Below are 72,089 nucleotides of genomic sequence, written 5' to 3' on the forward strand. Positions count from 1 at the left end.
TGTTGGTCTACCCTCACATCAATGGCACGTGGTGCTACGCAGTTTCCACATTATTTATAACGGTGCCATTTGTCCACTGACGATACACTTTCACCACAGCCCAGACCAGTTCACAAACTGCGCAGTTTGAGAAATATATTACCCTTAGCCCGAAAACCAATCCCATCCCTTTTTGCAACTCTGATAAATTGCCCCTTTTACCCATGACAGCAACGTGAGATATGTGTGCCGACAGCCTATCACACACCTCATATACAGACCAGGCCAGCTCACCACACGTGACTTTCTTCATGAGCTACACACTGCAGACGTCAAAAGTAGTAAGTGGCAATAATGTGACTCGACTGTGTACAAGGATATAGAGGGGTATTTACTAAAGAGGTTATCTGAAGAAGGAAGGGGGGCAGTCCACCCTGGGTGCCAGCTGTTAGGGGGGTGCAGGATGCAGATAGAGGTGATCATTGCTAGACCGCAGTGGAGCTGGTGGGCCTTTCATTTACTGACCGCTCAGCTCACGCGCTCCTTCCCACCTCCAGGCCGGCTGCTTCACCATTCAGTCCTTCAGATTCCACTGCAAGACTGTATTGGAGGAGCCTGTAGGCAGAGAATCAGCCTGTGCACTGCTCTAACACAGTACTGCAGCGCGATCTGTGCCTGTAGGGGAGCACTGGAGGGAATCAGATCATCAGGAACGGGACAAGGTGAGTACAGTTACTACTGTTTTTTTTATTAACACTGAGGGGGCAAAGAGAGGGCATAATTACTGTGATTGGGGCACAGAGGGCATAACTACTGTGAGGTGGAAAAATGAAGGCATAACGACTGTGAGGGACACTATTTTTTTTAAAGTAAGTGAGGAAGGGGGGTGATAGAGAAAAAAACAGCCCTGGGTGCCAAACACCCTAGGCACACCACTGTTTCTTTTAGAGTTGTTGCGATACCAAATTTTTGATTCGGTTTCGATACCATGAAAAAGTATTGCGATACTCGATACCATTCGATACCACGCAAAAAAAATAAACAAAAAAAGCCACGTGCATTCCTCATTTTTAAAAATGGCGAATCGCGCAGTTTTTATTTTATTTTTTCTGTTCCGGCATTCACCACCTAGATTTTTTTTTTATATTTTAATAGTTTGGACTTTTCTGACGTGGCGATGTAATATGTTTATTTATATATTTTATATGTGAAATTGGGAAAAGGGGGGTGATTTATACTTCATATTTTAGTGTTTTTTTTTTTTTCACTTTTTATTTAATAACTATTTCCCCCCTTAGGGGCTAGAACCTGGGATCTTTCATCCCTTTTCCTATTCACCCTGATAGATCTCTATCAGGGTGAATAGGACTCCACACTGTCCCTGCTGCTCTGTGCTTTGTGCACACAGCATCAGGGATGTTACCATGGCAACCAGGGCTTCCTGGCTGCCATGGTAACCGATCGGAGCCCCAGGCTTACACAGCTGGGGCTCCGATCAGAAGCTGCCACTGCACCACCAATGAGGGGGAGTGGAGAGGTCCCTGTGGCCACTGCCACCAATGATTTTAATACTGGAGGGCTGAGAGGGGCCGGCGCACTGTGCCACCAATGATTTTAATGGGATGGGGGGATTGAGGGGGGGGGCACACTGCACCACCAATGATTTTACCCCTTTATACAGGAGGCGGGTACTAGCAGATCAGCGGCAGTTAACTGCCGCTGATCGCAGCTCCCTGTCAGGGGCAGGGTGCCGGCAATGCGATTCTGCTGCCGGCACCCGCCTCCTGTATGTGTTAAAGACTACTGTATATGAGTCCAGACTTTCACTATTAGGCCACACAGAGCGGCGCCCAGCGATGTCTCAGCACTCACCATTTAGTCCTGGGCGCCGCTCCGTTCGCCCGCAGTGCCCCATTACTGTCTCCTCTCCTGCTCCACATGCTGCTGATTACTATCGGAGCGATGGGAGGAGACATCAGCTTCACTAGTGGGCGTTCCTTCTCCCTGGCTGTAGCGCTGTCCAATCGCAGCGCAGGAAGAAGGAACGCCCACTAGTGAAGCTGATGTCTCCTCCCATCGCTCCGATAGTAATCCTATCATTGGTGGCGCAGTGCGCCCGCCCCTCCTCCGCCCCTCTCTTCTCATTGCCGCCCCTCCTCCACCCCCTCTCTTCTCATGGCCGCCCCTCCTCCGCCCCTCTCTTCTCATTGCCGCCCCTCCTCCGCCCCTCTCTTCTCATTGGTGGCAGCGGCAGCAGCACAGGGGGAGGGAGGACAGCTTCCTTCTCCCCGTGCTGCTGAGAGAGAACATGAGCGCGCCGATAGCAGCGCGCTCATGTTCAGAGATACTAGACTGCGCAGAAGCGCAGCCCAGTATCGAAAAAAACGGAAATCCCGGTATCGTATCGATACCGGGACAAAAGTATCGATTGGGTATCGAAATTTCGATACCCGCAACAACCCTAGTTTCTTTTATTCAAATTTGTCAGGTATGTGCCCGGGCCCCTGCTTCATATCAAAGAATGCCCTCCCTGACCTGGCAATACAAATTGTTATTTTCAAAGGTTTTATTTTAAGAAAGTGAGGGTGAGGGCCCCAGTCAGTTCTAGCTACGCCACTGTAGGCATTCATTTAACCCCTTAAGGACCGGGCTCATTTTCACCTTAAAGGGATTCTGTCATGAGATTTTACCCCTATAACTTAAAAATATGCTTATGTCCTGAGTAATAAGAGTCCTAAGCTGGCCTTATTAAACTTCACTGTGGCTCTATTTGCCCAAAAAACTGGTTTTTATAACCTGTCAATCACTCACTTAATGTGCCCAAGGGGAGGTCCGTTAATAAAGGGTGGCCGGCTGCACCCCTCGCCGCCCGGTGCCGGCTTCCCTGTCTTCTGCGCCACCTTCTACAGCTCAGCGCTGCCTCCGCAATCCTACCTGTCCCTCTGCCAGATCCCGCGCCTGCACACTAGGCTCAGCCTGAGGCGCTGCGGACTCCTGGCAGCAGCTTCGTTTTACAGCGAGTTCCAACAAGCAAAAACCAATGCTTACCTATCGGCATGGTTCTCACCTGAGCGTTTTACAGCGCGTATGATCGCGCTGTAAACCGCCTGACGCCCCAAGAAGTACAGGAGCTTCTTTGGGGCATCTTGTCACGCGTTCCCGTACATAGACTTCCGGGAACGCGCGACAATGGGCGTTCGCTTGTTCCGGAGCCGCGATTGTAAACGCGCATACAGAGCGCTTCATCCCGTATGCTCAGGTGTGAACGCAGCGTTAAAGGGAACCTGTCACCATGATTTTGCGCATAGAGCTGGGGACATGGGCTGCTAGATGGCCACTAGCACATCTGCAGTACCCAGGTCCCACAGCTCTCTGCGCTTTTATTGTGTTAAAAAACAGTTTTGAGTGATATGCAAATGACCTGATATGAGTCCTGTAGCCGGAGATGAGTCAAGCCGGAAAGAAGCCCAGCACCGCCCCGCGTCCTCCGATTCTCCTCCTTGCCGGCTGACGTCACAGAGCTGGAGCGCCGAAATCTCGCGATGCGCGAGCTAGCGCATGCGTAGTTCGTTCCCTGTGCTGATGCCAGCACAGGGAATGAACATGATGCCGACACTGCGCATGCGCTAGCTCGCGCATCGCGAGATTTCGGCGCTCTCCAGCTCTGTGACGTCAGCCGGCAAGGAGGAGAATCGGAGGACGCGGGGCGGTGCTGGGCTCCTTTCCGGCTTGACTCATCTCCGGCTACTGGATCATTTCAGGTAATTTGCATATCACTCAAAACTGTTTTTTAAACACAATAAAAGCGCAGAGAGCTATGGGGACTGGGTATTGCAGATGTGCTAGTGGCCATCTAGCAGCCCATGTCCCCAGCTCTATGCCAAAATCATAGTGACAGGTTCGCTTTAAGGACCGGGCTCATTTTTTGCAAATCTGACCAGTGTCACTTTATGTGTGAGATTGTTTTTTCGTCACATATTGTACTTCATGACACTTAAAATGAAGTAAAAAAAAAAAATTTTTATTATAAAAAAAAATCCAAATTTACCCAAAATTTGGAAAAATTAGCAAGTTTCCAAGTTTCTATTTCTCTACTTCTATAATACATAGTAATACCTCAAAAAATAGTTATTACTTTACATTCCCCATATGTCTACTTCATGTTTGGATCATTTTGTGAATGATATTTTATTTTTTGGGGGACATTACAAGGCTTAGAAATTTAGAAGCAAATCTTGAAATGTTTCAGAAAATTTCTAAAACCCACTTTTTCAGGACCAGGTCAGGTCTGAAGTCACTTTGCGAGGCTTACATCATATAACACCCCTAAATGACCCCATTTTTACAAACTACACCCCTCAAGGTATTCAAAACTGATTTTACAAACTTTGTTAACCCTTTAGGTGTTTCACAACATTAATGGAAAAATAGAGATAACATTTCAAATTTAACTTTTTTGGCAGATTTTCCATTTTAATAATTTTTTTCCCAGTTACAAATAGGGATGTCCCGATACCATTTTTTTAAGACAGAGTACGAGTACCGATACTTTTATTAAGTACTCACCGATACCAATTACCGATACCAATTATGGTGTGGTAATGTTTTTACAACAAATTCCAATTTAATTTAGTCATAGGGGAGATTTATCAAACCTTGTACAAAGAAACAGCGGTGCAGATTGCTGATAGCAATGAAAAAATTAAAGCAGGAATTTGGTTGCTATGGACAACTGCTTTACTTTTTCTTTGTACAAGGGTTAATAAATGGGCATATATACAGTGTTTCCCAAACCACTGTGCCACCAGCTGTTGCAAAACTACAACTCCCAGCCTTCTGGGAGGTGTAGTTTTGCAACAGGAGGAGGCACACTGGTTGAGGATCACTATTATATGCCCATCCCCCCACACCTTATTTTATTATTCACTGTTTATCTGTTTTAACATTAAAAATGGAGAGAATTAACTGAATTTCTCCTCCATTTCATGCACCATACCACCTGGCCTGCTGCAATCCTGGCCATGCAGTTGCACCAGAGTACTGGGAGGAAGTGGCTTTAACTTCCTCCCAGTGCTAGGCAACCGCATCAGCTTGGGACACGCTGCCCTCCCCACGCTGATCTGCTGGGAGCAGCGGACACTGCCGCCCGGAAGTGAAGATGGGACACACCGCACCGCTGATCTGGGACATGGGACCGCATCACGGCCATTAGGTATCAGCGACATTTGCACGAGTACAAGTACTCGTGCAAATGTCCGGTATCGGCCCCGATACCGATACTGGTATCAGGACATCCCTAGTGTAAAGCAAGGGTTAACAGCCAAACAAAACTCAATATTTATGGCTCTGATTCTGTAGTTCACAGAAACACCCCATATGTGGTTGTAAACTGCTGTACGGGCACACGGCAGGGCGCAGAAGGAAAGGAATGCCATACGGTTTTTGGAAGGCAGATTTTGCTGGACTGGTTTTTTAGCACCATGTCCCATTTGAAGCCCCCCTGATGCCCCCCTTCGAGTAGAAACTCCAAAAAAGTGACCCCATTTTAGAAACTACGGGATAGGGTGGCAGTATTGTTGGTACTAGTTTAGGGTACATATGATTTTTGGTTGCTCTATATTACACTTTTTGTGAGGCAAGGTAACAAGAAATAGCTGTTTTGGCACCGTTTTTATTTTTTGTTACTTACAACATTCATCTGACAGGTTAGATCATGTGGTATTTTATAGAGCAGGTTGTCACGGATGCGACAATACCAAATATGACTACTTTTTTGGTTGTTTGTTTTAGATAAAGCATTTAAAAAATTTAAAAATTATTATTGAGTGTCTCCACATTCTGAAAGCCATAGTTTTAGTATTTTTTAGGCGACAGTCTTGTGTACACGCTCATTTTTTTTCAGGGTGAGATAACGGTTTGATTGGCACTATTTTGGGGTGCGTATGACTTTTTGATCGCTTGCTATTACACTTTTTTTTTTAATGGTATTCACCTGAGGGGTTAGGTCATGTGATATTTTTATAGAGCAGGTTATTACGGATGCGTCGATACCTAACATATATACTTTTTTTTATTATTTATGTAAGTTTTACACAATGATTTCATTTTTTAAACAAAAAAAAAATATCATGTTTTAGTATCTCCAAGTCTGAGAGCCATAGTTTTTTCAGTTTTTGGGCGATTATCTTGGGTAGGATATGATTTTTGCGGGATGAGATGCCGGTTTGATTGGTACAATTTTGGGGTGCATATCACTTCTTGATCGCTTCCTATTACACTTTTTGGTGACAAAAATTGCTTTTTTGAAACAGCTTTTTTTTTTTTTTATACGGTGTTCACCTGAGGTGTTAGGTCATGTGGTATTTTTATAGAGCAGGTGTTTACGGACGCGGCGATACCTAATATGTATACTTTTTTTTTTTTTACATTTAACACAATAAAAGCATTTCTGAAACACAAAAAATATCATGTTTTAGTGTCTCCATAGTCTGAGAGCTATAGTTTTTTTTATTTTTTGGACAATTGCCCTATGTAGGGGCTCATTTTTTGCAGGATGAGGTGACGGTTAGATTGGTACTATTTTTGATCGCTTGGTGTTTTTTTACACAGTTTTTATTTTTTATGGTGTCTATCGGACGGGGTGGATCATGTGATATATTTATAGAGCCGTTCGTCATGGACTCGGCGATACCTAATATGCGCATTTTTTCTTTTTTTTCAATTTTTTATTAGAAAATCAGGGGAAAGGGGCTGTATTGTAATGCATTGCCTGTTCGGGTACTACAGTGAGTAGTACACAAACAGGTTGCCTAGGAGACCCCGCCTGATGCTGGATCTCCTGTGCACCCGTAGAAGGCAGGTCCAGATGCCGTGTAGGGCATTGGGCAGCCTCTGCATGGCATCTGGCTGCCTTGTCACACATCGGGTCCATGCCACAGCAGCGCGGGGACTCGATGCGCTCACTCACCCAATGCAAACCACAGCGATGCCAGCGGATACAGCAGGGGCCCGGCTACCAGGGACTGCCGGACCCCTGCAGTGATCGGGCGCGCACCGCTCCGGTGCCAGCCCGATCTTCCAGCCGTGCATGTACGGCGGAATGCATTCTGGCAATGCATCCCCTGCCGTACATGTACGGCGTTCTGCGTTAAGGGGTTAAATAGTTTTTCCACAAATTCTATACTGGTAACCTCAGGATAGGTCATCAATATCTGATCAGTGGAGGACCATCCCCAGCCATCAGCCAAGGATGGCTGCGGTGTTCTGGTGAGAGCTGACAGCTAATCAAGCACAGCGCCGTACCTTATATAGTGGCTGTGCTTGGTATTGCAGCTCAGGCCCATTCACTTTAAATGGAACGGAGCTGCAACTAGGTCATGTCACCAATGAACGCGACTCCACTGACCTAGGGAGCGGCTGCAGCACTCATGTGAGCCTCTTTACAAAGCCGATCGGCGGGGGTGTCAGGAGTCTTGTGGAGCCTGGTGTTTCCAGCGCTGTGTGCTCAGCTTCACTGGATGAGAAATGTGATGTACCAATCAGAGGCCTCAGTGCTGACAGGCGCAGGAACGGCGCGTGGTGCTGAGACTCTGGAACAGATCTGCCCCCTGGTCCCATATGACTGAATATTAGGACCCCTGATTAGCGATAAGCAAACCCGAACTTTGCGAGCTCGGGTACTCAGACTTTTTCACTTTAGTCCCTGATCTGGTGATTTTATTATTTTCCGTTATAACATGGCTATATCAGAAAATAATAGCATAGGTTAGAAAAAAAAAAAAACCTCACCTCATCATTGATCGCGCTGCAGCAGTCCTTTTTATCGTCATTCAGCAGGACCTGCGATGTGCGCGATTGACATCACCGTCTTTTGCATTCTGTCATTATGCTATTATTTTCCGATATAACCATGTTATACCGGAAAATAATAAAGTGAAGTTCGGGTCCCCATTGACTTCAATGGGGTTGAAGTTCGGGTCCGTAACCTGAATTTTGACCTGAAGTTCAGCCGAAACCAACTTCCACAGGTCGCTCACCCCTACCCCCGATGCCAGAACCACCACAGGACAGCCTGGCTGCAGCAGTAATGGCGGCAGATACAGCAGCAGTAAGTGGAGCGTGTGCTGCTGCTGAGAGACGTGTCCACGGCTGCCATGACCCGGATGTAGTGCGCTGTGCGGCCTCTAGGCGGCGCACCGCCCGCGGATATACTGTGACACACAAGCCGTAGCTCGCAGACGCCGAGCCCGTGACGTCATAGAGCCAGCAGAAGCCGCAGCCTCTCCGCACTGACATGGCGCCTATGGGCATCCGCCTGTCCCCCTTGGGCATCGGGGTGTTCTGTCTGCTCGGGCTGGGGGTGCTCTACCATGTGTACTCGGGGTTCCTCACCTGGCGCTTCTCCGCCTTCCATCCTGGGGGAGCGGGCGGGGGACACGGTGGACCTGCGGGAGCTGCTGGCGGTGCGGTGCGGGCTGCAGAATTGGGCGGTGTAGAGGTGAAGGCTGTGCGGGAGAGCAACAAGCTGAACGAGAACACGAAGAGCAAGACCCGGGAGGGCGCGGACGAGAAGATGACCCGCGGGGACCTGCTGTCTAACCGGAAAATGGGCGAATCTGATCAAGAACTCCTTCCCGGGGGTACAAGTGAGTGCGGACAGGATCGTGGTGACGTCATGGCTGTAGCGGTGCAAGCCGGGTCTCTCATCCAATCAGATCGCTTCTTATGTTTCTAACCACAGCGCGAGTTATGAGAGTAGCGATCTGATTGGTTATCCACTTGCTTTCATTTCTATGTGTGGCCCTTGCAGCTTGCAGTACCCTGGGGCCCTGTGATGTGAGCTGGCTGGCGTCCCTGTCATATAGCCTGCAGGTGGAGCTGTCTGTGCCACATTCTGTACAATGGCTACATACAAGTATCCTAGCTTCCAAAAATGTTAGGCCTTGTGATGTCACCTCCAGGGTAACTTATGTCACAGGGGTTTCCGTCAGCAATTCTACATTACCTGGATAGTGACAAATTTTACTTTCTGATATAGATTTCAAAACCTCTGCTTGCTGTCAGTTAATGAATGGAAACATTGTCGTTTGAACCACATAGGCCTTGTGCACATTTTTTGTGGATTGCCCACGGACCCATTCATTTCCAGGGGTCCGCCAAAAAAAAGTCATGCTATTGGCAAAGTATAGAACATTTCATATTCTGGTCCATTTTGTGGACGAGAATAGCCATTTCTATTAATGGGACTGAGAACAATGTGCACATGGAAGGTGTCTGTATTTTGCGCCGCCGCGGTTTACAGACTTCAAAACAGATGGTCGTGAACATTTAAATGTCCGAGACTGACTTTCTATCTAAAGACCCCTTTACACAGCGATAGATGGGAGCAGTTATGGGGAAGGGCATTCCTAGGAACACTCGTTCCTGATAATTGCCACTGATCATCGCTGATGCGGACAACAAAATCCAGTGATCTGCTGCCCACAAACAATGATCTCCATGAAGATGCATGAAATTAAACAGCTCTCACCTCCACTAAGGATCAGGAAATTATCAGAAGCAAATAGTTCCTGATAATTGCCTGTTCAGTCAGCCCGTGTGAAGACTTTAACCCTTCAAGACCAAGCCACATTTTGCAAATCTAGTAGTAGAGAATTGCGGCACACACAGTCTTTTATCTGCAGTTAAAGGAGTATTCCCATCTTAGACAATGGGGGCATATCGCTAGGATATGCCCCCATTGTCCGATAGGTGCGGGTCCCACCTCTGGACCCGCACCTACAAGGAGGACAGAGCGGGGAGAGTTGTGGTCCACCACCAGGCGCAGCTCTCCGCCTCTCCCATTGAAGTGAATGGGAGCGCACCGCGCTTGCGCGGCCACTGCTCCCATACATCTCTATGGGGCCGACGGAAATAGACGAGCCAGCGCGCAGCTATTTTCGGCTGCTCTATAGAAATGAATGGAGGCTGGCTGCGCCCTCCGCACCGGTCAAACAATGGGGGCATATCCTAGCGATATATCCCATTGTCTAAGGTGGGAATACCCCTTTAATGATATTTTTCTTGGTATTACATCACATAACGTTCATGATCCAGTTATATCATAGGATATTTAAAGTGATCACATTCAATAGATATAGTGACCGGACGTTTCGGCCCTTGAAGGCCTTCTTCAGCGGTCTATTATCATGATGTGCTGCCTGTCAGGAATGGCGCTGGATCATGTAATACCAATAAAACATTATTTACTGCAGATAAGAGACTGTTGTGCCGCAATTCTCTACTATTTGGCTACGACTTAAAGTCTTTGGCACCAGTGACCACGGTGTGCGGTGCTCCACCTCTACAACCCATTCTGCTAATCTGACATGTTTCACTTTATAGCGGTAATAACTCTGGGAACGCTTTTACTTGGGGCTCTTTCACACTTGCGTTGTTGGGTTCCGGCATAGAGTTCCGTCGTCGGGGCTCTATGCCGGATGAATCCTGATCAGGATTATCCCCATGCATTCTGAATGGAGAGAAATCCGTTCAGGATGCATCAGGATGTCTTCAGTTCCGGAACGGAACGTTTTTTGGCCGGAGAAAATACCGCAGCATGCTGCGCTTTTTGCTCCGGCAAAAATCCTGAACACTTGCGCAAGGCCGGATCCGGAATTAATGGCCATTGAAAGGCATTAATCCGGATCCGGCCTTAAGCTAAACGTCGTTTCGGCGCATTACCGGATCCGACGTTTAGCTTTTTCTGAATGGTTACCATGGCTGCCGGGACGCTAAAGTCCTGTTAGCATGGTAAAGTGTAGTGGGGAGCGGGGGAGCAGTATACTTACCGTCCGTGCGGCTCCCGGGGCGCTTCAGAGTGAGTCAGGGCGCCCCACGTGCATGGATGACTTGTCGCATGGATCACGTCATCCATGCGCATGGGGCGCTCTGACGTCATTCTGGAGCGCCCCGGGACCTGCACGGACGGTAAGTATACTGCTCCCCCGCTCCCCACTACTACTATGGCAACCAGGACTTTAATAGCGTCCTGGCTGCCATAGTAACACTGAACGCATTTGAAGACGGCTCCGTCTTCAATGCTTTCAGTTCACTTTCGTTTTTCCGTATCGGCGGGCACCTCCGGCAAATGGAGTACACGACGGATCCGGACAACGCAAGTGTGAAAGAGGCCTAATATAAGCGATTCTGAGATTGTTTTCTCATGACGTACTTCATGTTAGTGGTAAATTTTAGTCAATATGTTTCACCTTTTTATTTATAATTATTTTTTTTTAAATGTACAGAAAAGTGGAAGAATTTGAATGTCTCTGCTTTATAGCAGATTGTGATCCCTCATAAAATAGTTGTTACTGTACATTTCCCAGATGTCTACTTTGTTTGCATCATTTTGTAAACGTCATTTTATTTTTTTAGGACCACTTCAGTATGAAGTCACTTTGTAGGGCTTACATAGTAGAAACCACCCATAAATGACCCCATTTTAGAAACTACACCCTTCAAGTTATTCAAAACTGGTTTACACACTTTAACCCTTTAGGTTTTCCACAAGAATGAAAGGAAAATAAGGTGAAATTTCAAATTGTATCTTTTTCCCCCCCCCATAACACAGCAAGGTAACAGCCAAACAAAACTCAATATTTATTACCCTGATCTGCAGTTTACAGAAACACCCCATATGTGGTCGTAAACTGCTGTACGGGTACACAGCAGGGCGCAGAAGGAAAGGAACGCCATATGGGTTTTGGAGGGCAGATTTCACTGGGATAATTTTAAGTTGCCATGTCACATTTGAAGACCCCTTTATGCACCCTTAGAGTAGAAACTCCCAATAAGTGACCCCATTTTGTAAACTACGGATGAGGTGACAGTTTTATTGGTACTATTTTGGGTACATACGATTTTTTTTATTGCTCAATATTGCGCTTTTGTGAGGCAAGTCAACCAAAAAATGGCTGTTGCAGCACAGTTTTTATTTTTATTTTTTTACGGAGTTCTCCTGACAGGATAGTTTATGTGTTGCTTTTATAGAGCAGATTGAAACGGATGCGACAGTACCAAATATGTGTATTTTTGTTGTTGTTTCAGTTTTACATAATAAAGCATTTTGAAAACAAAAATAATGTTTTTGTGTCTTCATTTTCTGAAAGCTACATTTCTTTTATTTTTCTGCAGATCGTCTTGTGCAGGGGCTCTTTTTTTTTGCAGGAAGAGCTACCGTTTTTGGGTACATATGTATATTTATTTTATAATTCATTATGACACTTTTTTTGGGCAAGGTGACCAAAAAAATGGCTGTTTTGCACAATTTAATATTTTTTTTTTACAGCGTTCAACTGAGGGGTACATCAATGATATTTTTATTGAGCAGGTTTTACGGACGCAGCGATACCTAATATGTATTTCAGTTTTGCACTATAAAAGCATTTTTGAAAGAAATCATGTTTTAGGTCCATTCACACGTCCGTAATTTGGGTCGCATCTGTTCGCAATTATACGCATTCCCTCATGTACATGTATGTGACATGCGGTAAAGGGGTTAAAGGGAACCTGTCACCGGGATTTTGTGTATAGAGGTGAGGACATGGGTTGCTAGATGGCCGCTAGCACTTCCGCAATACCCAGTCCCCATAGCTCTGTGTGCTTTTATGGTGTAAAAAAACTGTGTCCTGTATGTGAGATGAGTCAGGGACAGGACTCATCTCTGGTTAATTTGCATATGTATCAAATATTTTTTTTTTTTTTTTACACAATAAAAGCACCCAGAGCTATGGGGACTGGGTATTTGCGGATGTGCTAGCGGCGATCTAGCAACCCATGTCCTAACCTCTATACACAAAATCCTGGTGACAGGTTCCCTTTAACCCCTTAAGGACTCAGCCCTATTTCACCTAAGGACCAGGCCATTTTTTGCAAATCTGACCAGTGTCACTTTAAGTGCTGATAACATTAAAACGCTTTGACTTATCCATGCCATTCTGAGAATGTTTCTTCGTCACATATTGTACTTCATGACACTGGTAAATGGTAAATGAAGTAAAAAAAAAAATATTTTATTTATAAAAAAATACCAAATTCACCAATAATTTTTACAAAATTTCCAAGTTTCAATTTCTCTACTTCATAATACATAGTATACCTCCAAAAATAGTTATTACTTTACATTCCCCATATGTCTACTTCATGTTGGATCATTTTGGGAATGATATTTATTTTTTGGGATGTTACAAGGCTTAGATGTTATAGAAGCAAATCTTGAATTTTCAAAACCAATTTTTAGCGACCAGTTCTGGTCTGAAGTCACTTTGCAAGGCTTACATAATAGAAACCACCCAAAAATGACCCCCTTCTATAAACTACACCCCTCAAGGTATTCAAAACTGATTTACAAACTTTGTTAACCCTTTAGGTGTTCCACAAGAATAATGGATTTTCCATTTTAATTATTTTTTCCAGTTACAAAGCAAGGGTTAACAGCCAAACCAAACTCAATATTTATGGCCCTGATTCTGTAGTTTACAGAAACACCCTATATGTACGGGCACACGGCAGGGCGCAGAAGGAAAGGAATGCCATACCGTTTTTGGAAGGCAGGTTTTGCTGGACTGTTTTTTTTTGACACCATGTCCCATTTGAAGCCCCCTGATGCCCCCTAGAGTAGAAACTCCAAAAAAGTGACCCCATTTTAGAAACTACGGGATAGGGTGGCAGTATTGTTGGTACTAGTTTAGGGTACATATGATTTTTGGTTGCTCTATATTACACTTTTTGTGAGGTAAGATAACAAGAAATAGCAGTTTTGGCACAGTTTTTATTTTTTGTTATTTACAACATTCATATGACAGGTTAGATAATGTGATATTTTTATAGACCAGGTTGTCACGGATGCGGCGTTACCTAATATGTATACTTTTTTTTTCATTTATGTACGTTTTACACGATGATTTCATTTTTGAAGCAAAAAAAAACATGTTTTAGTGTTTCCATAGTCTGAGAGCCATAATTTTTTCAGTTTTTGGGAGATTACCTTGGGTAGGGTATGATTTTTGCGGGATGAGATGACTGTTTTATTGGCACTATTTTGGGGTGCGTGTGATTTTTTATGATGTAAGGTGACAAAAAATGGTTTATTTAGCACAGTTTTTATTTTACATTTTTTACGGTGTTCATCTGAGGGGTTAGGTCATGTGATATTTTTATAGAGATGGTCGATACGGACGCGGCGATACCTAATATGTATACTTTTTTATTTATGTAAGTTTTACACAATAATATAATTTTTGAAACCAAAAAAATTATGTTTTAGTGTCTCCATATTCTGAGCCATAGTTTTTTTATTTTTTGGGCGATTTGTCTCAGGTAAGAGCTCATTTTTTGCGGGGTGAGGTGACGAAAGTCCTGATCATGCGCCAGAATTATTACGGCCGAATGCTACTCTACAATCAGTACTACAGTTGCAAGAAAAAGTATGTGAACCCTTTGAATGATATGGATTTCTGAACAAATTGGTCATTAAATGTGATCTGATCTTCATCTAAGTCACAACAATACAACAAAGATTAATGTTACCATGTTTTTATTGAACACACATGTAAACTTCACATGCGGTGGAAAAAGATATGTGAACCTTGAATTTAGTAACTGGTTGAACCTCCTTTGGCAGCAATAACTTTCAACCAAACCCTTCCTGTAGTTGCAGATCAGACGTGCACTACGGTCAGGAGTAATTCTTGACCATTCCTCTTTACAGAACTGTTTCAGTTCAGCAATATTCTTGGGGTGTCTGGTGTGAATCGCTTTCTTGAGGTCATGCCACAGCATCTCAATCGGGTTGAGGTCAGGACTTGATTGGGCTACTCCAGAAGGCGTATTTTCTTCTGTTCAAGCCATTCTGTTGTGATTTACTTCTATGCTTTGGGTTGTTGTCCTGTTGCAACACCCATCTTCTGTTGAGCTTCAGCTGGTGACAGCCCCAAAGCTGCCCCAAACCATGATGCCCCCCACCACCATTCTTCACAGTTGGATGAGGTTTTGATGTTGGTGTGTTGTGCCTCTTTTTCTCCACACATAGTGTTGTGTGTTTCTTCCAAACAACTCAACTTTTGGTTTCATCTGTCCACAGAATATTTTGGCAGTACTGCTGTGGAACATCCAGGTGCTCTTGTGCAAAACTGTAAACATGCAGCAATGTTTTTTTTTTTTTATTGGACAGCAGTGCTTCCTCTGTGGTATCCTCCATGAATCCATTCTTGTTTAGTGTTTTACGTATCGTAGATTCGCTAACAGGGATGTTAGCATATTCCAGAGACTTTTGTAAGTCTTTAGCTGACACTCTAGGATTCTTCTTCACCTCATTGAGCAGTCTGTGCTGTGCTCTTGCAGTCATCTTTACAGGATAGACACTCTAGGAGAGTAGCAGCAGTGCTGAACTTCTCCATTTATAGACAATTTGTCTTACCGTGGACTGATGAACAGCAAGGCTTTTGGAGGTACTTTTATAACCCTTTCCAGCTTTATGCAAGTCAACAGTCTTAATCGTAGGTCTTGAGAGCTCTTTTGTGCGAGGCATCAAGTCACTCAGGCAATGCTTCTTGTGAAAAGCAAACCCAGAACTGTGTGTGTGTTTTTATAAGGCAGGGCAGCTGTAACCAACACCTCCAATCTCATCTCATTGATTGGACTCCAGTTGCTGACACCTCACTCCAATTAGCTCTTGGAGATGTCATTAGTCTAGGGTTTACATACTTTTTCCACCTGTACTGTGAATATTTACATGGTGTGTTCAATAAAAACATGGTAGCATTTAATTCTTTGTGTGTTAATAATTTAAGCAGACTGTGATTGTCTATTGTTGTGACTTAGATGAAGATCAGATCACATTTTATGACCTATTTGTGCAGAAATCCATAAAATTCCAAAGGGTTCACATACTTTTTCTTGCAACTGTAGATCAGGACATTGTCAAATAATATTACTGGAATACTGGTGTTGTATTGGGGGCTTCTAGCAACAGATCTGTATGAAGCTGTAGATTAAAGGGTTGTCTGACCGCCATGGTAAAAATCTACGAAGGCCCTGAATATATTTGAGAACAAAAAAAAAAAGCTTATGAATGCATCACCCCTGAGACAAATAAATGGCTGAAGCAGTGCATGTGATGACGGATGGAACGACTGACTTCTGGTCACTATAGGGGACTAGATCTTTATTGCTGTAAGGCCCATGCACACGAAAGTATTTTCTTTCCGTGTTTGTTTGTTTGCGGATCGGATGCGGAACCATTCACTTCAATGGGTCCGCAAAAAAAAAACAGAAGGTACTCTGTGTGCATTCCGTTTCCGTAGTCCGTATTTCCGTTCCGCAAAAAATAGATCATGTCCTATCAAGTTTAAGACAAAATTTGGCTTTCTATTATATGTTGTTGCATCCTATTAGCTATAACATGTACTCAGCCTGGTCTATACCTACATGTTTTGTTAATTCTAGTTGCCCCCTTTTCTTTGTGTTAATTTATAGACTTTGAACTCTGACTTGCATTGTCATGCTATACTGGTGTGAATTAATACATATACTTTTTATTTTGTACCTATATATGTACTACTTATATATGTACTATCTTACTGCCATTGTAAGCTAATTATTATTTAAAAACAATAAAAAAATTTGATGCAAAAATATAAATAATAGATCATGTCCTTTTATTGTCCGCATTACGGACTCTATGATCTATGAAGGTCCAGCTGTCCGTTCCGCAATAATACGGAATTGCACACGTATGTCATCCGTATTATTATTATTATTATTATTATTATTTTTATTTATTTTTTCGGATCTGTATTTTGCGGTCCACAAAAAACATATGGTTGGTGCATGAGCCCCTAACTGTTTGCCAGTGAACAGGTGTATCCTCAGGTTAAGTCATCAATATCAGATCGGTCCCCCCACAGTTAATAGTTTGAAGGGTCTGTAGAGCTCATGCAAGCGCTGCGCCCTCTTCAGTGTTTAACTGCATTGAGTTGAAAAAAGTGTAATTGCACGGTTGGTGGGGGGTGGCAGTAGTGGGGCCCCCATCAATCGATATTGATGGACTGGACAACCCCTTTAAATTCATTCTGGCCCTTAGTTTATTTTACCTTTTACCCCTTTAATGCTGGCCATAGACATCAGATAGTCGTTGACAGAATCCGATTTCTGTCGAATTAGCCCAGTAGTCCACAAAAATCTCCTTTTGAGGGAAATAGTGATTTTTACATGTCTAGGCCTCTATTTCCCCAATATAAACAGCGCCAGAGGAAGCCGGTGGTCACTTATTTCCCTCCAGGACAAGGATTTGGTGAAGATGGCGTCAGGGGATCAGTTGTTGGGCTGATGACTGTTATGTCTATGGCCAGCATAGGAATATCATCAAGGTTTGTGATTGCAGATATGTACGTGGCTTATGGTTGATGAATGACTCTTATGACCTACTTCCAAAAATGAATTGACTAAACACGTTGGAACATGACGACTATGTTAGCTATTCCATTATTCAACTTAATCATATGTAACTTGTTTTCATCTTCTTAGACATTTACAGCTTATCCACAGAATATGCCGTACCCCATTGGCCCCATGCACATGGTGCATATTAGACATTGATGCAGAAAATCTTCAGTGTAATACAGTAGGCAATTTTCAAAATCTCATCTACACAGTCCGGAAATTTTCCACGAGTGGATTGTCTAGCTGTGCGGATTTTGAACTGCGCAGCATGTTGATTGTGTGGATTTTCATTTCAGATTTCACCCTTTGCAATGCAAAAGGTGAAATGTGGCTCAAACCCGCAAAATCCACATGTCACATATGCAGATTTTGGTGTGTATTTAGTGCAGAAAGGCAGAAAAATGCACAAGAAGATCCATATAGACTACACTGTCGTATACATGTACTCTTTATTTCCAGAATGGGGGCCTCTGATCCCCATCCTGGCAGAAGAGCCATCATGTGCACTGCATGATGCAAGTGGGACTCGAATCTAAATATAAAAAAGAATCATTACTCGCCCTCACTAATCCCCTTCTGCTGCAGTTACACCGCTACTGTGGTGCCCGCTGTTCCCATGGCTTGGAATGCCCACTCAGCCAATCACTGGTTGAGGTGCGTCACTTTGGCCAGTGATTGTCTGAGCAGGTATTCCAGAACATTTCCTGCGTGTCCACCTAGGACTAGGAAATTGTGAGCAGCAGGGATCAGTGTGGGTGAGTAATGCTACTTTTTTAAGGCCCATGAAACCTTTTCACATTGTATTTTCCACTTTTCCCATCTGGTAACTTCCAGTTACTTGTTTGTTTTAAGGTAAATAGTGAAGAGCATCTTGGTGACGATGACAAGGAGGAAATCTACTGGGATCGTGTCATACCCAGTGAGATGAAAGAAATTGTGAAGAATCCAAAGCTGGTTCCTTCAGATAGTATCACTATATGGATAGATCCACTGGATGCAACTCAGGAGTATACAGGTATGTGCCTTATTTATAGCCTCAGTTAAAGGGGTTTGCAGAGTGGTTGGGAGGAAAAAACGAAAACGTCTAAATGATCGCGGGTCCAGTGCCACAGCTTTTGTCTCCCTGCTTCAGTGGTCAGGCACGCGACACCACGGGGTCTGACGTGACTGTCCTGCAGTGGTGATGTGCATGTCTATGTCATGCTTCTGGTCCCAGAGAGACTGTAAGCAGCGGAGATGGTAGCTGCGGTGCTAGAACCAGGACCTCTTGGAAAGGTAAATGTTGTTGCATACAAGTTGGCCGTATTTTGGTGCAAACCATGGATCTGCAAAATCTGGATAACTTCCATATGCATTCCACGTTTTTCGCATTTCCGTTAATAGGACTATTTTCGTACTCCATGCAGACCAGAATGGGATATGTTGTATAATTTGCAGAACAGTCGCACAGTGTGGCTGCTTTCACACGAGAGCGAGTTGTGCACTCTGGACTCGGAGTGTGAGTATAACACAGCACCCGTTATCTAATACATTCCAGACCTCTAAGGGTTACATAGCATCATAAATCAATACAATGCTATGTGACCCTGCAGTGCTAGAAGTTGAGGACGGGAGCTGGGTTATGCTCGCGCTCAGAGTCCGGAGTGTGAAAGCCGTGCGCTGTCGGCAAAAATATGCCATTTAAAATACGGGTGTATGTAAGGCCTTAGGCTTCATGCTACAAACCACCAAATCTGAATACCTTCCACATTTTTCTTACTCCCATCAATAGAAAGGATCTTGTTCGCAATACAGACCAGAACAGGAAATGTCCTATAATTTGTGTAACAGCCACACGGATCTGCAAAAAAAACCGTGGGTGCGTACATGACTTCATAGACTGAATGGGCCAGTGTGCTATCCCTAAAAAAAATTAAAAAAAATGTGGCTAGCACATGGATGAGAAATGTCCCCACCTATCCCTTGGTTGAACTTGATGGACTTGTGTCTTATTTTTTTAATTTTTTTTTATTGTATTAATTATGTGGTCGTGTGCATGAAACCTAAAAGTAAAAGAGGACGTAATTCACCCATTAAGGACTGTGGGAATATTTTATATTTTACTTCTCTGCATATTACTAGCCATGGCTTTATTTGTACTTCTTACTTTATATGAAGTTATTAGTATGCACTATTTTTTTGATATTGTAAGTGCTTTTTTTCCTTTTTTCTTTTTCTTTTCTTTCTTGCTCTGAAGAATGGGGCTGTCAGTATAAAACTCCCAGAGTTAGGGTCCATTCACACGTCCGTAATTTGGGTCCGCATTTGTTCCGCAATTTGCGGACCCATTTACTTTCAATGGGGCTGGAACGGATGCAAATCCACATTTCCTGTCTCCGCATCCGCATTTTCGGGATCCGTTTTTTCGGGATCCGCAATTTCGTTCTTGAAAAAAATAGAACATGTCCTATTCTTGTCCGCAATTGCGGACCAGAAAAGGCATTTTCTATTATAGTGTCTGTGATGTGCGGATCCGCAAATTGCGGATCGCACATTGCAGGTGTCCGTGTTTTGCGGATCCGCAATTTGCGGATACGCAAAACACTTACGGACGTGTGAACGGACCCTTAAAGGGGTTGTCCTGCTGTTAATATTGATGACCTATCGTCAGGATAGGTCATCGATATCTGATCGGCGGGGGTCCGACACCCAGCACCCCCGCCCATCAGCTGTTTGAAGAGTGCCGCTTCCTGTTCATTATACAGCCCATCGTCTTGGAAGTGCAGTGTAATGACAAATACTTGAATGGAGTGGATACTTGTCATTACACTGCACAAGAGTCAAGACTTAGTGTAATGACGAGGAAGCAGCGCTTTCATAGAGCGCCTCCTCGTCTCACATCTATCCGCAGGGGTCCCGGGTGTCGGACCCCACCGATCATATATTGATGACCTATCCTGACGATAGGTCATCAATATTAACGGCTAGACAACCCCTTTTAAGCCTTATTCACACTTCCGTGTTTGTGATTAAATCCGTGATAAGATGGTCAGTGATTCATCTGTGTAGAATCCGTGTTTGGTCTATGTGTGTTTTTTGCTCCCCTTGTGTCATCCATGTTCCACTGACACTGCAAAGCTAAAAAATTTATTTTTCAGAGTATCTCCTATAAATGGTCCATGAAACACTGATGAAACATGTATGGCATCTGCTGGATTACAGTTTTTCACTATAATGGGAGCGATGAATCACTGACGTGTGAATAAGGCCTTACAATGTCAGCACTGCAGTTGCACCTGTGCTCCCGTTGGCAGAGCTGCTATGCCCAGTGCAGCCACCATTAGCAACATGCATACAGTATTTTTCGCACTATAAGGCCTCCTTCACACAACCGTTTTTTTTTTTCCATTTACGGGCCGTTTTTTGCGTTCCGTATACGGAACCATTCATTTCAAAGGTTCCGCAAAAAAAAAAAAAGGAATGTACTCCGTATGCCTTCCGTTTTTCCGTTCCGTTGAAAGATAGAACATGTCCTATTATTGCCTGCAAATCACGTTCTGTGGCTCCATTCAAGTCAATGGGTCCGCCAAAAAAACGTAACACATACGGAAATGTATCCGTATGTCTTCCATATCCGTTCCGTTTTTGCGGAACCATCTATTGAAAGTTTTATGCCCTGCCTAATTTTTTCTATGTAATTACTGTATATTCCATAGGGAAAAAATGGAACGGAAACAAATAACGGAACAACGGATCTGTGAAAAGGACCGCAAAACACTGAAAGCCATACGGTCGTGTGAAAGAGGCCTAAGACACACATAGGTTTTAGAGGAGGAAAAATATAAATAGAACAATTTGCGTCTCCTGCTCTGGACCGCACCGCCACTCAGGAGATGCAGCACACTCTTCCTGATGGTGCACAGTGTAGGTCATAGTGCGCTCCTGTGCGCGGTACGTCTTGATGGTGTACACTGTCAGGACACCACGCTGCACCAAGAAAAGACATCTAGGGAGTGGTAAGTACAGCCAGCACCAGGAGTGCTGTAGTCACAGCTCCTACTGCACTAATGAAAGCTCTCATTAGTAACAGATGTTAAAGTCCTGGCCCTGGATTGCTTTTTTCGCTTTATAAGATGTGCTGCCATTTTCTCCCCACCTTTTGAGGGGGAAAAAAGTGTATCTTATAAAGTGAAAAATATGATCTGTAAAGGGTGCATCAGGGGAGAGTGAGTAAGGGGACTGCTGTGACCACATCTGTTGTGTAGGTTATCATTCATGGTGAAACCTTTTTTATTATTATTTTTTTCCCAGAGAATCTTATTAACTATGTGACTACCATGGTGTGCGTTGCTGTGAATGGAAAACCGGTTATAGGTGTGATACATAAACCTTTCACAGGGTATACTGGTGAGTTTTTTTTTTTTTTTTTGTTTGTTTTTTTTTAACCTTTTTTTATTATTACATTTTATGTATAACAGTGACTGAATGTAAATGTGAATATTTAAACGTTAAAATGCTTTACATTACTGATATGTGGCCTGTAGCTGGCTTTGGCTTGGTGACTTGGGCCAGTACAAGGGGCACAGAACCTTCCGTTCCCGATTATTGCCCACTTATGTGAGCTGTATTTATCTGCAGTGCTATGGCCATGGACGATAGTTCCTACGATCACTTGTCCACATACAGATTTATTTTTTGTCAGTTGTCATCCATGTTTACCCAGGACAATGTGCGATCAACAACCAATACGGCGCAAAAGTGTGTGCGTCGCCCGACAAAAAAGAATTTTCCTTGTTTGTGGGTGATCTGCTTCAGCTTTACATTGAATAGTTATCGGGAACGATCGTTCATGGGATGCCAGTCATAGGCCCGATCCTCTGCCTGTGGGGTGTTGTCACCTCATGCATTATAGGACATTCTGTTCCCAGTCAGCTAATAAGACACAAGGCCAAGGCGGTGGGGGTGTATCAAACGTCTGCGCAAGTTTTCTAGAGCAGAAAAGTTTCAGATTCTAGTGCAAGTCTCATTTTACATCTAAATTGGCATGGACCTTCTGAGGATGCAATAATGGTGCCTTGGAATAATTTTGGCACATTGGACACCAGAATTTTATTTTTATTTTTTTTCAGAAATGCCAATCTTAATAAATTAGTTCCAGTAAGTTTCTAGAACAACTTGCAGCAATGATGCAAAGCTAGTAAGACTCACAGCAAGCTGCCTGTAACAGAATTTACTAAGTGTGCCCATCTAAACATTGGGTTTGTGACTACCTGTGATACCCTGTCATTTGTATGTATAGCTAATCACGTGAACAGTGACCAGGATTAGCTAGTGATTAGGGGTGAGTGAACTTGTGTGTTTCAAATTTGGGTTCGGGTTTTATTACAATTCCGTTATGGATTCCGTTACCACGGGCAGTAATAGAATTCTATGATGGAATGCCTTTAACCTCTTGCGGACACAGGGCGTATGTCTGAGTATTTCCGACTATGCCCTAACCCCCCCCCCCCCCCCCCGTATTGGCGATTAACCCCTTCTATGCCGCGATCCGTGCTGACCGCAACATAGAAGTTGTTTGTGGTTAAGTGATCGCATTGAGTCCCCAGGCTGCTGTGGCCGGGGACTCGATGTGTCCGAAGGCCGCACTATGCCATGCAGAGGCTGCCCAATGCCTTGCACGTCATCGGGACCTGCCTTCTATGGGAGCCGAGGAGATCCAGCCTCAGGCTGGGTCTCCTAGGCAACCTGTTAGTGTATGAGTCAGTGTCATACACTAACAGGCAATGCATTACAACACAGGTGTATAGTAATGCATTGGAGAGGGGATCAGACCCCCAAAAGTTGAAGTCCCAGAGTGGGACAGAAATAAAGCTTAAAAAAAAGGGTTTTAAAAAAAAAAAATGTAAGTTTTAAGTTAAAAAAAAGAAAAAATGCCCCTTTCCCCTAATTTAATAATAAAAAAAAAAAAAGAAAACACACATATTAAATATTGCTGCGTCCGTAACGGCCGGCTCTATAAATATATCACATGATCCACCCCGTCCGACAGACACCATAAAAAAAAAAAGTGTCAAAAAAAGCTATTTTTGTCACCTTACACCACTAAAAGTGCAACACTAAGCGATCAAAAAGGCATATGCCCCCCCAAAATAGTACCAATCTAACAGTCACCTCATCCCGCAAAAAATTAGCCCCTACATAGGACAATTGTCCAAAAAATAAAAAAAACTATGGCTCTCAGACTATTGAGACACAAACATGATTTTTTTTATTTTTTTTGTTTCAAAAATTATATTAGTGTAAATAAAAAGTAAACCTATTAGGTATCACCGCGTCCGTATAAACCTTCTCTATAAAAATATCACATGACCTAACCCCTCAGATGAACACCGTAAAAAAATAAAACGGTGTAAAAAAAGCCTTTTTTTTTTTATCACCTTACATCACAAAAAGTGCAATACAAAGCGATCAAAAAGTCATATGCACCCTAAAATAGTACCAATCAAACTGTCATCTCGAACCGAAAAAAATGAGTCCCTACATAAGACAGTCGCCCAAAAAAAAAAAAACTATGGCTTTCACAATATGGAGACGCTAAAAAATAATTATTTTCAAAAATGCTTTATTATATAAAACTGAAACCAACAACAACAAAAAAGTAGTCATATTTGGTATTGTCGCGTCCGTGACAACCTGCTCTATAAAAATACCACATGATCTAACCTGTCAGATGAACTTTATAAATAACAGAAAATAAAAACAGTGCCAAAACAGCTATTTTTTTTTTGGTTACCTTGCCTCACAAAAAGTGTAATTATAGAGCAACCAAAAATCATCTGTACCCTAAAATAGTACTGCAACCTTATCCCATAGTTTCCAAAATGGGGTCACTTTTTTGGGAGTTTCTACCCTAGGGGTGCATCAGGGGGTCTTCAAATGTGACATGGCAAGTTAAAATTATCCCAGTGAAATCTGCCCTCCAAAAACCATATGGTGTTCCTTTCCTTTTGCGCCCTGCCGTGTGCCGTATTGAGTTTAGTTTGGCTGTTAATCCTTGATTTGTTAGCGGGAAAAAAATTATTAAAATAGAAAATCTGCCAAAAAAGTTAAATTCTGAAATTTCATCTCCATTTTCCATTAATTCTTGTGGAACACCTGATGGGTTAACGACGTTTGTAAAATCAGTTTCAATTAAAAATAACCAAAAACCGTCATTTTCCCCAAATAAAGTAAAAAAAAAATTGGTAAAAAATAGGGGGGGGGGGGAGTTTACATATTAGGTATCGCCGTGTCCGTATCGACCGGCTCTATAAAAATATCACATGACCTAACCCCTCAGATGAAAACCGTTAAAAAAATAAAATAAAAACGGTGTAAAAAAAGCCATTTTTTGTCATCTTACATGACAAAAAGTGTAATAGCAAGCGATCAAAAAGTCATATGCACCCCAAAATAGTGGCAAACAGTCATCTCATCCCACAGAAAATGAGACCCTACCCAAGATTATCACCCAAAAACTGAAAAAACTATGGCTCTCAGAATATGGAGACACTAAAACATGAGATTTTTTTTTGTTTCAAAAATATTATTGTGTAAAACTTACATAAATACAAAAAAGTATACATATTAGGTATCGCCGCGTCCGTAATAACCTGCTCTATAAAAATATCACATGATCTAACCTGTCAGATGAATGTTGTAAATAAAAAATAAAAAAAACGTTGCCAAAACAGCTATTTCTTGCCTCACAAAAATATAGAGCAACCAAAAATCATATGTACCCTAAACTAGTACCAACAAAACTTCCACCCTATCCCGTAGTTTCTAAAATGGGGTCACTTTTTTGGAGTTTCTATTTTAGGGGTGCATCGGGGGCTTCAAATGTGACATGGTGTCAAAAAACTGGTCCAGCAAAATCTACATTCCTTTCCTTCTGCGCCCTGCCGTGTGCCCATACAGCAGTTTACGACCACATATGGGGCCATAAATATTGAGTTTTGTTTGGCTGTTAACCCTTGCTTTGTAACTGGAAAAAAAATATTAAAATGGAAAAGGGTAAACGACGTTTGTAAAATCTGTTTTGAATACCTTGACGTGTGTAGTTTCTAGAATAGGGTCATTTTTGGGTGGTTTCTATTATGTAAGCCTCACAAAGTGACTTCAGACTTGAACTGGTCCTTAAAAAGTTGTTTTTTGAAAATCTCTGAGAAATTTCAATATCTACTTCTAAACTTCTAAGCCTTGTAACGTCCCCCAAAAATAAAATGTCATTCCCCAAATGATCCAAACATGAAGTAGACATATGGGAAATGTAGAGTAATAACTATTTTTGTAGGTATTACTATGTATTAAAGAAATAGAGAAATTGAAACTTAGAAATTTGCAAATGTTTCAAAATTTGGTATTTTTTTTTTAATAAATAAAAGCAAATTTTCTTTACTCCATTTTACCAGTGTCATGAAGTACAATATGTGACGAAAAAACAATCTCAGAATGGCCTGGCTAAGTAAAAGCATTTTAAAGTCATCACCACTTAAAGTAAAACTGGTCAGATTTGCAAAAAAATGGCCTGGTCCTTAACCCCTTAAGGACTCAGCCCTATTTCACCTTAAGGACTTGGCCATTTTTTGCAAATCTGACCAGTGTCACTTTAAGTGCTCATAACTTTAAAACGCATTGACTTATCCAGGCCGTTCTGAGATTGTTTTTTCGTCACATATTGTACTTCATGACACTGCTAAAATTGGGTCAAAAAAGTTAATTTTTTTGCATAAAAAAATACCATATTTACCAAAAATTTTGAAAAATTAGCAAATTTCAAAGTTTCAGTTTCTCTACTTCTGTAATACATAGTAATACCCCCAAAAATTGTGATGACTTTACATTCCCCATATGTCTACTTCATGTTTGTAGCATTTTGGGAATGATATTTTATTTTTTGGGGATGTTACAAGGCTTAGAAGTTTAGAAGCAAATCTTGAAATTTTTCAGAAATTTACAAAAACCCAATTTATAGGGACCACTACAGGTCTGAAGTCACTTTGCGAGGCTTACATAATAGAAACCGCCCAAAAATGACCCCATTCTATAAACTACACCCCTCAAGGTATTCAAAACTGATTTTACAAACTTCGTTAACCCTTTAGGTGTTGCACAAGAGTTATTGGCAAATGGGGATGAAATTTGAGAATTTCTTTTTTTTGCCTAATCTTCCATTTTAACCCATTTTTTCCACTAACAAAGCAAGGGTTAACAGCCAAACAAGACTGTATCTTTATTGCCCTGACTCTGCCGTTTACAGAAACACCCCATATGTGGCCGTAAACTACTGTACGGGCACACAGTAGGGCGTAGAGGGAAAGGTGTGCTGAATGGTTTTTGGAAGCCAGATTTTGCTGGACTGGTTTATTGACACCATGTCCCATTTGAAGCCCCCCTGATACACTCCTAGAGTAGAAACTCCATAAAAGTGACCCCATCTAAGAAACTACACCCCTCAAGGTATTCAAAACTAATTTTACAAACTTTGTTAACCCTTTAGGTGTTGCACAAGATTTAATGGAAAATAGAGATACAATTTCAAAATTTCACTTTTTTGGCAGATTTTCCATTTTAATATTTTTTTTCCAGTTACAAAGCAAGGGTTAACAGCCAAACAAAACTCATTATTTATGGCCCTGATTCTGTAGTTTACAGAAACACCCCATATGTGGTCGTAAACCGCTGTACGGGCACACGGCAGGGCGCAGAAGGAAAGGAAGGCCATACGGTTTTTGGAAGGCAGCTTTTGCTGGACTGGTTTTTTGACACCATGTCCCATTTGAAGCCCCCCTGATGCACCCCTAGAGTAGAAACTCCAAAAAAGTGACCCCATTTTAGAAACTACGGGATAGGGTGGCAGTTTTGTTGGTACTAGTTTAGGGTACATATGATTTTTGGTTGCTCTATATTACACTTTTTTGTGCGGCAAGGTAACAAGAAATAGATTTTTTGGCACGTTTTTTTTTTTTTTGTTATTTACAACATTCATCTGACAGGTTAGATCATGTGGTAATTTTATAGAGCAGGTTGTCACGGACGTGGCGATACCTAATATGTATAAAGTTTTATTTATTTATGTAAGTTTTACACAATGATTTCATTTTTAAAACAAAAAAAATGTTTTAGAGTCTCCATAGTCTAAGAGCCATAGTTTTTTCAGTTTTTGGGCGATTATCTTAAGTAGGGTCTCATTTTTTGCAGGATGAGATGACGGTTTGAGTGGCACTATTTTGGGGTGCATATGACTTTTTGATCACTTGCTATTACACTTTTTGTGACGTTAGATGACAAAAAATTGCTTTTTTTACACCGTTTTTATTTTTATTTTTTTACGGTGGTCACCTGAGGGGTTAGGTCATGTGATATTTTTATAGAGCCGGTCGATACGGACGCGGCAATACCTAATATGTATACTTTTTTAAAATTTATTTAAGTTTTACACAATGATTTCATTTTTGAAACAAAAAAAATCATGTTTTAGTGTTTCCATAGTCTAAGAGCCATAGTTTTTTCAGTTTTTGGGCGATTATCTTGGGTAGGGTATGATTTTTGCGGGATGAGATGACGGTTTGGCACTATTTTGGCGTACATGCGACTTTTTTGATCACTTTTATTACCTTTTTTGGGAAGTAAGGTGGGCAAAATTTCAATTTCCTAATAGTTTTAATTTTTTTATTTTTATGGCGTTCACCGTGCGGGGAAAGTAACATGACCGTTTTATAGATCAGGTCGTTACGGACGCGGCGATACCAAACATGTGTAGGGAATTTTTTTTTTTTTCATTTTTAATCAGTGATAAATGTGTTTTTTGATTTTTACTTTTTTTTTGACCCAGACCCACTTGGTTCTTGAAGATCCAGTGGGTCTGATGTCTGATTAATACAGTACAGAACAATATATATTGTACTGTACTGTATTTTACTTACACTGAACAGATCTATGCTTTTTAGCATAGATCTGTTCAGCACCATGGACAGCAGGATGCCTGAGAGGCGTCCTGTTGCCATGGGAACCTTCCCCGTCTGCTCAGTACTGCTCAGAACTTCGCAGACGGGGAAGGGTAAGGAGGGGATCTGTCCGGGGGCTGTCTGGGAGCTCTCTCCCTCTCCATCGGGGGGCTGCAAAGGCACAGCAGCCCCCCGATGGGAGAGGGAGGGAGCTCCCTCTTACTGTTAACTTTTTCCATACAGCGGTCCGTACGGACCGCTGTATGGAAAGGGTTAAACGGCTGACATCGCATCATCGATGTCAGCCGTTTATACCAGGGTGCCAGCAATGTGCTGGCACCCTGGTATACCCACTGAACACCAACGATTATTCAAGGGGAGGCGGGCGGGGGATCGCGACCTCCCGCACCGCCCCCACCGCCCACAACTCCCCCCCCCCTGCACCACCCGCCGGCAAAAAAAACATGCAGGGGGGGTGTAAAATATATATATTTTAGGGACACTAAAGCTTCTGATCCCCGCGGTCAGGGCCCGCGGGGATCAGAAACTGCAGAAAGCGCAGCAAACCGCAGGTCTGAATTGACCTGCGGTTTTCTGCGATCGCCGATGCGGGGGGTCAAATGACCCCCCCCTGCATGGTTACGGGATGCCGGCTGAATGATTTCAGCCGAAATCCCGTTCCGATTAACCCCTGGGGCGCCGGAATACCGATTTCAAGTTATGACGTACCGGTACGTCATGGGTCCTTAAGGACTCGGGACCCATGCCGTACCGATACGTCCTAAGTCCTTAAGGGGTTAAGGTGAAATAAGGCTGTGTCCTGAAGGGGTTAAAGGGAACCTGTCATCTGGATTTTGTGTATAGAGCTGAGGACATGGGATGCTAGATCGCCGCTAGCACCCTTTAAGGTGAAATATGGCTGTGTCCTTAAGGTGTTAAAGGATAACTGTCATAATTTCATAAAAAAAAAAAAATCAATTTTAGCATATGTTACTGCTGCAGCAGCATTATGCATAAAGCAATCTTTAGTTTATTCACTTACCACTTTTCCTCGAGTTTCCCCATTAGTTACGCCTGTTTTAAATCCTACATTATGAGGATCTTCTCAAGATGGCTACTTTGCCAGTTCTCTGAGGCCAAAACTGCTTTCCCTCACTTCCCATACACATATGCTGTAGCCAGCAGCTCCCTGCCAGCCATTCAGATTGAATTACTGAGAGACGCGCCTCCTCACTCTGAAGCCTAATGCAGCCATGCAGTGTGAAGGACCGCCCCTCCGTCTTGCTGTCTTTTTAGCTGGAGACAGACAAGCCATAGCAACTGTCTTTTAAGGGAGCAGTGGAAAGGGACAGAGGACATTAATGAAAGCTGTTATTATAAGGTAATTACAGATCTTTTGGCAATTGTTGACAGACTAACTCAGGTATACATGCCTAGCTGTAATAAGCTAGCAAATAAAAATAAAAAATGACAGTTAACCTGTCAGCGGCAAAACCCATCCCAAACCGCCAGCAGTGCCTTCAAGTAGCCGGCAGTGAGTTTCGAATGATTAATTTCTTACTGCATTCTGATGAGGCAGAAGTATGAAAAATGTTCTTTTATCCTCCGTCCGCGCTATTTTCTAGTCAGGCTTAAAGTCTAGGGGGCAGCGGCCTCTTTGCTTCAAGTCCAAGTAACCGCGCCCCCTCCCCTGCCCCTTCGCTGTGACTGACAGCGTTTATGCCGACAGCCGGCTGTCAGTCACAGCGAAGGGGCAGGGAAGGGGGCGCGGTTACTTGGACTTGAAGCAAAGAGGCCGCTGCTTCCCTTTAAGAGGCATTCCGTCATAATAGAAGTCTATGGGCCGCATAATGGATCCATCTGGTTTCCGTTATGCAGGAGTCCTTAAGCCAATTCAGTCCATTGACAGATGTCCAGAGCAGACCCTTTTTTCCTGTTCCTGGTCAGTCCGTAGCACTTTTTACCCAGGCAGATGAATTGCTGATCAATGATGGAACTAGTTAATCAGCACTCTTTCATGTTTGACCTTTCATGTTTTTTAGTTGTTTTTTTTTAGTTTAGATAAATACCTTTCCTTGAGGGGTTTCCTTGCTGATGCAGTCACCCTGCCTGTTTTCTTTTTTTCAAATATTGCTCCTACGCCCCGCTGTGCCCCCCACTGTTTTCCCGCTCAGTATATTAATACTGAGCATCGATACAGGGAGGAGGAGACGCCAGGGTTCCTCAATGGGCGTCTCCTTCTCCCTGGCTGTGCCGAGATCCAATCACAACAGAGAGCGTCACAGCCAGGGAGAAGGTGCTCTACAATAGATGGTAATGATGTGATCCTGCCTATGATATGCCATCATGGCTGAGCAGCCTGACAGGTAAACTCACCAATATGTACTAGAGCGTAATGTGTAGTGAGGCCCCTCACTCCCCTATACAGCTCTGCAAGTGGAGGTAAGCAGTCCTTCTCACATTCTAGAACAGGTTACTGGCAGCCACTTAATAAATCATACCCAGAGAACCCCTTTAAGAACCTGAGGAATTGATTATAATCTGTAATTTCACTGCTGTTTGTATGTTACCTGCATTGTTGTAGCTCTTAAGATTTATTTCTAAAATCTTTATTCCTCATTTCCTTTCGTAGCTTGGGGTATGGTGGACGGTGGCTCAAATACAAAGAAACGGGCCTCCTACAATGAGAAAACCCCAACCATCATTGTTTCCCGGAGTCATTCAGGGGCAGTAAAAGAAGTGACGCTACAGACTTTTGGCAACCAGACTAAAATTATATCTGCTGGAGGATCAGGTATGTTGTGTCCAAAGTAGAAAAAAGAAACTTTTAGTTTCGGCTTGCCATGCGATTTACGAAGGCATTTGACTCCAATTAGGAGGGGGGGGGGGGGAAGAAACACCAGATTGGCCAATGGTGTCGGTGAAAAAAAGAGATTCTTCAGCACTTTTTCAAGAAAAATATTATACATTATATACAGTATAATGGGAATGATGGATCCGTGAACACGGACAAAATAGAACATACATCCATGCTAAAAACACGCACCGTGGGGAAAAAAAAAAACTGATGTGTGAATACACACATTAAAATGAATGGGTATGTGTGCTGTCTGTGGAGATCACGTACAGCACACGCACGTGAAACACTGATTTCAACGAGGCTTAAGCTGGCCATGAAGTTTTTATCATTTTAATGTTTTTAGTATTTTTCTTGGAAGGGTGCTGAAGAGTATCTATCTTTTCTCACATAGGTATGTACATGTAGAACACACATGCCTCCTTAAAGGGGTATTCTGATTTTGCAATTTTCAGCAACAATTGATGGGAAACAACGCATACTATCACTTACTAATAGTGACTCCATGGTGGTCACGTGACCATTTTCCACTGCATTGGTTCCTTATCCTGATAACATTGTCTACATCTGAGGAGTGGCGAGGCTTGTAAGGCTTTGCCCTGTATACAATCCGATAGCCGAAAGGCTATAAAGACCCTGTTTGTGACCAGTAGTAAAACTTAACCTTGATTTATACTGTGTATATATAAAATGTACCCTAAATGTAATTATTAAAAGAACAGTCCTAAACTGCTTTTGTCAAGGTGTGTGGTGGTGTTAGTCTGGTGCTGAGATATCACTCGTATCGAAAATTGTAGTATATTTCATACACACTTAAAGGGGTATTCCCATCACAGACAATGGGGGCATATCGCTAGGATATGCTCCCATTGTCTGATAAGTGTGGGTCCCACCTCTGGGACCCGCCCCTACAACGTGAACGGAGTGGGGACAGATGTGGCTGCAGGACCCCGGATTTCCCAGGGTCCGTCCACCACCAAGCGCTGTCCCATAGAAGTGAATGGGAGCGTGACGTGTACGTGCGGCCCCTGCTCCCATTCATTTCTATGGGGCAGACTGAAATAGCCTATTTTCGGTGGCCCCATAGAAATGAATGGAGGGCGGCTACCCATGCGCAGTGCGACCTCCGTTCATTTCTCCGCTCTGTTCTCATTTAAGGTGCAGGTCCCAGAGGTGGGACCCGCACCTATCAGACAATGGGGGCATATCCTAGCGATATGCCCCATTTGTCTGTTATGGGAATACATTTTTTCCATTTCATCCACCATGATGGCCACAATGAGATTGACCCTTGACCTCTGTAGGGGCAGAAACACATGAAGAGAGTTTAAATTCCCCCCACCCCTCCACCTCCTTAGTGCTTTCCTGACCCTACAGGGGCCAACATGTGGAGAGAGCCCTCCTGTCGGGAGGGTTGAAGTATCCCATTCAGGGTTTTTTCCTACAGGAATCTCCTGCTGTCCTCCTGCGGCAGGGGCTAAGGCTGGACAGCATGGAGCATCAAGGACCCTCGTCCCGGCCTATGCTGGGGCCTGCGGTCCTCCCTTACCTTGAGACCTCCTTCCTCTCAGCAGGAAGCAGTCTGGGGTGCCGGCTTCACACGGAGGTTCGCGCGCTGTGTTCGGCGTCCTCCTCGCTTTCACGTGACCGGCTAGGGGAGTAGGTGCGGCGCATGGAGCACAAGCATTAGGAGGCGACTCACGCACCTATACAGAGGTTGGTGCGACGCAGGCACACGCCGACAGCCCGGGGCACAACTTGATGACGTCAGACGCCGGGGCTGCTGAAGAGATCGCGGTTCCAGACAGCATTTGCCTGCAAACACCACGATGTCAGAGGCACTTACTTCCCGCCAGGAAGGTCCTGATCCCTCTGCCGTCAGTACTGTGAGTTCCCCCCTGGGGGGGGGGGGGTTGTGTAGTTAAGATAGCACTTGCCCTTAATTGCTAACTGCGGTATATTTGCTGTTCCCTCACTTCCAGGGTACTAAAGAGTCTAAAGCTAAAGTGAAGTTACTAAAATGTAATGCCTGCTGCAAAAGGCTACCGGAGAATTATAAGAAAAGACTTTGCAAGTCTTGCACAGCCGATATCTGCTGGAAGGAAGAACAACCAAATATTCTTACAGAAATTAAATCTTTCATTTTGGACGAGATTGTCTTCCTTGGCTTCTATGTCGACTCCCGGCAGTACTCCTAATCCTTCCAAAAAAACGCAAGCTCTCCGTTATATCCTCCTCTGATGCTGAGGATGTGGAAGAAGCCTCCATCTCATCCAGACAAATTTATAATGAGGACTCCCTATCAGAGGGAGAGATTTTAGATGAGGATAAAAAATCTTTTTTCTCTTCGGATGAAATGGAGGAACTGCTAAGGGCTGTCAGGTCTACAATGGGGATTGAGGACACCCCTTAGATCAAAGACATCCATCGTTTTCCCAATAAACAAAAATATACGGGAAATGATTTTGGAAGAGTGGTCTTATCCAGAAAAGATGCTAGGAGTCCCTAAGGAGTTTAGAAACAGGCTTTGCTTTGACCAGACGGAATGCAAGATATTTAATGAAACACCTAAGGTTGACATACAAGTGGCCAAGGTGGTAAAGAGAATGGCTTTACCTTTTGAGGACTCCTCTCAGCTGGGCGATCCGATGGATGGAAAGGTGGACGGGCTGCTAAAAAAAAGTCCTGGGAATCTGCGATGTTTGGGGTCAAAACAAACATAGCAGCAACATCTGTGGCCAGGGCTATGTACATCTGGCTAGGAGAGCTTGATGAACATCTAAAAAATAAAACCTCTAGAGAGGAGATTCGCGATTCTATCCCGCTTCTCCGATCCGCCACAGCATTTCTAGCCGATGCCTTAGCGGAATCGATCCGCTTCTCCGCAAAAGAAGCAGCTTTATCCAATGCCGCCCACCGGGTGCTATGGATGAAAGCCTGGTCAGGTGACAAAGCCTCCAAATCCAAACTCTGTTCTATCCCATTCTCGGGAGAATTTGTATTTGGACCCACTTTAGACAAAATTCTAGAAAGAGCTGCAGATAAGAAAAAGGGTTTTCCTGAGAATAAGGAGACTAAAAGAAAGCCCTTTCGTCAGTTTAAACCCCAACAGAGATCCTATAGGGGCAAAGGAAAATCCGGAAGATGGAGCTACCCTAAAGGAGGAAGGGGGCGAGGCTTCAACCTCAATCCTCAGAACAGACAGACCAAACAGCAATGACGCCGAGGTAGGGGGCAGACTGATGCGCTTCCTATCTTCTTGGGAACAGATCACCTCGAACCCCTGGGCACTAAATATCATCTCCCAGGGTTACAAGATAGAATTCACATTATTAGTCCCCCCCTAAACAGATTCCGTATTTCTTCCCAAAACAGGGCAGAATTACCAAAGATATGGCAGGGCGTCCGAGATCTCCTAAGTCTCGGTGTAATCTAAAGAGTTCCTGTACGAGAAGAAAGGGATTCTACTCCAACCTCTTTCTGGTAAAAAAAAAAGCCAGATCAGTCCTTCCGGACTATAATAAATCTAAAACCATTAAACAGATCCATTCTGTACAGGAGGTTCAAGATGGAGACTATCTCATCCACAATTCCTCTCATCCAAAAGGGGGCATTTATGTCGTCAATCGACCTCAAGGATGCCTACTATCATATCCCTATTCACCAGCTCTCTCAGAAGTACCTACGGTTCGCACCAAAAGGTTCGGACGGTTCAATCCATCACTTCCAGTACGTCGCTCTTCCATTTGGCATCTCCTCTGCACCCAGAATTTTTACAAAACTCATGGTAGAGATTGGTGGCTTATCTTCGCTGAGAGGGCATAACGATCATTCCATACCTCGACGACTTTCTAATTCTCGGCAGGACAGAAGAAGAGAACCTATTGGCAACTCACAGGTTTTCAAAAACTCTAACGCATCTCGGTTGGATTATAAACAAAAAGAAGTCCACACTCACTTCATCCAGAAAAATAAGGTTCCTAGGGGTAGAACTGGACTCAACCTTACTAAAAACCTTTCTTCCTCATGACAAAATAGCGATTCTGATAAAGAAGGTCGTGGAGTTTCAGAAATCTCACAGATGCTACATCAGGGAGGCCATGAGCTTATTAAGAAACCTAACCGCCTGCCTACCTTCAGTACCTTGGGCCCAGAGCCACACAAGAATAACCCAGGGCTGGATCCTGAGGGAATGGAATTGAAGACTGGGAGACCTGGACAGACGGATTCGCATACCGCAGTCTGTGAAATCAGATCTCAACTGGTAGAAACAAAGGAGAACACTACTCAAGGGACTGGATTGGCGGAACCATCCAGAAGTTCAAGTAATAACGGACGCAAGTCTCAAGGGCTGTGGAGCCAAAATAGGAGACCATTTTTTTCAGGATACCTGGCCAGAGGACATAAAAAGAAATTCATCCAACTTCAGAGAACTATATGCAGTTCTCAAGGCCATAACAAAAGGAGAGAGTTTGTTAAAAGATCAGCATCTAAAGATCCTGTCCGACAACACCACAACGGTGGCATATCTGAGACACCAGGGAGGGACAAAGTCCAGCCTGCTAGGAGAAGTGGCAAAAAGAATCTTCTCTTGGGCAGAAAGAAACACCTTTATTGCTCTCTGCTGTCCACTTGAAAGGATGCGAAAATACAGTGGCAGACTACCTGAGCAGAGAGAATAGATCCGGGGGAATGGTCCCTGAACAGGAGGATCTTTCAAAGGATATCCGAAAGATGGGGTCATCCCGAAATAGATCTATTTGCTTCCAAACGAAACATTCGGGTAGATCTCTTTTGCTCCCTAAATCCAAGGGACAGACCTTGGGCGATAGACGCTCTATCAATACACTGGAAATGGAGACTAGCGTACGCATTCCCTCCAATACCTCTAATCCCTTGAGTCATCCAGAAGTTCCTAGGAGAACCAACCACTCTAATCCTGATAGCTCCTCTATGGCCAAAAAGGAACTGGTTTTCCACACTGAAACAGCTGTCATTGGAGGATCCTTGGAAGATCCCCTTTCAGAGAGACATGCTAGTCCAGGGCCCTCTTCTACATCCCGACCCAAGCTGTTTGGATCCTGAGAGTGAGACCTTAAGAAGCAGAGGCCTTTCAGATAGAGTAATCCTCACCCTCAAAGCCAGTAGGAAGAAGGTTACATCTTCCATCTATCTTAAAATATGGAAAAGATACTGTTCCTGGTTAGGGGTGGATCACTCTGACACCTCCTCTCCTCCCATCAATAAAATCTTAGAATTTCTTCAGAACAGTTTGGAATTAGGGTTGAGACCCAGTATCCTGAAGGTACAAATATCGGCTCTTAGCACCTTCTACGACTCCAGCCTAGCCGATCACAGTTTGGTCAGGAGATTCATCAGAGCAGCAGTCAGACTAAGACCTACTCTTAAATCTAGGGCTCCCACTTGGGACATAAACACCGTCCTAGAGGGTTTAACAAAACCACCCTTTGTGCCGCTGTCGGACATTTCTTTAAAGCACCTTTCTCTAAAGACAGGGCAACTGACTGCTATTATTTTACAGTCAAAATTGTTGTTTTTTTTTAAATGTAATCTACTGTGACACCAGATAGGAGATGCGCTGGTGACGCTATGCACTTGCAGGGCCTGGAACACACACGCGTGCAGGCAACTGACTACTATTATTTTACAGTCAGGCGTAACGGAGAACTTCAGGCCCTTTCCTGCAGGGAACCGTATCTCCAGATCAAAGAGGATCACATTAGTTTAAAACTCGATCCCGGGTTCCTCCCTAAGGTGGTCTCTTCCTTCCACCTTGACCAGGAGATATTTCTACCCTCCATTACCAGGTCCAAGGATAGAGGGGCAGACGATAAAATATGCCTATTAGATGTCAGAGATACAGTCATTTAATATCTTGAGACTACCCAGGATTTCAGGAAGGATAATAATCTTCTAATACAGTTCTCAGGGAGAAATAGGGGGAAAAAATCTCTCTAAATCCTCCATAGCTAGGTGGATTAGATCCACCATTGAGTGTTGCTATTTGATTAAGGGCAAATCAAGCCCTGGGGTCATTAAAGCCCATTCCACTAGGGCCACTGCCTCCTCTTGGGCTGAGAAAGGAGGTGTCTCACTTGACCAGATCTGTAAGGTTGCAACCTGGTCAAGTGTAAATACCTTTGTGAGACACTATCGTCTTAGTCTTCCGGACTCTAACAAGACTCTTTTTGGCCGAAGGGTTCTCCAGGCGATATCCCCACCCACTTAGTCATTTGTTACCTCTCATTGTGGCCGTCATGGTGGATGAAATGGAAAAACCGCAATTAGACTTACCGCTAATTCCGTTCCCTTGAATCCACCATGACGGCCCGTACAATTCTGTCCCCCCAAAAAAAAAAAAAAAAAAGGAAAATATAGATAGAGAGATGATAATATTTTAGGGGATATGAATCAATATCCTTTACGATGATGTTCCACCTTTTCAGGTAATTTGTAAAGCACTGAGGAGGTGGAGGGGTGGGGGGAATTTAAACTCTCTTTATGTGTTCCTGCCCCTACAGAGGTCAAGGGTCAATCTCATTGTGGCCGTCATGGTGGATTCAAGGAAACGGAATTACCGGCAAGTCTAATTGCGTTTTTTTTTTGGGAATAAAATTGCTAGATGTTCAGCTCAGCAGGGAACATTGTGATCACTAAAACCTCTATTAAAGCGGTTGTCCAAGTTTATATTTATTGATGACCTATGCTCAGGATACGTCATCAAAATCAGATCGGCGGGGGGTCCGACAGCCGGCACCTCCGCCAATCAGCTGTTTGAAGAGAAGGCACGCACCGTGCCAGCGCTGCCTCCTTTTCATTGTTTACCTGCTCACCGATGCATCTGCAGCAGTGAGCAGATGTAATTACACCCAAGCCGTCCCATTCATTTCAATGGGACGGATCGCTCCTATACAAGTGATTTGCATATATAATTATTTTTGTCAGCAAAACTAGAGCATTCATAATTTACATACTGATATATTTCTGACTTGCTATAGGTCTGTGATGGCTAACCTCTAGCTGTGGTAAAACTACAACTCCCAAGATGCACACTTGCTTGGCTGTTCTCAGAACACCATAGAAATGAATGGAGATTGCTGGGAGTCGTGACTTCACCACAGCTGGAGTGCCAAAGGTTAGCCATCACTGCAAAGTTTAGGAGAATTCCAATAACCTGTAATCCGGATCAGGTCTATATTCATGATCTTACTGATAGAATCCCTTTTAAGCGCAGAAAATTCGGCCCTTCCAACAGAGCTGGTCTGTAGTGTAATGGTAACTCTTCTGCCCGACATACAGAGTTTAAATTGAAGATCAGCTAAATCAGGGATGCTCAACCTGCGGCCCTCCAGCTGTTGTAAAACCAACTCCCACCATGCCCTGTTTAGGCTGATAGCTTTGGGCATGCTGGGAGTTGTAGTTTTGCAACAGTCTGTGCTGGAAGAGAGCCCAACCCATATCCAACACAGCTTCATTAGTATTCACTGCATCAAAGTGAATACTAATGAGGCTGCGGACCCTGCTTGGATACCTGGTGAACCAGCTGGGAGGGGAAGGAGAGGCAAAGACCTGATACTACAGGCACTCTGTGATTTAACTAAGGGGTGCAGGTCACAGATTGCAATTATGCTGGAGGAGTCAAAATGCAGTCAACATCATCATCTGACTTACATGATGCAGTGACCTTGACTGCTGGTGTTGTGTATTTTATTTTTTTGTGTAACTGGAAAATCCCTTTAAGTATTACTTTACTGAGAGAGTAGTGGATGCATGGAATAGCCTTCCTGCAGAAGTGGTAGCTGCAAATACAGTGAAGGGGTTTAAGCATGCATGGGATAGGCATAAGGCCATCCTTCATATAAGATAGGGCCGGGGGCTATCCATAGTATTCAGTATATTGGGCAGACTAGATGGGCCAAATGGTTCTTATCTGCCGACACATTCTATGTTTCTATGGTCCGTTTACGGAACCATTAATTTCAATGGTTCCGCAAAAAAAAAAACGGAAGGTACTCCGTATGCATTCCGTTTTTCCGTTCCGTTGAAATATAGAACATGTCTTTTTTATTGCCCGTAAATCAAGTTCCATGGCTCCATTCAAGTCAATGGGTCTGCAAAAAAAATGGAACACATACGGAAATGCATCCGTATGTCTTCCGTATCCGTTCCGCACCATCAATTGAAAAAAAATTTTGCCCAGCCCAATTTTTTTCTATGTAATTACTGTATATGCCATACGGAAAAACAGAACAGAAACGGAAACAAAAAACGGAACAACGGATCCGTGAAAAAACTGACTGCAAAACACTGAAAAAGCCATATAGTCGTGTGAAAGAGGCCGAAGTGTCATAAAGTAAAAAAGGAGCCTATACTAACCTGTTTCCAACGCCGCATCTCGAGTCCTTTTGGTAGTGTTTGCGTGCATGTCTGCAGCAGTGATGTGTCTTAACAATGCTCCTGATTGCTGCAGCCAGTCACTGGCCTCAGCGGTACACAGTATGAGGATGGCTGAGGCCACTAATTGCCTGCAAGAGTCACGTGTGGTATACAGCAAGTCACCACTGCAGCCATGTGCACAAGCACCGAGAGGAAGATCGAAGCTGCAGCTTAACGGTAATAGGTGGGTATAGGCGCATTTTTTTTTATTCTAGTTGTTTTTGTCAAGTTTTAATGAACTCCGATAACCTCTTTAATGGACATTTCTGATGCCCACGATCAATCCACTCAATGCTCTGGACCGAGGATGCTCAACCTGTGGCCCTCCAGCTGTTGTAAAACTACAACTCCCACCATGCCCTGCTGCAGGCCCATAGCTGTAGACTGTCTGGGAATGCTGGGCGTTCTAGTTTTGCAACAGCTGGAGGACCACAGGTCGAGCATGCCTGTTCTGGACAAGCCGTCCCAAGTGCTGATGTGTAGCTGTGCTAAATAGCTTTGTCTGCAGTCAATAGATGGAGCCAGATTGTTCCTTATTTAGGGCTCATGCACACAACCGTATGTTTAGTCTGCATCCGATCAATAATTATTTTTTTTTTTTTTTGTGGATCGGTTGTAGACCTCTTCATTTCATTGGGGCCACAAAAGATGCGGACAGGACACCATGTGTTGTCCGTTACCCGGCCCTGCAAAAAAGATAGAACATGTCCTATTTTTGTCTACTTTGTGGACAAGGACAGGACATTTCTACAGAAGTTTTAAAAAAATAAATGGTGTCATGCACTTGGCCAGGATCCGCGATTTGTGGGACGCAACACACTTGCCGCCATGTGCATGAGCCCTTACACTCATTCTGCTTTGCGAGGGGTGAGCTATACATTGATATCTGCTGACAACATCCACAGCATTTGGGCATAGCCTTAGGGACCTAGCGGAAAAGCCCTATCCTGTCCGCTAATCCTTCCTCTACGCATGCTGCTAGTTTAAAGCGTTATCACTTGTTTTACAGGGTACAAAGTTCTTTCGTTGCTTGACGTCACAGGCACCGACCAAGAAACGGCTGATGTTTATATCCACAAAACCTACATCAAGAAGTGGGACATATGTGCCGGAAATGCTATCCTAAGCGCCCTAGGCGGTCACATGACTACTCTTAAAGGAGACGACATTATTTATACTGGATCGGATGGAAATGAGGGCGGGCTGCTTGCAAGCATCGCGATGGACCACATTGCCCTTGTTGAAAAATTGTCCTCGAAAATCTCATCCAAATAATAAAACAAAACAAAAAAAAAAAAAACTTTTGTATGTACATTAATAAAACTCGCTACACAATACATGTGTGTTTACGGGAACTGGAAGGAAGCCGGTCATGGCACAGCCTCCATGTCTTTTCATGCATATGCCTAAAGACTTGACGTTAAAGTATTTTTTTGCTGTATAAGTCCGAGTGGATGAAGCTCGGAGACCAGGACGAGCACGCTTGATTGGAACGACAGAGATTTTGGGATATAGAGTGAATCTTATTTTAAATACAAGAACATTGCATTCTTTCCACTCCTGACTGAATAATGTCATGATGAGAATAAGCATTGTGCCTTTTTGCAAGTTAATTTGTCACTTTAATGTATGCAAAATTACGTTGTTGTATTTTTCGGCTGCGGATTACTGGATTATAAAATGGGCACTCCATTTGTTTTTGTTTTTTTTAAGGATTTTATTAATGATTATTAAAATACGATAAGGGTACTACTTTCCTTCAGCTGGGAGCATGTGGACTCCAGAGTATCGCACTACAGATGATCTAATCCTTGTGTTTGCCAGCAGTAGAGAGCAATAGACACAATCTCCACGGAACAGTTACCGTAATACTATGTCAAATGCTTCCTGTTCTCATCCTTTTCCAGTTTTTCCATGTCTTTTTTCTGGCTGCCGTTGTATTAAGTTTTTTTATGTTTATTTATGCCTGTCTTCCCCCCCCCCCCCCCCCCCCCCCATGCCTATTATGTTGCGTTGTATTCTTGCAACCACAGACGCTTACATTTTCGGTGGAGGAGCGCTCTTACAGAATGCATTAGGACTTGGGCTACTTTCCCTATGACGGGTCTCAATAAACACTTCAGTTTTGTCCCCGTTCATTGTCAATGGGGACAAAACTGAACCGAAGGGAACGGAGCGCTCCAGAATGGATTCCGTTCTGTTTCATTGCGTTCCCGCGACGCACACAAAGGCACTGCGTTTTTGAGGGCGTCCTGGGATGCGGAGCAAGACTCATCCAGCATGAAACACAATGTAAGTCAATGGTGACGGATCTGTTTTCTCTGACACAAAAGAACATAGATCCGTCCCCCATTGACTTACAATGGTTTTAGAGACGGATCCGTCATGGCTATTTTAGAGATGATACAACCGGATCTGTTCATAACTGATGCAGACGGTTGTATTATGACTGAAGCGTTTTTGCTGCTCCACGACGGATCCAGCAAAGAAACGGAGATGTGAAAGTAACCTTAGCTTGAAATGGTGGGCGAGCAAGATCAGCTTTTGAGAGACATGGCTGCCTATTGCAACCTACAAAGACTTGTCATATTGCAGGTTCAGAACTAGGGTGAGCTGTTGGAGTTTTTGACACATGGCTGCCATAAGGTGAGAAAAAAACCGCACCGTTACCAGACTGTGAAAATCACATTTGACTTTGGCATTTGTTGCGGTTTAGCGACATTTTGTCATTGCAATTATGAATGGAACAAAATGATCATCTCTAGAACGGTTTCTGTTGGAGCATGTGACTACGATTGTACTGAACAAAATGTGGGCTGAAAACTGCATGTCAGACAAGCTGTGTGATGTCCTGACCAAGTAATAGTCTGGAAGTGTAAGGGCCTCATGCACATGACCGTGTCTGTATCGCGGTCCGCAAAGCACAGAGCCGCAAAATATGGAAATATGGATACTGGCTGTGTGCAATCCGCATTTTTCTCAGTCCCATTACTAGAAATTACTGTTCTTGTCCACAATATGGACAAGAATAGGACATGTTCTATAATTTGTGGAACCGTGGTCATGGATGACATGCTGTCTTTTTAGCAGACTCATAGAAGGGAAAAAAAGTGGATATGGTTGTGCATGAGGCGAGGCGTGTTTTTTTTTTTTTTTTTTTACGCTCAATGCAAAGGTGGGTCCAATGGGAGGAAGAGTGTGTATGTTTCTTACATGTACAGAATCTCTTTCCATCTCTCCTGTCAGCACCCATCTCAGGACAGAAAACCTGAGGAGATAAAAATGTTCACACCCCCTCCACAGCCCATTTCAGGTTTCTTTCCATCTGGATGGGAGATCCTGAGGCACGTACTTCTCCAGGAATTATCACTTGTGTTCACACCCAGGGCTGAGGAAGGGCAGGGGTCTGCTTGCCGGAATCAGAACATCAGAGGTCCTATAGGCCCAAAGTCCCTTTCAGGCAGTTCCCCTTCCATTTGGATTCACAGCAGTCAAGTGTCCATGACTTTTCCACTGTCTGGAAGCCATACTGGGGTAGGGAGGATTCCTTATGGCGTCTAGGAACCTCATGGAAGAAAGAGCCAGGGGTGTTACAAATTGGCAGTGAGAGATCTCCAGCCGGCCCTTCAGACTGTAAGCCTTGCGGATCCTGCACTGTGTTGAAGGAAGGGGAGTCTGTCTGCGCCAACCCATTAGTCTTCAAGAGCCACCAGACCATATTTGCCTCAGTGGATGATGGGATTCCTTTTGCCATCTGCTGAGTGAGATGTATTGGTTTATATTAATTTGTTGTGTTAAAGGGATTATGCCACAAAAAGTATTTCTTTGCAAAGAATGGGGCATTTCAAATAAAGTATTACTATACTATACATGCAATGAAAATATTGTAAGGTTTTTTATGTATTTTAGATATTCCATTTTCCTCTCTAACAGCGCCACATGCTGTTTATCCTTCTGGTCCAATCTTTCATTCTTTCAGAGATCAACTAACATGCTCAGTAACTTCCTCTCCTCGGGATCGGCAGAGTGAGCTCATGGAGAAGCGGTTCAAATACCTCTCATACATTCATCTCGACTTCTAAATTCATCGAGGTTTAAGTATTGCCCAAGTCTTCTCCACTACAGCACTCCCGAGATGGGACAAGAAAGACGCAGGCAAAGAGGTTACAAGTAGGGATGAGCGAAATCAAACTTTACAGGTTCGGGGTTAAAGGCTTACATTTTGCATTCCATCTACCAATTTCGTTGTATCGGAATCCATAGTGGATTTGCTATTCCGCCCGAACGCCAAATCCAAACCCGTAAAGTTCTGGTTCGCTCATCCCTAGTTTTAAGGCTACCTTCCATCTTCACCATTTTTTTTTCTGTACTTAGCCCTGATGAAAGGAAGAAGGATCCATGTGGAGATTCTGGAGAAATATAGAGGAAGTTGGCAAAGCTAGTAGCTCCCTGCCCTCTTCATGGAACTCTGCTTAGGGTCGCAATACACTTTTAGTGTACGCTTTCCTTACCCCACTGATCTTACTGCCGTGCTCCAGATCTAGTCGATGTCTGGCCCTTGGGGTCCCTGTACATGGACCATTTACCCGGCAGCTTATCAGGAACAAAGCAGACGTTCCGGATACGCGCCTCATCGTTAGCGGAGATGAGGTTTGGATGTACATGCAGCAATCACCTCTGCTGTATGGGTTCGGTTGTCCCTATAGAAAATCATTGTTCCTGGGCAGCAAATCATTGTTTATACAGTACGTTCTGCTGCATACAAATAATGATTTTTTTTTAAAGTGTCGGCAGAGCAACACGATCATCTGATGAAAGACCATTTGCTTGTTCATGGGGTGGTCACTGGCACCTTTTTACACAGGCCAATTATCGGGAACGAGTGAATCTGCTTGAAACAGCACGAAAAAACGTTTTTTTTTTGCTCTGAAAAAGAAAACATGCGGATTCCAGGCTGATTTTTTAAATGCATGTTTTTCATGAACTGTCACTGTCAGTTTTTTTGGTCAGTTTGCATCCAAATATCATTTTCCTGGCTAACCGTTTCTAATGACCATTTGTCATCCATTCACCATCGATTTTTAACGGCCGTAAAAAAAAAAATGGATGTGTTTCATTGTTTACGATTTTCCTGCCTCTCCTCAGCTTCTCCTAGTAACCAACCCATTATTAATGGCCATCCGACAATTGACATTCTGTACAGCGGCCATTAAAAATAGGCCCATTGGCTTCTATGGGGTCCGTCAGCTCGTCAAAACGGACAAAGATGACTACGTCCTATTTTTTGCTAGCTGGTAAAAAAAAAAACGGATGTGTGACTACACCCATAGACTGACTCGTGTGAATGAGGACTTAAAGAGTAACTAAACGTTTAATTAACTTTTTGGTAAAATGTCCCCAATGCCCTAATAATACTTTTTGTAATATACTTGATTGATGAATTTTAAATAGAGATATCCCCCCTAAAGCGCACCCCTTTCCCTGTGCGCTTAAAATCCACTTTTCTGTACACCGCTGACTTCTCAGCGGTGTACGGAGTACAGCCTCTACAGTTTATGAATGGGGCCACAGCGGATGGAGTACAGGCAGGAGTGCACATTGCACCCCGGGGAGGTTTACTAAGTACTGGCATAGCACATGGGTAGCCTGTAACCATGTGCTATGCCAGGATTAGCTGAGCGGAGCGGCTCCTGCCTTTGCCTGCTTTGCTGGGTATGGCTACACACAGGTCCGCCGCAGATTTTGTTGCAGAAATGCTGTAGATTTCACCCTCCTCCTTGCAAAGAGTGAAATCTGCAACTTAAACTGACATAGAGCAGACTAAAAGTCTGCACCACTGACTTTGTTCGCAGCGTGTGAATGAGATTTGTTAAAAGTTGTGCCAACATTAAGTATTATTTTCTTCATTGTAATGGTGCCCCCTGGTGTTTAATCAGTATAGTAACACACATACACCTACTCAGGTGGTCGCACATGCTCAGTTCCATCCTTTAACTGCCACCAGTCATATCTACTGTTAGAAGCTGTGATAATTATAGGGAGCTGCAGTAGAAAAGACCCCCCCCCCCAAGCTGTGATAGTGAGTGAGCTACAGCAGAAAGGACACACCCTGAGCTGTGGTAGGGGGAGAGATGCAGCAAAGAGGTCACACTTCCTGAGCTGCAATAGAGAGAAAGCTGCAGCAGAAAGGATACATTCCTGAGCTGTGATAGGGAGAGAGCTGCACAGAAAGGACACGCCCGCTGAGCTGCCAGCCTAAAGAGAATCTAGCCGAGCAACTGAAGCAAGGAATGTGGAGATCTCTGGATCCATTTGAGGTACAGGGCTGGTTCTAGCTTTGTTAGAACGAGACTGTTGTGTACTATATACTTATCGCACAACCCCTTTAACATCTCATCCACTTTGCCGGTTCTATAAACACGGGCTGCGGATGCAGCTGTGGAAAATCTGCAGAAAATCTCACGCTATGAGAGGCCATATCTTTAGGTAAAGAGTCATGTTAAATTCGGCTCCTCTTTCTTAGGGCTCATGCACACAAACGTATTTTCTTTCCGCTTCCGTTCCGTTTTTTTTGCGGACCGAATGCGGAACCATTCACTTCAATGGGTCCGCAAAAACAACGGAAGGTACTCCCTGTGCATTCCATTTCCGTATTTCCGTTCCGCAAACAAGTAGTGGATGTCCTATTATTGTCCGCAAATCCCGGTCCGAGGCCCCATTCAAGTGAATGGGTTTGCAAAAAATACGGAACGCACACGGAGCACATCCGTATGTCATCCGTATTTTGCGTATCCATACTGTAGAAATGCTATGCCCAGCCCATATCGCTCATGTGTTTGGGGATTAATAAGTTACTGTTTCCGTTTCCGATCCGCAAAAAACGGATCTCATACGGAAGCCATTTGGATATGTTTTGTGGAATAACGGAACGGAAGAGGACTTAAATCAGAGTAAAAAAAAAACCTCAGATACGGAACAACGGATCAGTGAAAAACGGTCCGCAAAACAACAACGGTCGTGTGCATGAGTCCTTATAATGCAGTCCCAGTGCATTATCTGATAATCCTTGGATTTTCCAGCGATAGATTTTTCTGTCAGTCCTGACAAATCCGTGCCTCTGCCCTATGAAGAATAGGACGCGGGGAAGTCTTGTTTTACAAAGCCTTGTGTGGGCACCGCTACAAAATGTACGGTTTGATTTCTTTTGGCTCAGCTTTATCTTTCTCATGTTTGACACCAACAAATATAACGATTTCTAATGTGACAGCGTGAGATATTTCTTAATCATTACGTATTGTATTTAGGCTTTTTTCAGCCTAAGCTTTCACAGTCCCTATGGTTAAAAATACATGGAGAATATAAAATAAACCCGGAAGGTGAACAATACAGAAAGCAATAAATAAAAGTCCTTCTGGGGTCCCACGCTGGCAGCTGCCTTTAGCTTTCAGAGGTTTTAACGTGTAACAATGTTACCTACCGTAGTTTTAATGCTACAGTATACCGCAATCATACGGATTTCCTGCCAACAAAGCATAATTTTCCGCTATTATAACTGCAGTTCTCGTAACATTTATCCCAGCGTGCCGGGGTTGATGAAGGAAAAGGACCGGCTTCTTCCAAATTCTCAGCTATTCCAAACAGAGTTGTATATTGAGTTCCCTGAGCCAGTCACCTGTGATACCACATGTTGCCATATATAAAGCCCCATGCGCACAACCGTGGTGCCGCCCTGTCCGTGTTGTGGACCGCAAACCACAGGTCAGCAAAATACAGGCACCGGCCATGTGGAAACTGCATCACAGTGCGGACTCATTGGCTTCTATGGGTCTGCGATCCGCAAGATAAAGAGAAAGATAGAATATGCTCTATCAATGGGCCTGCACTGCGATACGGAGTGCACAGGGCCGGTGCTCGTGTTTTGCGGACCCGCGGTTATGTGAACAGTTATGTGAACATCAGCTGCATATGGGTTAATAGAACAAACAGTAAATCTGTTCAAATCTCAACAGTCTTAATGTAACAGTGTAGGATTGGCCTACCCAGGGATTTGGGGATCCTCCGGTGGGCCTCCTCCTCCTAAAACACTTCTACTGCACCCAGTCTACACCAAAATGGCTTCAAAGGAAGAAGAAGCTGCTTCCTCAATTTGGGATAGAGACCCTACCAACCAGTATATAGAGCATGCTGGTGTCATTTCCACTGCATTGTGTGTCCCGGCTGCCATACCTCCCCCTCCCAAGGTCCATGTTGATCTCCTCATCATACTTTGTTCACTACGAATTGACATTCCTGATACAGAACCTGCATCCTCCTCAAGGTCAGACTGGCCCACCAGAGCATCAGAGGATCCTCCGATGGGCCCAGGCTCTGAAGACATTGTGGGCCAGAAAAGTCCTGGAGAAAAAAACTATTTGAAGGTGCCTGTGGAGAGGATCACTTGCCGCTAGGGTATACTTTTTTTTTATTTATTCAAAAACTACTATACATTATTGATAATATTGGGTTCCGGCCCAAAGAATAATTTTCTCTGGTGGGCCTAAGGAACCACAGTCCAACACTGATCCCCTTCACTCTCCTGCCTGTGCGGCCTAGAAAAGCAGCAATAAGCCATCTAAGGGAGTCTTCAGAGCATAGTTGGGTGCAAATCTATAGGACAAAGTATGCCTGTTGCAACAAGTAGAGACTTTGGGGGTAATTTATTAAGACTGGCCCTGCGCTGGTGGTGGATCCACCGAAGTTATGTAGAGGCGCTGGCCTCTACATAACTTTGGTGGATCCACCTCAGTTTCTATGCCTAAAACAGACGTAGAAAATGATGAATGAAAGGGGCCTGCCGGCCCATCCCCTTTCCCCGCCCATGCCATGCCGACTTTTGTAGACCTGGCATGAGCGGGGAAAAATCGTTGATTGTGGCGTCTGTGCCAGAAATACGCCCTTTGTGCTCATCAAGCCTGCTGCCTCTAAAAACACTGTAACTATGAAGCTAATTGCCCCTTGTAACAACTGTAACCATTAAGTCCAGTTCCTCACATGAGATTCTTGTAACTGCCAAGTTTGTTGCCCCACAGAACTTCAGTAAAGCCATTGTTTCAAGTTGCATTGTGTCAGAATGGTTTAACGAAATGGATCATCATCGAGAGGGACCAAGAAATGGAGACCAGCGAATTACCCAGAAAATGTTGAAATGGGAGTGGAAGGGGATCAAGGAGGTCCGTATGCCTTATTTTAATTTTCAAAAATTAGCAGATTTGGTTATGAAATTTCAACTTTATTTATATAAAGGGAACAAATTTTAAGTCATAGAAATTGCTGCAGCAAATTGCCTTATTTACACATCCCTTTAAGGAAGTCCAGAATGCAGCCAATGTGGTGGCGTTTATTTAAAACAAAGTGAATTTATGTTTTCGAGAGCTGTGAGATATATAACGTTTGTGTAGATGTCCTTTACATATTATTCTAGTCCAGGTTTTCTTGTTATTGCTACTGAATTAACTATCACCACTAGAGGGCAGAATAACATTAGTTTTAATACAGCAGGTTCTTAACACTACAACCCAAAAACCTCTTTTATGAAACTATACAAATATATTTTATGAACATAAAACCAATTTCACTAATTTGTGTTGATATTATATCTCAGTATTAAATAGACATATTAATAAAGAAAGTAAAAGAAAGTAAAAGTTAGAAATATGAAAGTATACATTAAATTGCCTGTCATGTGACTACATTCATAAATATGTGGTCAGATTTCGCAGAGGGAGATTTGTATGAATTTTATATCTGATCTTGCTATGATAAAACGGAATAAAAATAGAGTCCAGGCATGTCCATTCAGTACACAAAAAGCCCATTTAGTAGGAGCCGTGTATTGCCTAACCCCTTACTGACGCAGAGATTTTTGCGCTTTGCGTTTTTGTGTTTCATTTTCCATTCACTGCCTTCCCGGATCCATAACTTTTTATTTTTCCATAAACTTAGCCGTATAAAGACTTTTGCTGAACAAATTGGACTTTCTAATGACACCATTTAATATTGCATAGAATGAAGCTGGAAAAAACATTCCAAATGGGGTGGAATTGGGAAAAAACACAATTCCACCACAGTTTTATGGGTTTTGTTTTGACGGCGTTCACTATGGGGTAAAACTGACTTGTGCTCTTCATTCTCCCTGTCAATATGATTACAGTGATACCACATATGTATAGGTTTTCTTGTGTTTTAACCCTTTCTACCCCGGGCCAGTTTTTACCTTCCTGCCCGGGCCATTTTTTGCAAATCCGACATGTGTCACTTTATGTGGTAATAACGTTGGAACACTTTTATTTATCCAAGCCATTCTGAGATAGTTTTCTCGTGACATATTGTACTTCATGGTAGTCATAAATTTAAGTCAATATATTTCACCTTTATTTATTAAAAAATTCAAAATGTACCCAAAATTTTCCAAAATTCGCAATTTTCTAAATTTCAATTTCTCTGCTTTTATAACAGAAAGTGATACCTCATAAAATATTTATTACTTAACATTCTCCATATGTCTACTTTATGTTGGCATCATTTTGTAAATGTCATTTTATTTTTTTAGGATGTTAGAAGGCTTGGAATTTTAGAAGCAATTCTTAAAATTTTTAAGAAAATTTCCAAAACCCACTTTTTAAGGACCAGTTCAGGTCTGAAGTCACTTTGTGGAAACCACCCATAAATGACCCCATTGTAGAAACTAGACCCCTCAAGCTACTCAAAACTGATTTTACAAACTTTGTTAACCCTTTAGGTGTTCCACAAGAAATAAAGTAAAATGGAGATGAAATTTCAAAATTTCACTTTTTTGGCATATTTTCCATTTTAATCCATTTTTTTTCTTTAACACATTGAGGGTTAACAGCCAAACAAAACTCAATATTTGTTACCCTGATTCTGCGATTTACAGAAACACTCCACATGTTGTCGTAAACTGATTTAAAGGCATACGGCAGGGCGCAGAAGGAGAGGAACGCCATATGGTTTTTGGAAGGCCGATTTCGCTGGACTAGTTTTTAGATGCCATGTCCCATTTTAGGCCCCCCTGATGCACCTTTACAGTAGAAACTCCCAAAAAGTGACCCCATTTTGGAAACTAGGGGATAAGGTGCCAGTTTTATTAGTACTATTTTGGGTTACATATGATTTTTAATTTCTCCATATTAAGTTTTTTGTGAGGCAAGGTAACCAAAAAATGGCTGTTTTGGCACCGTTTTAATTTTTTACAACATTCATCTGACAGGGTAGATCATGTGCTATTTTTATAAAGCAGGTTGTTACGGACACAATGATATCAAATATGTGTACTTTCTTTGTTTGTTTCAGTTTTACATAATACAGCATTTTTGAAAAAAAAAATTATGTTTTTGTGTCTCCATTTTCTGAACGCCTTATTTATTTATTTTTCTGCCAATCGTCTTGTGCAGGGGCTCGTTTTTTGCAGGAAGAGTTGACATTTTTATTGGTACCTTTTTTTGGCACGTATGATTTTTTGATCCTTATTACACTTTATGGGGCAAGGTGACCAAAAAATTGGTAATTTTGGCACAGTTTGTATTTATTTATTTTTCCTGCATTCACCTGAGGGGTTAGATCATGTGATATTTTTATAGAGCAGATCGTTATGGACGTGGCAGTACCTAATATGTCTACTTTTTCTTATTTTATTTAAGTTTTACACAATAATAGCATTTTTGAAACAAAAAAAATTATGCTTTAGTGTCTCCATAGTCTGAGAACAATAGATTTTTTATTTTTTGACCGATTGTCTTAGGTAGGGTCTCCTTTTTTGCGGGAGGAGGTGATGGTTTGATTAGTACTATTTTAGAGGGCATACGCCTTTTTGATCGCTTGGTGTTGCAATTTTTGTGATGTAAGGTGACAAAAAATTGCTTTTTTGGCACACTTTTTTTTATTTATTTCAATTTAGCAATAATAGCAGTTTTAAAGCAAAAAATATATATTTTAGTGTCACCATTGTCTGAGAGCCATAGCTTTTTTTTTTTTTTGACCGATTGTCTTAGGTAGGGTCTAATTTTTTTTGATACAGTCTTTATTTTTTATTTTTTACGGTTTTCACCTGAGGGGTTAGGTCATGTGATTAGGTCATACCTAATATGAATCCTTTTTTTTATTTATTTCACTTTAACACAATAATAGCATATTTGAAACAAAAAAAAAAGATGTTTTAGTGTCTCATGGTCTGAGAGCTATACTTTTTTTATTTTTTGAGCGGATTTCTTATGTAGGGGCTAATTTTTTGCGGGATGAGGTGACGGTTTTATTGGTATAATTTTGTGGGACATACGCCTTTTTGATCGCTTGGTGTTGCACTTTTTGTGATGTAAGGTGACAAAAATGGCATTTTTTTTTACACTTTATTTTTACTTATTTTTATCGGACGGGGTGGATCATGTGATACAGATGTAGTAGGGTTAAGACTCATGTTTTATGAGATGTGTTAACTAAACTAAAGTTAACTATACGTGTTAAGCAATTGCTTTTCAATGGCTTTTGTTTCAAGATAACGCGATGAGATAATGAAATTTGAGTTAAGGGTTTGAGTGTTACCCCTGCTGCATCTGTATATTTATAGAGCCGGTCGTTACGGATGCGGCGATACCTAATATGTGTGTTTTTTCTTTTTTTTTCAATTTTTTATTATAAAATCAGGGGAAAAGGGTGTTGTTGTTTTTTTACTTGAAACTTTTTTTTTTAATACAGTTTTTTTACTTTTTTTTTAAACTTTATTTCTGACTTTAACTTTTGGGGGTCTGATCACCTCTGCAATGCATTACAATACATCTGTATTGCAATGCATTGCCTGTTAGTGTATTATACAGGTTAATACACTAACAGGTTGCCTAGGAGACCCAGCCTGGGGCTGGATCTCCTGGGCACCCATAGAAGGAAGGTCCCGATGTCGTGCAAGGCATTGGGCATCCTCTGCACGGCATCAGGCTGCCTTCTCACTGATCGGGTCCCCGCCACAACATCGCGGGAACCCGATGGGCTCCCTCACCCGCAGCAAACCCCTTCTATGTCGCGGTCAGCGCTGACCGCGGCATAGAAGGGGTTAATGCGGCGACATCTGTGTTTTCACCAATGTCGGCACATACAGCAAGGGTCCGGCTAACGCCCGAACAGCGGGCCGTAATAGTTCGGCGCTGGGCTGCAAGTCACGTCAGGCTGCGCCGTACTATTACGGCGCTGGTCGGGAGGGGGTTAATACTGAAAAAAATTAAAGCCTTTTCATAGTTATGTCTACAGAGATCTGATCTGTGAGGGGTCATTTATTTCTGGACGATCTGTAGTTTTTGTTAATTTTGGGGTGTGTATGATTTTTTTATCACTTTTTTGGGAGGTAAATTAATATTTTACTAGTACAAGTGTTTTCACACATGGCGATGCCAATGATGTTTATTTTTTTATTGTTTAAGTATTTTTACTTTGGCAACAGGGGGTGGATTTTTATATATTTTTTTAAACTTTTGACATTTTTTTTTTTTTTTTTTTACTTTTCTTTAGATCTTCAAGTGGACCACAACATGCAATCATCAGATTGCAATTTGTATAGAATAATGGCATTTTCTCCATTATCTTATACAGAAATAGATATATTACAATTCAGGGCTGCCCCCTCTTGCCCTGAATTGTAATATACAAGTCATGAGTAGTGATGGCCTTGCGGTTCGCGGCGAACTTTGAGCGTTCGCGATCCTCCGAACATGAGAACATATGGCGATGTTCGCTCACGCCATATTCTTTTGCATTGCGCCGAATTTTGACCCATGACACAGCCATTAGGTGGGACAGGAGTGCCAATTGAGACTTTTCAGCCCATGGACACACCCCACCCTATAACAGAACCCAATCTGGTTGCCATTTTACATTTTGTATTTTGTCAGTGTAGAGAGAGGTTGCTTTGTGGAGAAGGGACAGGCTGTTAGGGACACCAAACGCTAGCTAATAGGGCCACAAAAGTCCTTTAAGGACTGGTATAGGTGTGCTATCGATAGGTGTGATATACACAGGGGTGTGATATACTTATAATTTACTTTCTAACATAGAAAGTATATTATAGTGCATTTGTACTGTGCAGCATTTGTGAGCGGTTCTGCTGCGATACCGCAGCTATATAGAGGGACAAACGCTATTGGAACAACTAATTGCAACGGGTGTGATATACCAGTTGCCCCCCAAATATAATTGTTGAGGGGTGTGATATACCTATAATATACTTTCTATATAGTGCATTTGAACTGTGCAGCAGATGTGTGCGGTTCTGCTGCCATATCGCAGCTATATAGCGGGACAAACGGTATCGGAACAACTAATTGCAACGGGTGTGATATACCTGTAGACCCCCAAAAAAACTGATTCAGGTAGGGGTGTGATATATCTATAATATACTTTCTATATAGTGCATTTGAACTGTGTAGCACTTGTGTGTGGTACTGCTGCTATACCGCAGCTATATAGAGGGACAAACACTATTTAAACAACTAAATGCAATGGGTGTGATAAACCAGTTGCCCTCCAAAAAAACTGATTGAGGGGTGTTTTATACCTGCTTCCACAAAAGACTGATTAAGGGGTTAGATATACCTGCTTCCACCAAATATTGATTGAGGCCTGCAATATACATGCTTCCACAAATACTGCTCTTCTCTAGGGACTTAGGCACAGGGTTATTTTGAAAATGACAGGCAGAGGAAGAGGCAGGCCGTTCCGCATGGGTGGTAGGGGTTAGTCAGGTGCACCAGGTCGGAGCCTAAGTGGGAAGTTGGAGAAGTCGCATGCGATTACTTCAAAGTACGCACCAGATTTGGTTGAGTGGCTCACTTAGCCTTCCACGTCTGCACCCTCCTCATCCTCTTTATCTGCACCCTTCTCATTCTTAGCTGTGTGCACCCCCAAATCCACCACCACCACCACCATAGCTCCTCCACACGAGTCAGAGGAATTATTTTCCCATCCATTCCCAGGCCTTACAGATGCGCAGCCATTCTTGACATCGAATGAGGAAGAGGAGGTAACAACAGCCGCCACCCAGCGGTCTGACAACAGTACCCAGATCAGCCCAAGGAGGGAGGTCCCCACTGTTGCTGCCTACTCAGAGAACGCAAATGTCAGTGGTGGTGAAGGTGAGGATGATAACGTGTCGATGGACGTCACGTGGGTGCCCACAAGAGAGGAAGAGGAAGGGAGTTCAGAGGGAGAGACGGAGCAGCAGAGAGGGAGGAGAAGTAGGAGAAGCAGGCACACCTCGCAAGGCACAGGAGGCAAAAATCAGACTGCAAATGTATCTGGAGCTAGCCATCCACCATGCACGGGCGCTTCCAGGACGCTGGCACATGGCTCCGCAGTGTGTTTTTTTTTTAACGCGTCAGCTGCTGACAATAGTGTTGCCATCTGCAGCCTGTGCTGTCAACGCATAAGTCGTGGTAAGCCTAACACTCACCTAGAGACGACCGCCTTAAGAAGGCACCTGGCCTCCCATCACCGAGTCCAGTGGGAGCAACGCCATCAGAACCCACAAAGCCACACTCCCGGCGCTCCACGTCCTGCCTCTTCTCCTTATCCTCTCTCCTCCCATTTGTCCTCCACTCCGTGCCATCGTCGCGTCCATCTGGCATAAGCCACGCTTCCGTGGCCCAAATGTTCGAGCGTAGAAAGATGATGATGCCAGATAACCCTCTTGCCCAACGGCTGACCGCTGGCTTGTCGGAACTGCTAGACCGCCAACTACTGCCATATAAACTGTTGGACTCGGAGGCCTTTAGAAATATTTCTCCCAGAAGGGCATCCCAGAGCTATATGGCCACGTTCAGCAGCAAGTGAATATATCTCTGGCACACAGTGTCAGTGCCAAGATACATCTGACCACAGACACGTGGTCTAGCAAACACGGGCAGGGAACGTACATAACTTTTACTGCCAACTGGGTGGACCTTGGCATGTAACCATGTAACCTGGCGGCCGTCAAGCATGCTGCCCAAACCCCTGATGAAGCTAGATTAGCTGGTGAAACATGGGGCCGTCTTAGGTTTTAGTCTGCTGACATCTCATGTTTATGTGCCTTCAAGTGTTTGATTAATAGACCAATACGTGCTATGCTATAAGCAATCAGTGTGTGCCAGTGCGCACTTCAATTAGAGTGGTGGTGTGGGGAAGTGCACTCCCAGCCACCGTCTAAAAACGAAGCAATCAATAACATAGTAATCTGGCACTATCAGCTAGTTTTAACCCACAGTGTTTAGAGCTAACTTATAATAGTTAATAGATGTGCTGACTTTATTTTAAGCGAATCATTAAAAGTAAAATTTTATTATCTGGGACAAGAAAGGAAATTAGCCTGTAGCTATGTTATTGTGTATTGTTAAATCTCTTCCCAAATAGGGTCTAATTTATTCCTGTGCTGAAGCATTTAACCTGTGGCTCCCGTGTGGACTTGGTGTTACCGCCACGGATTGCATGCAGGCCTGCCTCTTCTCCTCCTCCATCTCCTCCTTGGCTGACTCCTCCTTTTCCACTGCTACCGCCTCTTCCGCTGCGCCCCCAAGCTCCCCAGAACCTATTCGACGTCCCAGGTGAGAAGTTGCTATGCTGTGCTGCGGATGTTGTGCCTGTAAGCCAAGAGCCACACTTGTCCTGCACTGCTTTCAGCTCTGCGGTCACAGGCCGATCAGTGGCTAACCCCGCTCAACTTGACAGTTGGTAAAGTGGTGTGCGACAACGGTACCAATCTGCTGAGCGCGCTGAAACAGGGCAAAATGACACACGTGCCGTGCATGGCACACGTCCTGAACTTAGTAGTGCAGCGATTCGTTGCCGAATACCCCGGGGTCCAGGACGTGTTGCGGCAGGCCAGGAAAATCTTTGTCCATTTTAGAAGATCTTACATGGCCATGGCTCGCCTTGCTGACGTTCAGCGGCGACACCACTTGCCCGATGCACTGGAACTCCACCTTGTATATGCTTGATAGGCTGTTCCAGCAGCAACGTGCCGTTAACAACTACCTGTACAAACTCTGCAGCAGGACAGGTTCTGGGAGCTTGGTTTGTTTCACCGCGCCAGTGGCTGCTCATGCGCGACGCATGCAGACTTCTGCGCCGTTTGATGAGATCACCAAACTGGTCAGTCGCAGCCAGGGCACCATCAGTCACATCGCACCTTACGCCTTCTTTCTGGAGCGTGCATTGCGTTGTGCCGTTGATCAAGCCGTCGAGGAGCAGGAGCTGGAAGATGAGGAAGTCGCAATGCTGAATGAATTGCCAGGGGGGGCTACTCCATCTGAGACAAGTCAGCAGGAGTCTGAAGAGGAGTCAGAGGAGGATGATGGCTGGGGGGAGGAGGAGGAGGAGCAAGAAGAGCAGGCTTTGAGGGGGACTTCCAACTTTTCGGGGATCCATAGTTTTTTCCGTGGCTGGAGGGAGGAGAACAAGGACGACATTCTCCTGGGCGATGAGCAGGAGCCAGGGCGCTCCACCACTTCCAGTTTAGTGCAAATGGGGGTCTTCATGCACCCCCAGTACAAACACAAAATGGCAGACGTTACCAGCATCACAGAGAGCTGTCAGAATGCAGCATTTACAGGCCTTGCTGCGAGAGATGCTGCAATCTTGCGGGCGTTGACAGAGGAATTTCCACCCACAGCGAAACAGGTGCGGGTACTAATCCTACTGTGCCTGCAAGAAGAGGGCAGTTTGAAGATGTGTTGGTCACTATGGATATGAGATCATTCTTGCAGCCAACCCATAGACAGCCGCCCTCCGACAGGTGTCCGACTACATCGGGTTAACGGCCGATGTGGACGCTCTGAGAAGCGAGGAACCCCTTGACTACTGGGTGTGCAGGCTTGACCTGTGGCCAGAACTGGCACAATTTGCTATGGAACTCTTGGCTTGCCCCTCGTCGAGTGTTCTGTCCAAAAGGACGTTTAGCGCAGCAGGGGGATCGTGACCGATAAGCACACTCGCCTAGCTCACGACAGTGTGGACTACCTCACATTTCTAAAAATGAATGAGGCATGGATCTCAGAGGAATTCAACACCTGTGACGACCACGTGTAATTGAATTTCCTCATGCCAGCCCACACATATCCGCCACCACCCAGAACAAAGAATGGTCCTTGTCTTATGTATATACAGCAGCATAAAAGGCCTTTTCTGTCAGGTGAATGCCTCATTTTTGGGGCCTGTACTGGCCGACATTCAATTTTTATCCTGTGACCGCCAAATGTACCTCCAGCCACAGAATCACAAGTTCTTTTGTGTCAGTTAAATGCCTATTTTTTGGGGCCTCTACTCCAGTGGCCTACATTAACATTTTTATCTAGTGACCGCCTAATGTACCTCCAGCCACAGAATCACAAGTTTTTTTGTGTCAGGTGAATGCCAAATTTTTGGGGCCTGTACTCCAGTTTATCCAGTGAACGCCTAATGTACTTCCAGTCACAGAATCACAAGTTCTTTTCTGTCAGGTGAATGCCTAATTTTTGGGGCCTGTACTCCCATGGCCTAAAATAAAAAATTTCTAGGCTCCAGCAGGGCACATTTTTGAGAGTTTCCCTCAAGACGCATAAAAATGGCCCCTGATTAAAATACATATTTTTTGTGGAAATTTTTGCCAATGACCCCCCTCTGGTATATCACTGTCCATGTTGTGGGACTATTTGTGTGCTTCTAGTAAGTGTCGGCTGGCTGCAAATATGACCTGAAGGTTTTTCAGGTTCGCCTGCCATTAAAGTGAATGGGGCCCGCCTAGAACGCGCGGTTCGCAAACATTTGATCACGAACGCGCGTTCGTGAATTGTACCGGCCGATGTTCATCCATCACTAGTCATGAGCCTGGAAACTGAATACAGGCTCATTACTCACATTGAACCCCTTCCCTGATCTCCGCTAGGGGGAGGCGTTCCTGCCCATGAAGCGTGCTGTTCTGGGTTTACAGCCTCAGAGGAGTTAAAAGCATCTGATGTGTTAAATGTCCACGATCAGCGGGAAAGCCATGGACAGTAGCTGTGGGTGTCTGCAGTATTAAACAGCGGGCTCCTGCTAGATATGGTGCACTCTCTGCTCTGGAATGAGTGACATCTTTAAAAACACAACATTTACTATACATGTAGAGCTTGCGAAGGGCTTAAAGTCAACCTGTTACCTCTCCAATCATGTCAGTTTTAGTAACTACTTGCATTCCCCACACAATAACAATTCTAAATCAACTATTCCTATGCCTCTATGTTGTGCCATTCCTCTGTTATTCTTACTAGAAGTTATGAATGAATTGTCAGAAGCCTGCAGTAAAGGTAGAGATGGGTGTTACCAGTTGAGGGTGTGTCCCTGCACAATCTGGCACTGGCAGCACTGATTGGACAGAGTCAGACATGCCATCTACTGGTAACAACCTGCAGTAATATGGTCAGCGCTAACCGCAGAACGTGCAGGGTTTACAGAGGGAGGGGGCTCCCTCTTATTCCATCGCCCCCCCCCCCCTCGCGCTGTGCTGACAGGGGGCCGATGGTTGCCATGGCAGCCTCGATGCCTTACACAGGCATTGGAGCCTGCCAGCTACGGAAGCCCAGGAGATCCAGCTTGAGGGCTTACTGTGTAAGACACTGACAGTTCAATTCAGTACAATACATAATGTATTGTACTGAATTGAAACAGGGATCAAACCCTGAAAAGGTGAAGTCCCACAGTGGGACAAATATAAAAAGTAAAAATGTTCATCATTATGCAGGTGGAATAACAGAGGAATGGAATAGGTCCTCTCTAATGTCCCCAGCAGTGTGTGCAGTATATGTAAGGTTGTGCATCCTTTCCTCATAGCTTTTTTGTCAAATTATCAATCAGTTTATGTGCCACATCTGTTTTTTTTGTAGTTACGTATTCTTGTATTTGGCATACTGGATGTCTTTTTTTAGGGGGGGTTATTTTTTAAAGTAATTTACTTTCTCTGTTAAAGTAGTTGGCCCATCTGGGACATCGATTGGCATATTGCTGGGGTATTCCATCAATGACAGATAGGTGCGGGTTCTATCTAGAGAACAGGGTCCCGGAGGTGAAGGAGAGTGCATCGCTCATATATGGCGTGCTCTCCATTCATCACTTGAGGGAGTTCCGAAATTAGCCGAGCTTGGTTATTTTTGTAAGTCCAATAGCAGGTAATGGAGAACACCCCGCGCAAGTGCGACCATCTCTACATTTAACGCTATGGGACTGCTGGAAATAACGATCTGCTATTTTTGGAATGCCCATAGCGGAGAATGGAAGGTGGCATATAATGTCTCAGGAGCTCCGCCAAGTATAAGGAGAATGAGCATCAGCAAGAGCGCTATGTAGGCATATAGGAAAACCCTGGACCGGGCACAGCAGCGTAGTGTGTGCAGCGTATAGGCAAAATAAACCCCTAATAGCTGCAATACTCCACATTCACATATTACAAAACCATCCATGATATACAATATACTAAAACATGAACAGTAAATTACAACCATTATGTATACACGGATGTCTCAGATCTGTAACATACAACCCTATATCTATATTAAAAGCCCGGTGAACCTCTTTAATTAATGGCCCCATCTATGTTAAAGGGAACCTGTCATCAACTTTATGCTGGCCGTACTGAGGGCAGTATAAAATAGTGACAGAAATGCTGTGTCACTCATCAGCTAAAAGTAAGTGGTTGCTGAGAACCAGCATCATAACCATCGCAGCCCAGGCCTGGAAAAGAGTCAAATCTCCCTGAGAAGAGTCATGGTTATTATAATCTCCTGCTCTCTCACCCATCTGCTGATGATTGACAGTTCTCTCCTAGAGAGAAAGCGAGAAAACTAGGTAGAAGACTGTCAGTCATCAGCAGGAGAGCAGGAATTCATGAATAACCATGACTCCTCAGGTAGATTTGACTCTTTTCAAGGCCTGGGCTGCAATGATTATGATACTGGTTCTCCGCAACCACTTACTTTTAGCTCATGAGTGACACATCGCTGAAATCAGCATTTCTGTCACTACTTTCTCCTGCCCTCAGTACGGTCAGCATAAAGTTGATGGCAGGTTCCCTTTAATATATATCAAGTCCTAGTAGTAAGTTATATTTGTTATACATCATTGTGATTAGAGCTGAGCAAAGTTTTCTACAATTCGATTCAGCTGCTTTGCTGAATTTTAAAAAAAAATTCACTTTGTCACGAAGCTCATTTCTTTGTAAATAGCAGATGTAATGACAGGGAATGGACACCTAAGATGCCGTGTCTGTTGCTGATCGCAGCATCTGAGATCCACATTAAAGCATTTTACTGTTCGCAAATGAAAAAAAAAAAAAAATATATATATATATACTTATCTCATCTATTTGATCATAAGGAGACTGCCACGGCCATCTTGCTTGGAAATCCAGAGCGAAATTTCGTGAGGAGCGTGATGCCGTCATTACGTTTGCCGGCAGGTGACTTCATATGTCACCACGCACGAGATTTTGCACGGGATCTTCAAGCAAGATGGCCGCAGTGGCCTCTTCGCGCTCAAATGGTTGAGGTAAGTATGTTTTTTTAATTTTCTTCACCATTTCAGGGAAAATCGTTTCGTTACCATGAAGCACGAGGAAATTTGGCTTTGTGGCGCATCGAATATTTCCTCAGATTCGGATTGACGCCCACCTAGTGAACTTCGATTCGCTCAACACTAATTGTGACGACAGATAAATGCTCTTTAGATATTACTACGCTATTAGGCCTCATGCACACGACCGTATTTTTTCACGGTCCGCAAAACAGGGTTCCGTTGGTCCGTGATCCGTGACCGTTTTTTCGTCCGTGGGTCTTCCTTGATTTTTGGAGGATCTACGGACATGAAAAAAAATGTCATTTTGGTGTCCGCCTGGCCGTGCGGAGCCAAACGGATCCGTCCTGAATTACAATGCAAGTCAATGGGGACGGATCCGTTTGACGTTGACACAATATGGTGCAATTTCAAATGGATCCGTCCCCCATTGACTTTCAATGTAAAGTCAGGAGTTAATATACCATAGGATCGGAGTTTTCTCCAATCCGATGGTATATTTTAACTTGAAGCGTCCCCATCACCATGGGAACGCCTCTATGTTAGAATATACCATCGGATTTGAGTTACATCGTGAAACTCAGATCCGACAGTATATTCTAACACAGAGGCGTTCCCATAGTGATGGGGATGCTTCTAGTTAGAATATACTACGAACTGTGTACATGACTGCCCCCTGCTGCCTGGCAGCACCCGATCTTTTACAGGGGGCTGTGATCAGCACAATTAACCCTTCAGGTGCCGCACCTGAAGGGGTTAATTGTGCGTATCATAGCCCCCCCCTCCCTCTATTGTAATATCATTGGTGGCCAGTGTGCGGCCTCCGTCGGCCCCCCCTCCCTTTATTGTAATATCATTGGTGGCCAGTGTGCGGCCTCCATCAGCCCCCCTCCCTCCCTTTATTGTAATATCATTGGTGGCCAGTGTGCGGCCTCCATCGCCCCCCCTCCCTCCCTTTATTGTAATATCAGTGGTGGCCAGTGTGCGGCCTCCGTCGCCCCCCCCTCTATTGTAATATCATTGGTGGCCAGTGTGCGGCCTTCCCTCTCCCCCCCCGCCCGATATTACAATATTAGAAGCATCATACTTACCTGCTGCGCTGTCTGTGACCGGCCGGGAGCTCCTCCTACTGGTAAGTGACAGGTCTGTGCGACGCATTGCTTAATGATCTGTCACTTACCAGTAGGAGGAGCTCCCGGACGGTCGCAGACAGCACAGCAGGTAAGTATGATGCTTCTAATATTGTAATATTGCTAAGTAACCATGGCAACCAGGCCTGCAGTAGCGTCCTGGTTGCCATGGTTACCGATCGGAGCCCCAGCGATTAAACTGGGACTCCGATCGGAACTCTCCACTGCCACCAATGATCGGGGGGGGGGGAGAGGGGAGGCCGCACACTGGCCACCAATGATATTAATACAATAGAGGGGGGGCCGCACACTGGCCACCAATGATATTACAATAGAGGGAGGGGGGGGCCGCACGCTGGCCACCAATGATATTACAATAAAGGGAGGGAGGGGGGCCGACGGAGGCCGCACACTGGCCACCAATGATATTACAATAGAGGGAGGGGGGGCCGGGGGAGGCCGCACACTGGCCACCAATGATATTCAAACTGGGGAGGGAGGGGGGTCTGCCCCCTGCTGCCTGGCAGCCCCTGATCTCTTATAGGGGGCTATGATATGCACAATTAACCCCTCAGGTGCAGCACCTGAGGGGTTAATTGTGCGGGTCACACACCCCTGTAAGAGATCGGGTGCTGCCAGGCAGCAGGGGGCAGTCATGTACACAGTTCGCAGTATATTCTAACTAGAAGCGTCCCCATCACTATGGGAACGCCTCTGTGTTAGAATATACTGTCGGATATGAGTTTTCACGAAGTGAAAACTCATCTCTGAAAAGGCTTTTATGCAGACGGATCTTCGGATCAGGTCATATTTTTTTCACGGCCAGGAAACACGGATCACGGATGCGGCTGCAAAATGGTGCATTTTCCGATTTTTCCACGGACCCATTGAAAGTCAATGGGTCCGCGAAAAAAACCTGAAAACGGCACAACGGCCACGGATGCACACAACGGTCGTGTGCATGAGGCCTTACTGTAATGGAGATGCACAGCGTTGGTGGTCTGTGGAAAAGGGTAATAAAAGTGCAATCCCCTATAGTGCTTGTTAAGAAATGGAATGGAATCAGAGAAATAAAAGGCATACCTTCCGTGCGGTCGTGCCAGTGAGTTATTTTCACCCAATAATTTATTATTATATCATCATAAAATTGCTATAAAAAACAATGTTTTTGTTGATCTCCTGTGTGCGTGTGTATCTTGCAGCTGTGCGTGACTATCTTTGCTCCTGAAAATACAAGAGTGATGTCATTGTGATATGTGTGTTCCCAGCAGGACAAAGATGAGACATTTCTTGGAAGTGTGAGCCACACATACGCTCTGCCTGTAGAAGTGTTGGCTGCTGTAGAGAGGTCAGATTGTTGGATGTAGAGGGGGTTAACCATTGGAGATGAAACAAAGAGGTCACCGTAGCAGATAGTATATAGCGGCATGGTAAGGGGAGAGCAGGTTACGTGTACAGCATGACACTGGATAAAGGAGGTCATTTACTTAAAGGTGAGGGTGCTGCTACAGGTCACCGTGTGTGTGATTTGTGTATTTATTTGTATGCTGCATTTCATTCCAAGAAGGGAAAATACTCATCAAATTTCAATGATATTAATGTAACTCAATTTTATATTTAATGTAATTCAAGTTTGCTGTGTGATTTGTTCTTTTTTTCAGTTGCTGGAAGCAAATGCAGCGTAAATACACATATGTTGTTGGAGAAAAACATGTATTTTTTTGCCGTATTCCAAAATTCAGCACATCTGCGTCGTGTGGCAGCGCCCTTGGTCCGCAGCAGGGGCGGATTGGCCATAGACCTTACAGGGAAATTTCCCGGTGGGCCGAAGCCCAGGGGGCCGCCTGGGCCATCCTCACGGCCGGCCAGTGGAAGTTTTTGGAGATATATTTTGTGCTGCTATTTTGTGATGGACTTTGGTATATGTCTCTGTTGGGGTGGTATAATGTGCCACAATATGGTATTGCTGGCCTTGCCTTCCATCAATTTGGACCTGACTACAAAACTGGGCCATTTTTAGTATTTTTTCCAGGGCCACTTTAAGTTCCCAGTCCGCCCCTGGTCCGCAGGCTGTATGTTATATAGAGCAGTAGGAGCTGCCCTTTTCTTTACAGCCGTGCCATACCCTGCACCTTAAAGGGGCTGTCTCACTTCAGCAAACAGCATTCATCATGTAGACAAAGTTAATACAAGGCACTTACTAATGTAACTCCTCTGCTGGCTTGATTCATTTTTCCATCACATTATGCATTTCCTGTTTCCATGGTTATGACCACCTTGCAATCCAGCAGCAGTGGTCGTGTTTGCACACTATAGGTTATGTGCACTCCCATGGTCCCAGGCACCAGAGAGGCCGGCGCTTTTTCCTATATTGTACAAGCACGTCCACCATTGCTGGATTGTAAGGTGGTCGTAACCATGGAAACGAGCAGTGTATAATGAGATGGAGAAATTAATCAAACCAGCAATGGAGACAATATAGACAATCACAATACATTAGTTAAGTGCCTTGTATTAACTTTCTCTACGTGATAAATGCCACTTGCTGAAGTCAGACAGCCCCTTTAAATTGTGGCACATACTGTAACAACCCTGGCTGGACACTAGACATCAGAACTGGACTTCACCTGTAGCAGTTGTCTTTCTAGCATCTTCCAGATACACCTGGACTTATCGTAGGACAATGAAGTGAAGCACATATCAACACTAGCGGGTTAGTAGAATTCAAGAAATGATAGATGACAGGGACCATATGGTAATGGGAAATGGATGATGGTCCAAATGGATGATAGTAATAACAGTCAGACCAGGTAAAGGAACAGGCAATGATGGTGATGACAGGTAATGGAACATGTAGATGGCAACCAGAAATGAACAAACAGATAACAACTGACCCTAAATAAAGACTGTATTACATACAGAGATGTAGCAGGCGATTGTCGGGAGGGAAGTATTCCTTCCCGGCAATCACCTGCTCGTTAGCGGAGGAGACCGCTGCTATTACATGCAGTGATCTTCTCCATGGTATGGGGAGGAGCAACCGCTAATGCCATCACTCGTCTCCATACTGACTAGTTGTTTGCCAACATCAGATTGTAATTAGACACCACAACCCGCCACAGGCAAACAGTAATTTTTAAGTCAGTTTAAAAAGCTGGATTGCCCGATGAACGAGCTAATTCATCGATTAATCGGCAGTAGTATTACACTGCCAGATCATCACTAATGAGTGTGATTCCAGAACACTGTGCCGAACACCAAACACCGCTCACACTCATTGTCACTAAAGATATCCCTAACATAACAACAGGAGGGCACTAGGACCCAGAGACAAGAAACCCAAACTGTTCAGAGCTCAATCTATCAGACAGGAGAAGATGAAAAAGCAGGCGAATAACTACTGATGGTGACACACATGTTTAACCAGGAGATGGCTACAGCCTCACTCCGTGGAGAGGGGGAGGGGGCATAGGACCAGCTTACTCAAGAGAGCAGAGAACACTGTGTGATGGACCGATGTTCAGGAAAACATAGGAGGGTGCGCAGAGATAAGTTCAGGATAAAAGCTGCTGACAAACTCTCTTTAATGGGAAAGCCACTTTAAAGAGATTCTAAAGTTCTCCATATACAGTACTTTCCATATTTTAAGAAGTATTTACAACTTCTGGAGAACTCCATAAAATATTCAATGTTATAAGAGCCTGGCAGATCTTTACCTGCTGTCTGATTTTAAGTATTGGGTGAGGAGGCCTATCTTTTAGGCTATGTCTGGAACGTAGCCTCCATCTTGAAAGCCGCCATATTGGATCAAGGGAAAATTTTGTGTCAATCAAAACAAAAGTGTGTCCTGAGACTTTTGACTCATCCTGTATTATAAATAATTAGGGATTGATGTGGAAAAAGGGGCAAGGGTATTCAAATGGATTGTCCATCCAAGTTATCGCATTGAACTACTAGGACTAAGAACAGTTCAGCGCATTCTGAAACCCCCTTCTACGACACCGAAATAGCTTTTTCCGCACCCTGCTAGAGATGTCTGGAGTCGCTCACCGCCACCACCAATACAGTGTTTAAAGGGGTTCTTGACTTTGTTTAAACTGATGATCTATCCTCTGGATAGATCATCAGCATCTGATCGGCGGGGGTCCGACACCTGGGACCTCCGCCGATCAGCTGTTTGAGAAGGCAGCGGCGCTCCAGCAGCGCCGCGGCCTTCTCACTGTTTACCGCTGGCCCAGTGATGTCACGACTAGTCTCAACTTGCCTGGGCGGGGCTAAGCTCTGTTCACTTGAATGGAGCTTAGCCGCGCCCAGGCCAGTGATACTAGTCGTGACGTCACTGGGCCAGCGGTAAACAGTGAGAAGGCCACTGCGCTCCTGGAGCGCCGCTGCCTTCTCAAACAGCTGATCGGCGGGGGTCCCAGGTGTTGGACCCCCGCCGATCAGATGCTGATGATCTATCCAGAGGATAGATCATCAGTTTAAACAAACTGCAGAACCCCTTTAATTATGACTGTGATAACCCATAACGAAGAATTAGGAAATATGATTACTAAAGAAAGGAATTGGATATCAGTGGTTACATCTCCATTTCAGATAATAAAGATATTAACGATATTGCTTTTTCTGGTGCTTTATTTTCCACGTGCCACTTCATGGAGTTAATCTAAAACAGTTAAAATATCGCACACAAACATGTATACAATAAGCAAATGAAATGACTAATCTGTTAATTATATTAATGCTTCGAATTTGGTTTGGATGACCAGAAGTGACACATTTCCTAATGTCCCCTATGCTGTACACGTTGTACTGCCAGAAGTGGATGGGAATTCAGATCAGAGGATATAATCAGTTCCATTTCGTATAGCCAGCAACACATTGTATTAAGCTATCTGTGTAATGGGAACTTACACGGCTAAAAATAATAACCTCGAAAATCCAGAGGGGGAGAATAATAAGATTATTTCTTTCATTTTTTCCATCCATCGAGCGTTACAAAAGGAAAGATGAAATCTTTATTTTTTTTTTCCTTTTGTTTATACCCCGGTAATTAGGAATCAGTCATGTTTTAGACATAGCACTTTGGTATGCTCATTTAGGTGCAGGCGCAGTGTAATGTGCATCTGGTCTATTCAGCCACTACTCACAGTTTATCTTATTTATGCAATGTCTATAACATTAATTTTATGACACAACATTTCCCTACTGCTCATGCTTACCAGAAGCAATGTAATTCATGATAAAAGCGCTATTTCCAAGGGCTTCTCTGCATGAAAATAAAAAGTAAAAAAATGTATTGCTATTTTACAGCATAAGAGAGTCTAGTAGCTATCATGCCATTACTTCATATTTACCATCTGGTCACTTTCAATGCCGAGATAGTATTGCAGGACATTTACAGTATAGCAGAGCGCACAGCTCCCTTATATATACACAGTAAAACCAAAATTACATTGAAAAGTGGTTTTATATGAGGGGGTCTTCTCAGAAGAGATGGTCATTGTAAATGGTGGAACAGAAAAGCTGTTAGGGGAAATCTGGGCTGTAAGGGAGTGCAACTGCAGCCTTTAAAGTTATTCAAAATGCATCATTCTTATTTTTAAAAGGCACGTTGGTTATGGGTAAACATTGATGGTAGATAGCCTTAAAGGGGTTATCCAGGAAATAATATTGATGACCTATCCACAGGATTGGTATTAATATCACATTGGCAGGAGTCCAAGTCCCGTCACCACCGCCAATCAGCTGTTTCGGGAAGCTGCGGCTTTCAGACCTCTCACGCACTTTCCAAGCACACAGACAAAATCGATGTTTCATTTATAATACTGGTGTCTTATGTGGGATAGGGTAATTTGGGCCCCTTCAAATATCGGAGTTCAGATGTTATTGCTTCCAATGAACCCCCGATAGCTATTTTCTTGTTTACATAGTCAGTATCATTATGTCAATTAAGTTCATTTGCAAGTTGCCCTGAGACAGTCCTTCTTGCCTTTTGGGCTTCAAGAAGCTAGAAAGCATCAGACACTTATATTCCAGCAGTTGCGCATAGCTCCTAGACTGTTTATTCCCTTGGTTGGCTCTCTCAATAGAACACTGGATCTGCAACCTTGATTAACTGTACAGGTTTGAGGAACTCTCCCACTGGGAGCTCCATACTGTAAGTATTGTCCATCTGGCAACCTTAGAGCATTTAGAGTAATTTCACTATTTAACTGACCTGACTTATGGGATTGTACCCTCTTTTTTTATACGTTCTGCTACACCACTGCTTTTAAACGGTGATCCTGACCTCTCTGTGGCCTTTGGTTTGTATGAGTTATACAATCTGTTGATGGTTGTTGCTCTATGTAATGTGGACTTGTGAAGATAATTAACAGTACTATCTGATGGAATCAGTCCTTTAGTTTTGTTGTACTGTTCTACAAAAAACAATATATAGTGATTCCTCACATACAAGATTTTCAACATACTGTAGTGGTCTTTTTTGGGACATCATAAGTTGAAACTAGACTCAACATACAATGTCTCAGACTCCAACCATGACCATTTCACTGGTAAAACACCAGTATTGGCTGTCTAGTAGGTCCTCTGCAGTTCTACATCTTCTGTACTGCCCCTTCCCTATGCCAGGATAAGCTGCTTCTTTGGACACTAGTTGAGCGCTAACTCCATTTTATTTTTCTGGTACATGTATGTACTATGCAAGACCCTGAAGATGCTCCTGCCCTCTCTATAGAAAGTCATTTACAGCTTCCAACATCCATTCCTGTCTGTTTTATGTAGGAACTTGTTTTATCCGTCTTGGATTATATGCTTATTTTTCTTAAATCTACATTTTCTGTTATCTTGCCATGCCATTTAGGGATTTGGAACCAATTATTGGTTTCCATAGTGTTACACTTGAGTAGTATTTCTCTGAATTTTGATATGGCATACAACAATACGTAGGGCCACAGATGCTGGACTACTGTAATTTGACCATGTTTTATTTTCTGATAGGTTTTCACTTTGTTGATAGGTTTTAGAATATTTGAAATTGGATTGCTGTTATCTCACATTACAGCACATCACATGAATATGTTCAATAGATCAAGCAAAAATAAAACAAAACCCTTCAAGCACAATAGAAGAATGAGTTAGCAGTACCGTGAAATGATATATGAAGCACTTCCTTCGCACGTCTTTTCAGAATTTTTTACTAGCTGTTGGAACAGAAAATTAGTATTAGTATTACTGTTTTTGTCGAGCTGTTACATGGTAATGCATCACTACTTCCATCTAGTCATCTCTTCAGTTTTTATGATTCTTATAGAAATGCAGGTGTCACATACTATACGATCAGTGAAAACACTTGAATTGTGAATAACCCAAAGATCTGTATTCTAGAAATGTATTGTTAGTCTTGAGGACCAACTGATTTCTCAGCTAGTAACTATAAAAAATAAGCAATGTAAGGTATGCAGCTTATTTGAATGCACAGAAAGCAGATGTCTGTTGGCAAAGGTTATGCCAATGTGTCTTGTGTGTAAATATTTATTTCTCTTTATGCTACAAATTAGCTAAATGCATTTTTCATAATCTGAGTCTGGCCTTAATTTTTACAAAAATCCACATCAGAATATCATAATGATATAATACTTTTTCAGCACCTCTGTTAATTTTATTCTATAGAGCTGTTGAATCACCATTTGAGCATCTTGGTCTAATAGGACTTTAAATGGTTAAAAAAAATATCCCACAATAGAAAGCCAAAAAGAGTCATGGAAAAAGAAATGAATAGTGGGTATTTTAATATAGTCGATATATAAAGTGCTAATCTCAGCATTAGGCCTCATGCACACGACCGTATTTTTTTGCGGTCCGCAAAACGGGGTTCCGTTTTCCCGTGATCCGTGACCGTTTTTTTTGTCCGTGCGGACCAAACAGTTCCGTCCTGAATTACAATGCAAGTCAATGGGGACGGATCCGTTTGACGTTGACACAATATGGTGCCATTTCAAACGGATCCGTCCCCATTGACTTTCAATGTAAAGTCTGGAGTCCCTTTTATACCATCGGATCGGAGTTTTCTCCAATCCGATGGTATATTTTAACTTGAAGCGTCCCCATCACCATGGGAACGCCTCTATGTTAGAATATACTGTCGGATATAAGTTAGATCGTGAAACCTCATTTCCGACAGTATATTCTAACACAGAGGCGTTCCCATGGTGATGGGGACGCTTCTAGTTAGAATATACTACAAACTGTGTACATGACTGCCCCCTGCTGCCTAGCAGCATCCGATCTCTTACAGGGGGCCGTGATCAGCACAATTAACCCCTCAGGTGCCGCACCTGAAGGGGTTAATTGTACTATCATATCCCCCTGTAAGAGATCAGGGCTGCCAGGCAGCAGGGGGCAGACCCCCCCCCCCCCTCCCCAGTTTGAATATCATTGGTGGCCAGTGCGGCCCCCCCCCTTCCTCCCTCTATTGTAATAATTCGTTGGTGGCACAGTGTGCGCCCCCCCCTTCCTCCCTCTATTGTAATAAATCGTCGGTGGCACAGTGTGCGCCCCCCATTGGCCCCCCCCTCCCTCTATAGCATTAACAACATTGGTGGCCAGTGTGCGGCCTCCCATCTCTCCCCCCCCCCCCCCCCGATCATTGGTGGCAGCGGGTTACTAGCAATAGTACAATAGTAAAAAAATCATACTTACCTGGGAGCTGCGATGTTCGTGTCCGGCCGGGAGCTCCTCCTACTGGTAAGTGACGGTTCATTTAGCAATGCGCCGCACAGACCTGTCACTTACCAGTAGGTGGAGCTCCCGGCCGGACACGAACATCGCAGCAGCAGGTAAGTATGAATCTTCTACTATTGTACTATTGCTTAGTAACCATGGCAACCTGGACTGTAGTAGCGTCCTGGTTGCCATGGTTACCGATCGGAGCCCCAGCGATTAAACTGGGACTCCGATCGGAACTCCGCTGCCACCAATGATGGGGGGGGGGGGGAGATGGGAGGCCGCACACTGGCCACCAATGTTGTTAATGCTATAGAGGGAGGGGGGGCCGATGGGGGGCGCACACTGTGCCACCAACGAATTATTACAATAGAGGGAGGGAGGGGGGGGGGGCGCACACTGGGCCACCAACGAATTATTACAATAGAGGGAGGGGGGTGCCGCACTGGCCACCAACCTATTATTACAATAGAGGGGGGGGGCCGCACTGAAAAAGCTTTTATGCAGACGGATCTTCGGATCCGTCTGTATAAAAATTAACCCACGGCCACGGATCACGGACACGGATGCCAATCTTGTGTGCATCCGTGTTCTTTCACGGACCCATTGACTTGAATGGGTCCGTAAACCGTTGGTTGTGAAAAAAATAGGACAGGTCATATTTTTTTCACGGCCAGGAAACACGGATCACGGATGCGGCTGCAAAATGGTGCATTTTCCGATTTTTCCACGGACCCATTGAAAGTCAATGGGTCCGCGAAAAAAAACGGAAAACGGCACAACGGCCACGGGTGCACACAACGGTCGTGTGCATGAGGCCTTAATCTGATATATGGCCACATGGTATGGCATTGCTGAGCATTATGGTGTTGTAAGTGTAGTCCAGCAAAAGTGTTTGAG

The 72,089-nt window shown here is 43.8% G+C and overlaps 1 protein-coding gene across 1 annotated transcript; it reads left to right on the top strand.

Moving 5' to 3' along the window:
* The first annotated feature begins 8,196 nt into the window (after nucleotides 1-8,196).
* Nucleotides 8,197-41,795, top strand: BPNT2 (3'(2'), 5'-bisphosphate nucleotidase 2). The gene is given in 6 exon segments (XM_040432741.1): nucleotides 8,197-8,587; nucleotides 8,589-8,624; nucleotides 18,313-18,475; nucleotides 21,751-21,846; nucleotides 31,060-31,221; nucleotides 40,751-41,795. Coding segments are annotated over 6 exon segments (1,038 nt in total). The 5' UTR covers nucleotides 8,197-8,272; the 3' UTR covers nucleotides 41,017-41,795.
* Nucleotides 41,796-72,089: the final 30,294 nt, after the last annotated feature.

The sequence above is a fragment of the Bufo bufo genome, chromosome 5, assembly GCF_905171765.1.
Source record: "Bufo bufo chromosome 5, aBufBuf1.1, whole genome shotgun sequence".
Classification (NCBI taxonomy): Eukaryota; Metazoa; Chordata; class Amphibia; order Anura; family Bufonidae; genus Bufo; species Bufo bufo.